This window comes from Podarcis pityusensis (assembly GCF_964106645.2).
Source record: "Podarcis pityusensis genome assembly, chromosome: 8".
NCBI classification, from domain to species: Eukaryota; Metazoa; Chordata; class Lepidosauria; order Squamata; family Lacertidae; genus Podarcis; species Podarcis pityusensis.
The window spans coordinates 51,397,337-51,467,574 of record NC_138033.1 but is presented as its reverse complement, the minus strand read 5'-3'; the positions used below and the strand labels follow the sequence as shown (position 1 = coordinate 51,467,574).

The following is a 70,238-nucleotide window of genomic DNA, read 5'->3' as shown; positions in this document are numbered from 1 at the left end:
CCCCCTGCGCCCACGTGTCGAAAGTTTGGGGGCAGGCTGGATTTCCTGACAGCCTGTGCGCACTCTTTAGTTTTCCTAGTCCCGGGTTTGTTTGATTGTTCGTTTGCTGTTTGTTTTTAAAGATTTTGATAGTGGCATCCCTAGCCCCCGCCCCCGCGCTCACCTTTGTTTCTGCAACCTTCTCATTGATTTAAAATGATAGTATTTTTTAGAAAGCGGTTGGACTGATTCGATGCATAATCTAGATAGATTCTAGCAGCTGCTGAGCCTTGATGAAAGACTAACTTGCCAAGAGAGGCATGGGGAGGTTTTGGCTGAGCCTTCAGGAGATGGAGAGGGGGAATTTCCATAGGAAGGCCAAGTTTTATTTGGAAGCTGGAGTCTGGGAAATCCCGAGCATCTGATAGAAGAAGAAGAAGAAGAAGAGTTTGGATTTGATATCCTGCTTTATCACTACCTTAAGGAGTCTCAAAGTGGCTAACATTCTCCTTTCCCCTCGTCCCCCACAACAAACACTCTGTGAGGTGAGTGGGGCTGAGAGACTTCAGAGAAGTGTGAGTAGCCCAAGGTCACCCAGCAGCTGCATGTGGAGGAGCAGAGACGCGAACCCGGTTCCCCAGATTACAAGACGCTCTTAATCACTACACCACACTGGCTCCCGGGCATGGGTAGGCAAACCTGCCTGATAAGCAGGAGTTTTTATCAAACTGTGTGAGGCAAACTTGCTGTTGTTGTTTAGTCGTTCGTGTCCGACTCTTTGTGACCCCATGGACCAGAGCACGCCAGGCACTCCTGTCTTCCACTGCCTCCCGCAGTTTGGTCAAACTCATGCTGGTAGCTTCGAGAACACTGTCCAACCATCTCATCCTCTGTCGTCCCCTTCTCCTTGTGCCCTCCATCTTTCCCAACATCAGGGTCTTTTCCAGGGAGTCTTTTCTTCTCACAAGGTGGCCAAAGTATTGGAGTCTCAGCTTCAGGATCTGTCCTTCCAGTGAGCACTCAGGGCTGATTTCCTTAAGAATGTATAGGTTTGACAGACACCCTCAAAAGACCCAGGGCCTGAGGTGCTACTTAAAACACATGTGCCTGCAGCCCTTCAAGGTCTGAGGCAGAGAGCTTTTCCATCACCAACTACTTGATCCCTGGAGATGCCATAACCTGTATCAGGAGTCTGCTGTATGGCCTCCCCAACCACCCACACAACACACTGTGTTACACAGATGTGAGATTCATTACTTTTTGGGTTCCTGGGCCAAAGCTCGAGTCTGTTAGAATCAGAGCTGGACTAACCACTAGGCACTATATATCCTATGGGCCCCTTCCAGCATGTCAGAATTCCAGGTATTGCTCTGCAACCTGTAGTTGGAATGAGAAAGTCCCTGCCATTTAAGAACAAAGGAAAAGTCTGGCTTCTGGATCAGGACAAAGAACCATCTAGACCAGCATCCTGTTCTCACAGTGGCCCACCAAATGCCTATGGAAAACAGCCCAATAGCAGAACTTTACAAGCTGGGCTCAGCCTGCTGCAAACTGCAGTATTGGTGAGACATCAGCCATCTTAAATTTTCCAATACGATCTCTTTACATTTATGCAAATTTGTGGCCTGGGCCCATGCTCCAGGTCCTCTACATTCCTATTAATGCCCTTACCTGGCTGGATCAGATCAAAGTCCACCCAGCATCCCACTTCCAACAGTTGCCAACCCATCCATAACCAGGTGGCATGAAGGTTGTTGCTCTCCAGCAACTGGTGCTCTGAAGCCTCTGACTCTGGAGTTTTTGTATGACCATCTTGACTAATAGTCACTGATGGACCTCTTACTATGTGAATTTATATAATATGCCTTCTGAAGGCATATAGGAGAAAATAAACTTGACAATGCCAAGGGAAGGACAGTAGTTCAGTGGCAGAACACAGGCTTACCATGCAGAAGGTTCCAGATTCAATCCCCAGCATCTCTAGGCTGGACTGGGAATGTCTCCTGCCTGAAGCTCTAGACATCCACTGCCAGTCAGTGTGGACAAAACTGAGCTCAACAAACCAATGGTCTGCCTCAGTATAAGGCTGCTTTCTATGTGCTTAGTGCAGGAGTTGACATTTGTAACACTAATGAAATGCCTCACCATCTGTTGAGTAACAGGATATCTAATAATAGGGCCACCTTTATATTCAGAGGCACAGGAGTATCTTCATAAGGATCTGAGAAAGCTCATCCATGTGCAGACTTGACTCTTTAATCATCATTACTTAATCCATTGCCAGGCTCGGTTCTTTTCATGTGTATGGTGACACCTACTGTCTGCAACCAGATAAGAGGGTTATTCCAAACTATGTTGCTGGGGAAAACAAATCTTCACAAGGAAGTGAAGTTAGTCCAAGTCATCGTGGCTTCAGCAAAACTCTCTCCTTATTTCCTGGAAGTTGATTCATCACAACATGTTTTCCTCCCACTTCCTGGAAACCAAAAGGCTGGGTTACTGTGATCACTGACACGACAATGATTATAAAGTCCTAATGGCAGGGGTAAGTAATGTGGTCCCCTGTAGCTGTTATTGGACTGTATCTCAGACCAAGCCAACATGGTCAGTGGCCAGAGATCATGGGAGCTGGAGTCTAACAACATCTAGAGATCCACCAGTTCCACATTCTTGTCTTGCTGATTTCCGTAGAGACTGTCCAAATAAATGTTTTTAGAAAAAATGTTATTACAAGCTTGGAGCAGGTAGCATTTTGCATTGTTTTGTAACAGGAAAGCTGTTGTTACACCATGCCCATGTTCTTTGATTTTCCATGGAAAAGAGGAACACACTCAGATTTGATTTTTGATTTATTCAAATGTTATAGGAATTCTAAGGTATTATATATGTGTGTGCAGATCGAGCAACCTTGCAGATGTTTTGAACTACAACTCCCATCAGCCCTAGCCAGCATATCATCAGGTTGTAGGTTGATGGGAGTTGTAATCCAGAACATCTGGTGGGCATCAGGGTGATGGGAGCAATAGTTCAGATCATCTAGTGGGCATCATGTTGGCAAAAGCTGAGGTGGATTTTCAATCTTAATTTAAAATACTCCTGTTTGACCAGGGCATCCTTATACAGCCTCTATCACTCGGTGACACCTATTGTAAATGTAATCTCTGCTTATCACATATCTATTATAACTTCCTATTCCTACCAAAATCAGCCTCTCTTCTCTTTCTAATGCACATGTTTCACTGGTGGCTTCCTGCACCATTTACAGAGCAACCAGACACACTGTCTGGGCTTTTGCCTAACTTCCTCCCCAAGCCACTTTGATTAACAGCAGAATTTGCAATTGCTTCGCAAATTGGCTCCGGCCGGTCACTCTCTCAGGGAGTGAAGGTTACTGGCAGTGTCTTCCAGCAGCTGTTGTTTGTTTATTTATTTATTTAGCTTTATTTTGCTGCCATTTTTAAAGGCCAAGGAGATGCAGGCCAAGGAATAATGCAAAGAGCACTGAAATATACTCAGAGTCGCAAAGTGATTTCATGCTCTTTATTCAGCTCATAGTGGTGAGGAGGAATGAATAAATGTCCCCTCACAGTATCTGCTTTATATACATTATTTACACAATGGGCTGCACATGATTGGCTAATTCTGGAATTCTACTGTAAGCCAATCAGGTTGTGGATTCACTTCTATCTGGAGCAGGATTGGGTGGTTCCTGCCAACCAATCATACTGCTGCATTGTTCTAGGACCAATCAGACTGCTGCATTCTGAATCCTATTGTTCTAGGACCAATCAGACTGCTGCCTTTTGGATCCTATTGTTCTAGGACCAATCAGACTGCTACAGTTTGGATCCTATTCAACTCAGTACATAACACCCCTCCCCTCTAAGTTCCAGTCCTGCCCGGGAGGTCGCATTCATAGTCCTCAAGGTATGCCGGCGGCCTACGTGTGCGTTGTGGCCTGGGGTGTTCCCTGGTCCGGGCTCCGGGTTCTGGCTCGTGTTCCAAGGATGCTGGCTGTGATGCGGCTGTTTGGTCTGGTGCAACCGGCTCGCTCAGTCGTGGTTCTGGTTCCGGTGTCCTTTCGGCCTCACGGGTCCTCTCTGTATTTACTGATTCTGCCTCTCCTGCTGGCCCCTCCTGCTCTATGGGCCTCACTGCCCCGCTGTTCCCTTGGGACTCCTCTGACCTGTCCTCCTCCTGGTTTTCTCCCGGGAATCGTCGCCGTATCTGGTCGCAGTGGCGGCGCCAGCATTGCCCCCCATCCGTTAGCACCTCGTACGACACGGGGCCAGTGACCCTGGTGATTGTGGCGGGTACCCATGCTGGGCCTGCCCCAAAATTCTTTGCGTACACTGGGTCCTGGGCCTCGAAGGTCCGGGGGTTCCTGCCTTCCCCCACCACTACCTCATCCTGAGCTCTATCGGGGTGAAGGCGGTCCAATCTGATTGCAAGGCGCCGACCCATTAGTAGTTCAGCGGGGCTCCGGCCAGTCGTTGAGCTGGGGGTGCTGTGCTGTGCTAGAAGGAATGTGGCAAGGCGGTACTCCCAGTCCCCTTGCGTCATGCGGCGAAGGGTGTCCTTGGTGGTCCGCACCATGCGTTCTGCTTGGCCATTGGTGGCAGGGTGGAACGGCGCCGAACGGATGTGGCGGATGGCGTTCTGCGCTGTGAAGGTTTGGAATTCTCCTGACGTAAATGCAGTCCCGTTGTCTGAGACGAGAGTGTCAGGGAGCCCGTGGGTTGCAAACAGCCTGCGTAGTACCCGGATGGCTGCGGACGTGGAAGTGGACGGTACCAGTGCGACTTCCAGCCATTTGGTGTAGGAGTCCACCACTATGAAGAATGTTTTCCCCTGAAAGGGGCCAGCGAAATCCACATGCAGGCGTGACCATGGTGCTCGGGCGGACTCCCAGGACTGGACTGGGGCCCTTGGGGGATCTGGGCGGGATTCTTGGCAGGCCTGGCAGTGTTTGACCCAGGCCTCTATCTCTCCATCGATCCCCGGCCACCACACATAACTCCTGGCAAGGGCCTTCATTCTTACTACCCCTGGATGTGTCTCGTGTAGGGCTGTGAGGACCCTTTTGCAGAGGGGCTGGGGAACAACGACTCTGCTTCCCCATAACAGGCACCCCTTGTGGGCCGACAGTTCATGTTTGCGGGTTGTGTAGCCGGCGAATTCTGGCCCGGGGCTGCTGCTGGGCCATCCCCTCCACACCCAGTCCAGGACCCGGGAGATGACCCTATCTTTCTTGGAATGGTGTGCAACTTCTTGTGCCTGAATGGGGCGGTCGGGAAGCAGCTCCAGGCTCATAACCTCTTGTGCAGGTGCTGGGTCAGGGCCTGTTTCCGGTAGTGGTAGCCTGCTGAGGGCGTCCGCATGGCCCATCGCCTTCCCAGGTCGGTGAATCAGTGCATACTGGTAGCTGGCAAGGAAAATTGACCACCTGAGGACGCGAGGAGACAGCACTTGGGGGGTCTGCTTTTCGGGGGCAAACAAGCCAAGCAACGGCTTGTGGTCAGTCACCACGGTGAAGGGCCGCCCGTACAAGAAATCATGGAATTTTTTTACTCCCTTTACGATTGCCAGACCCTCCTTGTCGATTTGCGAGTAGTTCCGCTCGGTTGTGTTGAGTGTCTGGGAAAAGTACGCCACCGGTACCTCTCTTCCATCCGGGAGTTGGTGCCCCAGGACAGCTCCAATGCCATAGGGTGAGGCGTCGCATGCTAGCACCACCGGCAGCCTCTCGTCGAAGTGTGCCAAGACCGAGTTTGAGACAAGCAAGTCCTTGACTGCCTGGAATGCGGCCTCCTGGCGCTGGCCCCACACCCAAGGGGCCCGCTTGTCCAGGAGTCTGTGTAGGGGCTCCGCTACCGCCGCCTTGTGGGGAAGGAAGGAATGGTAAAAGTTCAATAGTCCCAAGAAGGCCTGAAGTTCAGTCTTGCTCTTGGGCGCTGGGGCATCACAAATGGCCCGTACCTTGTCCCCAGTCGGGTGGACCCCTTCTGCGTCCACCATAAATCCCAGAAAGTCCACCTGAGGCACTCCTAGTAGACATTTTTCCCGCTTCACCTTGAGACCCGCCGTCTGGAAACGGTGCAGAACGGTGCGGAGGCGGTCCTCAAACTCCTCTGGTGTGGGGCCGGCAATCAACACATCATCGAAGAAGGGGGTGACGCCAGGAATCCCTTTAAGGAGAGAGTCCATTATATTCTGGAATATGCCTGGTGCCACGCTGACACCGAATTGCAGCCGCTTTACCCTGAACGCTCCTCTGTGCGTCACAATCGTCTGTGCCTCTGCTGTGGCCTCATCTACTGGCAGCTGTTGATATGCTTGGGCCAAGTCCAGCTTGCCAAAAATTTTCGACCCAGCCAGGGTGGCAAGGACATGGCTGACCACTGGCACTGGGTATGCGTGGGCCGTGAGGGCCTTGTTTATGGTACATTTGTAGTCTGCGCAGATGCGGACCGAACCATTAGGCTTGACGGGTGTGACGATTGGGGTTTCCCAGGGAGCATTAGGCACCGGCTCCAGCACTCCTTGCTCTACGAGTCGGTCCAATTCCTCGTCTATACGGGGTTTCAAGGCGAACGGGACCCGGCGGGCCTTGAGCCTGACCGGTCGTACTGCGGGGTCAAGCTGTAGCGCAATGGGGGGGCCCGTATACTGTCCCAATTTCCCATCGAAAACCCCTGGAAATTCCTTGCATATGGCGTCCACGTCCACTTGTAAGCTAGTGTGGTTCACCCCGGTGACAGCTAGCCCAGTGGTCCAAACCATGCCAATCCCAGTAAGCTAATGTAGGGGCCCTTGACCACAAGCAAGTCCAGTTGCCGCGTCCGCCCTCGGTATTGCACCCTGAAGGTCCCCACCCCCATTGTGGGGACCTTACGTTTCTGGAAGTCCCGGAGGGTGAATGGGGCCGGCCTGAGTTTGGGACCCCCAGTGGGACACAGTTTCCTTAAGGTCCTTGCCGAGATTATGGATAGAGTTGAACCCGTGTCAAGCTCCATGCGGCATGGGGCCCCCTCTATCTGTACCTCTACATAAATTTTCTCTACGTTGGGGTGGGGCAACTGGTATACCTGGAAGTCCGTGAGCTCCGTCGAGTTGCCTTGGTGCGTTGGGCCCCGGGACCTGGGGCTCTTGGATTGGTCATCTGATGCCTGGTGTCGGGTGGGCCGAGCCCGACACACCCGGGCGATGTGTCCCGATTTTCTGCACTGCCTGCACTCTGCGTTGCGGAAACGGCAGGTCCTCCTCTCGTGACTCTCCCCGCAGCTTGCGCAGTTCCCTCCTTCTCGTCGAGGCAGCTGTGGTCTGTGCGCTGCTTGAGTGCGCTGCTGTACTCGGTGCACCTCCTCCCTGTCGGATCCTGAGTCGTCGGTGAGGTCTTCATGGTGGACCCTCGGTTGGGATGGCAGGCTCGGCCGTGCCTCTTGGGTCGACCTCTCGGCAGCTTCTGTTGCCAGGGCCTCCTCCAGAGCGACCTGGAACGTTAGGTCCTTCTTAGCGTAGAGGCGCCGTTGCAGCTTCTCATCCTTCAGGCCACCGACGAGGCGGTCACGAAGCATGTTCTCCAGCTCTGAGAAGTTGCAGAACCGGGCGGCTTGGCGGAGAGAGGTCACAAACCCAGTTATGGTTTCCCCAGGGGCTTGCCGCTTTGCGTAGAAGGCATTTCGACGAGCCACCACTGAGGGCTGCGGCGAAAAGTGCCCCTTCAGCTGTTCCATTATTGTTTTGTATGGAACAGTAGCGACGTCTTCAGGCGCAAGGAGAGCCCGGGCGATTTCAAACGTCTCCTCTCCGCAGACGCTGAAGAATATCGCCCTCTTCTTGGCGTCTTCTTCGTCGGTGACCCCTTTGGCTTCTAGGAGGAAGGTGAAACGGGAGGCGTACGCTTCCCAGTCTCCAGATGCTGGGTTGAATGGCGAGAAGCTGCTGTTGGCTGCCATTCTGAGTTCCTTGTGCCCCGGAGCTGAAGCCTGGATACACGGTGCGAGGCAGCGGTGCGGCAGTTGGCGGTGCTGCGGTGCTGTGTGTGGCAGTCAGCTCAGCGGGATCCCATCCTCGTCGCCAGTGAAATATACTCAGAGTCGCAAAGTGATTTCATGCTCTTTATTCAGCTCATAGTGGTGAGGAGGAATGAATAAATGTCCCCTCACAGTATCTGCTTTATATACATTATTTACACAATGGGCTGCACATGATTGGCTAATTCTGGAATTCTACTGTAAGCCAATCAGGTTGTGGATTCACTTCTATCTGGAGCAGGATTGGGTGGTTCCTGCCAACCAATCATACTGCTGCATTGTTCTAGGACCAATCAGACTGCTGCATTCTGAATCCTATTGTTCTAGGACCAATCAGACTGCTGCCTTTTGGATCCTATTGTTCTAGGACCAATCAGACTGCTACAGTTTGGATCCTATTCAACTCAGTACATAACAAGCACGTAGTTCTACTCCTCCACCACCAAATAGGTGAATGTAAAGCTGGATTTAACAGCATTCCTCCCAGCATGTATGCATTATGCTATAATCTTGGAAAGAGGGAGCTTTCACAGGAGCTGAGACTGAATAACCTTAATGCTAATTTGGGGGGAAACCCTGGATTAATCTCAACGTCTTCAGACTTTGCCATTTTAATAATTGGTGCTCCCAAGTGAAACTGATAAGGATCTCCTCCTGTCTTAGCATTAAAAGTTAGTTAGTATTGAACCAAAGGTCAGTTGTAAAAATTACACCAGGGAAGAATAAAAGTAAGAAGTTATAAAACATTTGTTCAACTGATAATTTGTAGCTTTCAGCACACAAAGCATAAGATAGAAGATGGGATTTCCTATGCAACTTGACTTCTGCTGGTAGAAACGTTTACCAGGAATAGACTTTTAATTATCTAACGAAACAGAATCAAGCTTTGTGCCTGGCACAAAGGCATAAGGTTGACCTGGGTAAGGTTGACCTGGGTAATATTTTACATGAGTCGATCACTGTTATATTTCATTGCATGCCACTTAAAAACTACAGCGGTACCTCAGGTTACATACGCTTCAGGTTACATATGCTTTAGGTTACATACTCCGTTAACCCAGAAATAGTGCTTCAGGTTAAGAACTTCGTTTCAGGTTGAGAACAGAAATCGTGCTCCGGCAGCGCAGCAGCAGCAGGTGGCCCCATTAGCTAAAGTGGTGCTTCAGGTTAAGAACAGTTTCAGGTTAAGTATGGACCTCCAGAACAAATTACCGTAAGTACTTAACCCGAGGTACCACTGTACAGTGTTAAGCAGTATGGAAATTGTTGGAATAAATAACAAATAAACTGAGGTTTTCATTTAAGTGATATAGAAACCATTTTAGGGACACGGGGAAAACGCCAATATTCTTTCCCCAACCTTTGAATCTGAAATAAACTTGAATCATAAATAATACGATTTCCCCATTCTTGGGACTACCTGGGAAACTCAACAAACCTACTGTACATGGAATTGCATGTGAAGAGTGTAGCTGGCTATTTAATGGGACACAGCAGTGGCCAGCCTGAGGAATCTCCATCCACATTGGGCCTGCCCATAAAAAAACAAGCCTAGGGTGATGTCATCGGCAACCCTTTTCTGCGTGAGACTTCTCTAGGAGAGCTGAGATTTTGCCTGGGCACTGGGTGAGAGTCAGGGTGAGTGGGTGGCATTCCAGGTGACAGCCAGGAGGCTGAGAGGTAGGGTATGTCCAAATGTGAAAGAACTGATATCAGTTTATATTTATTAGTAATTTTGTATTAATATAACTTTTCATAAAATAACTGTATATTTTTGTAATATGGAACTCTTAATCTCAGGGTCATGGGTTTGAGCCCCAAATCTGATGAAAGATTCCTACATTGCAAGGGGTTGGACTAGATGATCCTTGTGACCCCTTCCAACTCTACAGTTCTGATTCTATAACTTGCTGTACACCACTTAGAGATATTTTAAAATATATTAAGCAGTATGGAAATCGCATAAAAAGAAAGAAAGAAAGAAAGAAAGAATTGCTTTTAGTGCATTTTATATTTATTGGTATTTTGGAATATGGCTTTCAGCAACAAAATACACAACAGCTAACACCAAGCTGCTGGTGTTTTGCTGGCTCTGAATGAAAAGCACTGCAAGATTCAAGCATGTCCTGGAAATTTAGTTCTGTGCAATTAAAGCCCTGTTGGATTAAAGCCCTCTTGCCACCCTAGTGCAACAAATCCACTTAAAAAAAGGAGATTTGTAAACGCCCTGCAAGCAAATAAGGAAGAATGTTTATTGTGGTATAAACTCCCTGCAAAGAACTCAGAATGAATACTCAATAAAGATTGAATATAACCTAAGCTCTGTAATCAGATTGAATGCTCAATAAACAGATTGTCTGGAGGACCTCAGAAATGAAAATGCCTGGACTCAAGCCAAAAGCCCTCCACGTCACTTGGGAAAGCACCCCCAATACCAATGAGCCAGTCAACTTCCATCTGCTCATCATGCTAGATTCAATGTTGTTGTGTCTCAAATTTCTCTTCCTGGAAACCTCATCTTTGGCTCTAAACCATCATCTCACTTTCTCTCATTGACTTCAGAAAGCCCCCAATGGCTGTGCTAATCCCAACTACCAGGGGCAACCCAAAGAGAGACAACAGATGCTACCTAACAAGGCCATACAACAAGCCTGTGGCAGAGGCGGGGGTGGGAAATAGAGTGAGTTTGACTCTGAACCACTGAGTAATGCCGATTGCACCCACAACATGTCCAAGATGCAGCTGATCTATTCACTCCTCACTGTGGGTCAGAATAACTAAGCTGTGTTCTCCTTAAAGAGATAACAGGCAGAGTTCTTCCAAGTCTTTAATGAGCTCTTGCTATCTATTCATCCACCGGCTGTGGCTGCAGCTGCTGTCATAGGTGGTATGTGGCTGAGAGCTAGTTTGGCTCGGGGCATTGATCCAGTTAGTTTCTCTGAGTCCACCTTGCTGCTGGTTTGCTTTCTCTTCTTGCTGGGAAAGTAAGCACTGCAAGTCCTCTTGGTCACTTAGTGGATTCTTGCCATACTCCTGCTGAATCCAGGCCCTGTACTGTCAAGACAAAATCCCAGAGAAGCTGCATAAGATATGAAGGATGAGCAAAGACAATGCAGGCAATGCAGGTAAAACCAATTGGCACAGTGAAGCCTTTCCCAAGTTGGTGCTCTCCAGATGATTTGGACTACAACTCCCATCAGCTTCTACTGGCTGGGGGCCAGTGGGAGTTGTAGTCTTAAGCGTCCAGTGGGCACCAGGATGAGGAAGACTGGCCTAACAGGTGTATGTCAGAAGCACCTGGCCTTATACAATTATGATGAAATGACAAGTGAATGCTGTAGTCTATTTTGCAAATGGATTCTCACTACATTGTTCAAATAGCCACCTAAGTGGGGAGGTTGTCATTGCCCACAGCAGTTTCTCTGGTTTGTATCCCCTGCCTTATGTTATTATTAGCATCCTACTCAATATCTCCTCTTTCTCCCCTCCTCTCTTGTCTGCTTGCTGTGCAAAAATATGACAATTTAAAAAAAAAATATTTGAAAAAGCAGCAGCTGTGTTTTAAATGCAGAGTCATTGCTGTTTGTTTTGAGCAAGACATTTGAGCTAGTTAAACAGGGGGGCAGGGAACTCACACCCTGTGTGTTCAATTCAACTCAGAATAAAAGTTGCAGGAACTTACCTAAAACCATGTGAGTAAAGAATTAGGAAATAATGAATACATAACCCTTACAGCTGATTCCCCACGCAGGGAGGATCCCTTGTGAGCGCCACCTCCCACGCACAGCTGTGCTAATGGTCCCCTGATCATTCATGTCCTTAAGTGGGCTACCCCCAGCCTATTGGGGGACTTCCAGTGGGATTTTTTTTTAAGATTGCATGTAATAATATATCTGCCCTCTGGGCCATGGAAATCTAATGCACAACTTTTATTCTTTTAATCAGGAAAGCATGCAATGTTTTGTTTCAAGGCGGAGGTGCAATGCTGCTAGCTAGTCACACAGTAAAAAGGAAACTTGGTTTATTTCCTATCAAGGACTTGCAAGTAAACAATGTGATCCATAACCCCAAACTGCCTCAAAGTAACCGATCCTGCATTCACGGCAAAAGTCAAGTGTCATTCTGCTTGGGTGGGTGGAGGACTCTGTTTTGCTTGCACTTGGTTTTTTGTTTTACTAAGTCTTTGGCTTTCAGGGAAATTGCCTGTTTTCTAGAGATATTTTTAATGTGTATTATTTGTTTGTTTGTTTCTTGAATGGGTGATGTTTTGCCTGCTTTTTGGTAGGTTCCGAGCTTTGCTAGTTTTTCTTCTGCGAAATGGGTATTTTGTGGTGCAACCACAACAATTCCTTAGATTTCCAAATGTGCCCCTGAGCCCAAAAATGTTCAAGGACCTCTGCATGTTAAACTCTCTGCTTTCTCTGCAAAATAGGTTGTGGGCAGCATACCCATACTCAGTTACCCACTGAAAGCCATGGCTATTAATTTCAATGGAGGCAACCCTAAGAAAGCCATATAGACAAGAGGGCTTTGCAAGTAGCTTAGGCTTCTGGTGGAAACAGTGGCTGTCTGCTGGAATGGTTAAGCTGTGTCTCCACCTACATGCAATCTGTGTACCTGTAAATATAATGCAAACATTGCAAAGCGGGGGGGGGGGGGGAGTCACCAGGACCAGTAGCCTCCTTCCCAAGAAAACCAAACAAAGGGAAGCACCTGTCCCTGGAAATCTTCACAGTGAGGGTAAGCACAATGATATTGCTATTTTTATTTCTCTTATCTGCTGCTTTGGACATGCTTGTCAGTTGGAAGCCAGCCTCAAAAAAAAAATTAAATACATAAACTGCCAGAGAAACCAGAGATAAGCTGCTTGGCTTTGCCCTGTGGAGCAGAACATCAGTCCTCCACACCCAAGTCTCGTAGTCTCCGCCCACAGATATAGCTGCAGCACAGAGTGACTTTCATTTAGAACTGAAAGTGAAAGTGGTTCTTGCCACTTTCTAGAGAAAAGAGGAGCCCTGTTCAATCATTTCAAAGGTCAGGGTTGCCACCTTTGGTCAGGCCAAATAAGGGACTGGTCGGGGGGGGGGAGAGAATTGGGGGGCTAAAAATTACTTTACCTGGTGCAGATGTGACTTCAAATCAATCCATTACAATTGATTTGATATGGGCATATGGGCCTACCTCTCTCTCCTCCACTGGACTAGGCCCCTGCAAACTGCTTCTCTTGCTCTCCAACCCATCACTGCTCCCCTGCCCACACAAAACCCGAGACTGCACTGTAGCAGACCTGTGCACTGCAGACCCCCTCTCTTGCTCTCTGCAACCCACCCTCTGCCTCCTGGAAGCCCACAAGCTGACCAAAAAGGCAATCAGGGACGGACCCGTTACTATTTCTGCAGCAGGCAGGGTCTCTGTCTCCAGCATCCTATAGCTACCAAATCAGCATAAAAGAAGAGCTTTTTAGCTACTGAGAAGAAGTAATCTCATCCTTTGTGCTGATTGGTGCCACAGTGAAAGGAGGTGAGTCAGCCACTGAGAATTGGCTCCTAGGGTCACTCTGGAGATGGTGCTCAGGAAGAACAATGAGTTCTTCTGTATCTTCCAAAGCTTATGTATTTAGGAGCACAGAACCATTAGGTCCAAATCATTTGCCCACACACGTGCACAGAAAATAGTAGATCTAGCTGAAATACAACAAGGGATCTGCACAGATTGTTTCAATGCATCCCTTATTACTATCATTGTATAATTGTAAGATTGTTCTATAAACTTAGAAGGCTGTATAATGTTTATGACTACCATGAAGGGACCCTGCACAATTTACCACTACACCCCTTGGTGTGACATGGGAATGGATATGGTCTGGGGGGAGTTCCAAGGTCCAGGCAGAGAGGCCACATTAGGCCCTCTGGCCTGAGGTTTCCCAGCCCTGCCCTTTCACATAGAACAGATCTGCATTATGCCCCAAAACAAACAGTAGTAGAGGGGAAAGGGCCACTTCATATCTTCAGCAACCAAATATCCTTCCCTGGGGAAATGTTCCATTCTGCGAGGAGGCATGCCTGACGCCCAAGTCAGCTGAATTCATGGGGGATGCCCAAATCAGCTGAATTTGTGCCCTTTGGGGGAATGCCTGGCTCAAATAGTTTTTGCAAACTGTGGTACATTTTTCTCCGAAAGCCTTCTTGTGCAGCACCGCCTCATCTTTCCACCCTCCTTCAGCCTACTCCTCAGCATGGGATATTCTCAGAATATCCTGGAGGTTCTTTATTTTTAAAGAAAGCAACAACTTTCTGAGAAGGGAAGTTAAAGCACAGGGCACTAGACCCGTAAATGTTGGGAGTCAGGAGGAACCTGCGGACAGTCTCAGCTGTGAGACATGCTCACACTGGGTTTCCTTGGGGCACTGGGGAAAAAAACATTTGCTGCAAAGAAAAAGTACTTTCACTTGCTGTCTCACTGTTCTTCAACAATCAGCTTAGGTCCAGGACACCTTCGAAGGATGGCTGTATTTTGGTACAAGTATTGTTCAGAAAGTGTGAATTAGGGAGATTTGCCTATCAGTGCAAACTGACTCTGATTCCTCTCTCATCACTGTGTGAGAGAGGAACTAGGAAAGAGCTAACTTTCAGGTATCTCTGAAGACATGAACCTGAAAATGTTCAGAAACATGAAGCCTTACCTCCTTGAGCAGAGTGACTTCATACTCCTGAAGCTGTTCCTGGAAGCCAAAGTTGGGGCTCACATAAGAACGGACAGCTTTGGTGGCTGTCAGGCACTCTTCCCAGCCAAAGTTAGTGACCGTCATGAGGTAGGCCACCAAGATGGTGGTGCTGCGAGACACTCCAGCTAAGCTGTTGAGCGGAAATAAAGGAGCAATGTTTTCAATTTGGAACAGGGGTGAAGAAAACCCATGTTAAGATTGTGCAAGTCTTGCTCCCTCCACTATTGGATATATTCCGAAGTTTGTACATGCATTCATGCATCATAGAATTCAAGATGGACACCCTCTTATCAAGTACCGTTTTGCATTTCGTCACCTAAATGGAGGATAAGGCTATCAACAGCTGCTAAATACCACGGCTCCATTCTACCTCCTTTTTCAGAGACAGTATGCTGCTGAATACCAGTTCCTGAGGATCACAAGTGGAGAGATTCTGCATGTATTCAGGTCCTGCATGTGGCCTTCCCATAGGCATCTGATAGACCACTATGACAACAAGATGCTGGACTCAATGGACTTCTGGCCTAATCCAGCAGGGTTTTTCATATTTTCTTGACTTTATTATTAGCTTTCAAAATCCTTGAGTCTTCATTTATTTATTTAGAGATTTCTAGCCCATCCGTCCAATACCTGCCTGTGAAATATGCAGAGTCGCTTACAGCAGTTTAAAGTTACTGTGTTTTGTTGTTGCTGTTTATTGCATTTACCGATAACTTTATACCATTAAAAGTTTCAAAGTGACTTGACTAGCTAAAATATAACAGATAACAGCAATGTAAAACTAGGAAAAATTAAAACCACCAACAATATAAAATATATAAAATGCTCATCCAGCAACATATTACTAAGGACAAGTCCTATCCACCCCACTAAAAGATGAGCACCCCCGTAACAGGCAAAATTAATTAATCTAAGGGCTGGGTAAACAGTTAGGGCTTAGCCTGGTGCCTAAAGACTGACAAAAATGGTGCCAGGTACATCTCCCTCAAGAGACCATTGCCCAGACAAGGGGCCACCACTTAAAAGGCCTGCTCTCACAGGGTACTTCTAATGGCAGTTTATTGTGGACTCTGTTCTACTCAGGGCTGCAAGCTTTTTACAGTGTCCATATGACATCATCCTCATCAAAATGCTACGCAATGTTATTTTTTCATTTTCATTTTCATTTTTTCTGCCGGAAATTTGGTAAGTTAGAAAAAGAATGAAATGGAAGCAGATGAAATGGAAGGGGACGATATGGGATGGCCTTACGATGGGGGCGCTGTTGTGTGGATGCTGCAAAAAACGGACTCCACCATGAATTGCCACGTGGCAGAACCCACAGCATCAACAACATAGATTTACAATGCCATAAAGGCAGAGGTCACAGATTAAACATGATTATTTTTTTATTTGATTAATTTTATGACTCACTTCCCACGGAGCATATCAAAGCAATTTCAGAATTATTAGTAGTAGTGGTATTAAATTCCCGACTCGCCCTTCACTTTCAGGTGCCAGGGCAGGTTGCAACAATTTAAAAATCAGCATTAAAAACAGTTAAAACAAATGGGTGGGTCCTGAAAACACATGTCTCAGGTGTCAAAGGCCAGGGTAAAAAGATGCAATAAAAGCAGGCAGGCTACAATAAAAGCATATAAAGCAATTACGCATATTGTTAAAACAAGGGCATTAAATATATATATATATATGAAAAAACCATTACATGTATAAAAACTTGACATGATCTTGGTGTGACTCTTGGCTATCAAAATGAGAGACAAGCAGAGAGAAAAGGCTTTGAAATGATGGACATGGTTGATGACAGATGCTGGGAGTGGATTTGACAGTGAGAGTGGAGTGGCTCATCGCCCTTTTGAAGCCTCTACTTGGCTAATGAAGCCATTGGCTAGGATCCAAAGAATGGGGCAAAACGAAGGAGGCAGAATAGAGGAGTGTGTCTAGTCGGCAGCGGATATCTTCATGCTCCAGCCCCACCCTCTGCAAATGGTTTCTACACAATACACATGATACATTGACTGGTTGTAAAATCTGAATAAATTTGCTGCAGCTTGCATAAGGAATCCTTTTTTTTTTAGGGGGGGGGAGTAGCTAAAAGCTGCAACAGCATGCCAAACTAATCCTTCAGTGCTAGCTGAACGGAACAAAAGCAAGACCTGCTTCTTTAGCTCAGGCCATTGATTTCAGAATTCCAACGATAACATCCAGCTTTAGGGGAAAGCAAAAGGTTGTTGACAGTGCAATCCTATCCATGTCCACTTAAAGTAAAAGTATGCTCACTTTACCATCTTAGAGCTCAGCAAAGTTGTTCCCTGTCCCCCAGGCATTTCACACCTCTTCCCTCCCCCCTTACAACTGTTCACATCAGCACCAGCTTCAATTCATCTCTGTTTGTGTGCACACCAGGGAGCATTGACAGAGCAAAGATGTCTTTACCCCATGGCAAGAAATGAACTAGGAACAGCTTAAGGACTGCAGTCAGCGGGTCACTCCTTTGAGAAACGACAGTGCCAGACAGTAGTACCGTAGAACAAGAGATACATATGCATTTTGGATAATGTTGTATGAACATGGATTAAAAACCCAGCACTAGAATCACGTAAGTGCACAGCAAACAGGAGTATGAACACAGCCCAGGGATGCTTCCAGGCTGTTGCTGTTTTCTGGTGGGACTGAATCACATATCAGCAAATTCAGGTTGTGCAAGGGAAGTTTATTTGGAGCTTCCGCACAACAAATCAGCCCCCCTAAAAAAAATAAGACTCTTTGCAATAAGGAATAGGAAGATGCACAGAAAAGTGTGGGATAATGTTTCCTTGATGCAACAACATCTGACCTCCCCACAAACTAATCCGAATGGACTCTCAGTGACTACCGGGTGTCACCTAACCTCCCTGCAAACTTTGTACAAACAAATCAAGCTGAATGCTCAATAAATTTGTCACCTGGAAGTGGTTGAAGTCCCGCTACATTCAATACTGCTTCCTTCCGAGTATATATAGAGATGATTGCAGCCTTTATTTTTCTCCTATCTCAGCCTATATTAAACTCTAGCAAATTTGTGTGACCTAAATGTATGTATATCAATCTCTTTATAATGATCAATGACCAGTATTCAAAAAAGAAACTTTGTACAAATTTATAAAATAAAACAAAACCATACAAAATAGAGAACCATAACAATAAAATTACTAGTAAATGTACTGTACTGTAGAACACCAGGAACAGAATCGTGAGTTTGCTAAAATTCATCCCTGGTAGGTATTTCGCCATCCTGGAAGAGGTGAATGCCTTGTGATCTGGAAGCATAAAATGCATCCAAATGTCCTTGGAATTTCTAGTAAAAATGTTAGGTATATCATGAGGAGAAGAGCAATACATAAGAGCATGAGTTGTTGAATCTTCCTCTCCTGATTCACAGGGACATTTACGTTGACATTAGGGAATTATTTGAAACCTCCCCTCCAAAACAGCTAGTATAACAGCATTTAAATGCACCAGAGCGAAGGCTCTGTGGTGTTTTGGAACAGAGAGCAGATAAAGATGGCTGACTGTTTGTAGGATTGAAGTGCTCTGTCAATTAAAATGTTATTTGAGGTTAAACCTAGATCATTTTGGCATTCAGCATCTGCAATGTGTTGCCTGAGTATTGTTCAGGCCATTTCATTTCCCATGAAGATAAGATAACTCATGGAAAAACTCATAACACTGCCACTTTTCAGACAACGATTGTTTCAAGCCTGAATGAAAATCATCCTGCAAGGTTAAGGGAGCCAGATCAGTCGTGTATGTATGTCTAGTTTAGGAATGACTGCCAGCAGGTTTCCAGAGATATATAAATGTCCGTATACATATATTATAGTGTGCGCCCCATCCTGAAAAGGAAAGACAAAGAAAAGCAGCTCACCAATGAATGAGACATCCTCCTCCATGTAGCCGACATTCATGAATAAACTTGATGCACTCCTTGAAGTGTTGTATCCTGAGAGCAAAGAAGAAAAATTAGGAATTGTTTGCCCTGAACTAGAGATGAAGGTGAAATTTGATTCAGCATGAGAACCAAATCACAGCTATCCTTCAAAAAGTGTTACTCATCCAAAATTTTGTGATGCAGTTCTCCAATGGAATAATGTTTACAAAAATGCATATATTAGGGGAAAGGGTGCAAATAAATGAAGGTATTAATGAAAATACCATACAAAGATGCATTAAATTAGGGGAAATTGCTCGCAGAAATGTGGGAATGAGTAAAAACTGCATGTAAAAATGTGTTTATTAGCAGAAATTTGCTTTGACGTGCTTTATATTGTGTGTTTTATATTGTAAACTGCCCTGTGATCTTCAGATGAAGGGCAGCATAGAAATTTAATAAATAAAATATAAATAAATAAACTGTCAGCACCCTAACAAACAACAGTTCCCAGGATACTTTGGAGGTAAATGTAAGTGTTTAAATTGATATGATACTTCTTTAAATTTATGGTGTAGATTTGGTCTAGGACTCAGGGTCATCCAACTGAGTAGATCTTAAACAAACTAAATGAAGTCCTTCATCACACAATGCATTATTATTAATTCACGAACTCACTACCACTTGATGGGATGGTGGAAATTGACTTCATATTGTCAGTATGTTGCAGGACAGATTGAAAGTGACAAGGAAATGCACTGGAAAGTATGGAATGAATGAATGACTAATGGGAAGGTGTAACAACACCCCTCAAACAAATCAAGATGAACGTTCATTGCCGTATAACCGCCCTGCAAACATATCAGAATGAATGCTCATTAAAGACCAGACCAAATCTAAACTCTGCATTAGCTTTGTGCAAGCCACTCAGGAAGAATGCTGAATAAACTGGTCATCTGGAGAACTTAGATGGCTTTCAAATGGAAATAGACAATTTCATGGAGGAGATGAGCTTATCAGTGGCTCATAGGTGTGCTGGTAGCTAAATAGAACCTAGAGAACTATACTGTCCAAGGGCAGTATAGCTGTGAATGCCAAACGCAACTGCAGGAGAGGCTTGTAGGCTTTCCAGAGGCATCTGGTTGGTGAAAAGGTGGCTGCTGGAATAGATGGATTGATGGTCGGATGAAGAAAGGAAGTGCTGTAGCTTAGTAGCAGAGCACATGAGTAGCCTGCAGAAGATCCCAGGTTTAATCCCAGCATCTCCAGGTTTTAGACCCCTGTCTGAAACCTTGGAGAGCCACCACCAGTCTGACTCAGTATAAGACAGAATGAGGCAGTATAAGACTCAGCTCCAGGCACATTGACAGACCAACTCTGTGTTACAAAGACGTCTGCAAATGTGACATGAAGGCTGGCAACATCAACCCCACCCTGTGGGAATCCCTTGCAGACAACTGCAGTGCCTGGAGGCAGACAGACAGACAGGTTGTGTATCCATAGCAGTCACCAGACTGTGCGGAGCTCAGGGAGAAGAAATGCCATGGTGCATCTGCAGCAGCACAACTAAATGCCCTCATCTGCCCCAGCTGCAACAAAACATGTCTGTCCTATGTCTCTACAGCCACAGCAGGCGGTGCACTCCTCCACTGTCTACCAAGACAATGCCAAAAAGTATAAGGCATCTGTGCAAGCCTGCACCCTCCTAAGTCTGCACACAAGGGCACAAGATCACTGCATCACATCACTAAGAGTTATCCACACCTGCAGTCAGATCTGTGCACATTCCTGCCCCTCCCCCTTCCCTTTCACCCTTTGGTGCCACTCCTCTGATGCTGGCAAAGGAACTGACAGCACCTCCTTTGACCTTCACTTACGAAAAGGAAATGAAAGAAAAATGAAACCAAACAAAGGTGTGGGCAGCGCCAGAAGCAATGCCAGTAAAGAGGCACTTAACACTGTACGTGGCAGTCAGATTTCCTGCTTGATGATAAGCCTGGTAAACTTGAGGCATGCTGAGAAAAAGGAGACTCATCCCAGGTCCTTGACACCTCAACAAAAGGTGTTTCCATTCACAGAAATAACACTCAGGTACTGTAAAATCCCCTTCTCGATTTCTTTACTCTGGCCTGATGAGAAGTGGATGACGCGGTAATGAATCCTCTCAATTTGGTAATCTATTTTTAGATCCTGAGTGCAGAATTGTTGTTTATTTAAAAGTCAAAATGGAATTGTTGTTGCTGCTGCCAGTGGTGTAGTGTAGGGGAGCCATGGGGCAGTTGTCCCACCACAACATTGTCAGGGGTGCAAAATTTCAATACCCACTGCTGCCTCAGTACAGCTGCCCACTTTCGTCCCTGGGCTCCACTGAAAACGGCTTCTCCATGAGAACCAGAAAGTGACCTTTCCATACAACAGAGTGACTCTTCTTTTCTTATCTCTGAGGCTGCAATATCCTGGGTGATGTTGACACCATTAGGCAGTTGAATGCACATGCGTACTCTGTCCATTTCCCTCCCTCCTACCCACCCGCTACCCACAGCCTCGGGAGCTGGCTACCCACGCTACACCACTCGTTGCTGCTGTTCTTGTTGTTGTAATAATAATTAATTTTCTTCTCTGCAGGATGCACACACTTTTTATTTCAGGCATTTTAAGTGAGTTTTTCTGATGAGATGGCTAGTTTTAACTGATCTTAAGATATACTAGCAACCTCATACCCATTGTTGCTCAGGAATTCTATAAAACCAGTGCAGTTTTGAAATCCTTGGTTAAAATATCAGTGCAGTTTTGAAATCCTTGGTTAAAATATCAGTGCAGTTTTGAAATCCTTGGTTAAAATCAGTGCAGTTTTGAAATCAGTAGTTACAATCAGTGCAGTTTTGAAAGGTTCAAGCCCACCATCTTGATTCCAAATGGCACCCAATTGTATCTCAGCATAGACAAAAACCCACTCTTCGATCTCAGGAACTAGCATGTAAAATTAGGTGATGATAACTTAGGAGATGTCCAGATGCATAGCAAACAAGCAACTTTCCACAATATGCAGTTCATGCTACATTCCTATTTTACCCAAATACATATTAAGTGGTACATGCATTATTAAAATAAATAAATGACCCTACAGCAGTGTGTAGTTTTCTCTGTTTTTCTTCTTCTTACAGGAGTAGCACCTGTTGTGCCATGAATTATAAAATGTTTCATAACCCCTGGTTGGAAGTTGGCTTGTCTCAAACAAGCTATAGTTAAGATTAACCACAGTTTGGAAGACACAGCAAACATGGCAGGGGAGAAGCTTCCAGTCTCCTGGTGGTAGGGCTGAAGGAGAAGAGGAGGAAGTGTGAGAGCCAGAGGCTACTTGTGGGTCTTTTCCATCATGATCAGACATAGCACCCTTTATCTGCCCTACTCCACTCATGACCAGAATGGTTAAAGCACCTCCACATGGTTTTTCCTGCACTCTTTCACTGCAAGTTTCTGAATGTTGTGAATGTACAAAATGGTACAGTCATCATTCTGGACCAATTTGCAAGGAGGAGGAGGAGGAGGAGGAGTTTGGACTTGATATCTCGCTTTTCACTCCCCTTAAGGAGTCTCAAAGCGGCTAACAATCTCCTTTCCCTTCCTCCCCCACAAGAAACACTCTGTGAGGTGAGTAAGGCTGAGAGACTTCAGAGAAGTGTGACTGGCCCAAGGTCACCCAGCAGCTGCATGTGGAGGAGTGGGAAAGCGAACCCGGTTCACCACATTACGAGTCCACCGCTCTTAACCACAACACCACGCTGGCTGTGGTTAAGGCTGTGGTTAAGATCACCGAGGCTGTGATCTTGCAGGTGTGGCATTAAAACCCTCTTGGAAAGCAAGAGTGGGTGGTGATGGGTCACAACCCCCACTTTCAGCCCACTAACTATGGGTCATTCCAAGTCACCCAGTCTCATCTGGACTCTTGGGGGGGGGGAACCTTTCTAAGTTCACCAGGATTGTGAAATTCAGAGTCTAATGCAATGTGCAGAAAATAACCCCTTAAGAGCAAAACTTCCTTCCTGTGGCCCATTGCTTAGAGGCATGTTATGATTGAAAGAAAAAGAAATAAGAAGGGAAGGGAATAAACAAAACACCCTCTCCTCCCCCCCCCCAAAAAAAAAACTTGCTGGAGCAGGACTTTCTTGTCAAGCTTCTCAGTCCCCTCAGAGGGAACCTCTAGCTCAGGGAAAGGGCCCTTTCATCTGAGGGGGTAGCTTTTCAGTTCACATTGAGACACTGAATCCTGTGCCCATAAAAGAAAAGAGATCAGGTCATGCTTTGTCTTGGGGGTAAAGAACCATTTTCAGCCTGAGGGCCACATTGCCTTCTAAGCAGCCTTCTGGGGGCCTCATGCCAGTGATGGGCAGGGCTGGAGGCAAAAGTGGGTGGAGCAACAAATGTGAATTTTCCTTTTTTACAGACAGCTAGTTTCTACACACTTTCACACTGTCTTCCATTCAGCGAAATGAAGGGCAGTGTCAGAGTTCAAGGACAAATTCGAGGTTAAGCACTCAAGCAGAGTCAATGAGTGAATGATGTGGTCTAAGGAAATGAGGGCATGGCCAGGGAGAGGCTTGGAGGACCACATTCAGGGCCCAGCCTGAGGTTTCCCATCTCTGCTCCATGCACTAACATAAGATGGATCAGTGTGTTGATTACAAAACCGGTTTCTCTGATGAACAACAAGTGACGAAAACAGGATTGCTCTCCAGGAAAGCTAGCATGTTTGCATTGTATACAGGCTGAAAACCCTGAGAGAACTTACAGGTTTTGATTCGAAGAGTCTGAGGCTGATATGCAGAGGTAGGTCATGTCCTGTGAAAAAAGAGACAAACTTTACAAGGGACTTGTGCATTCCACTTCATGCAGGAGGCACAGCACAGTAAACAAATGGCGGGACATCTGCTATTGTTCTGTGATAGTCCTCAGCGTAACCTCAGATTTGTTATTTGCACTTAGCACAACCTCATCTGATTAAGAGCCAAACAACTCATTATCTTGGAGCTAAATTTTAGAAATGTGTACTGATCACGAGATTCAGTTCAGACCACAGCATTGTAAAATAAACTTGAGTTGGCTTAGACTAAATTGGAGACTACCTGGTCCAGCTCTGGGGTCAGATTCTGCTTCATTCCCTCCACCACCAGGCACGACTGGGGAATCAAAACATGGCCACAACTTTTTTTCCCCTTTTGAAAGCCACCCAGAGTGGCTGGGATAACCCATTCAGATAAGAGGCATACTATTATTATTATTATTATTATTATTATTATTATTATTATTACCCACAGAAGTGGGTAAAATTTGCCGACATAGTAACCCATCCAGGTTCAGGGGTACTTCTGTTGGACAACTCTAAAATGTTGTCATTTGAAAAATAATAATTGTGGCACTATGGAAAACAGCACTATTTGTAAGTCTGGATCATTGAGGTGCTCCAGGGCTCCCTGCTTCAAACTGTGCCCCTATGATGCTTTCCCTTTTCAGAGCCCCAGCATAACAAGTAATTATGCCCCAAATCTGCATTACGCCCTCTGCACCAGGTTGATGGAAGAGTTCTGATCAGATGCAGCCAGCCTGATGGAAGAGTTCTAGGAAACATAAAACCTTGCTCACTGTTTTATGATGCTTTAATAAGCCCCAATGTAGATGGTTGCTGTCAGATGACCTGTTAGTTGAGCATTGACCCTCCCTGATCTCTTTCCACTAGGTGTGTGAGGGCCGTAAGCAACATCAATGGCTTGCCGAGCATTCATTCCAATTTGTTTTCAGGGAGGTTAGAATCATAGAATTGTACATTTGGAAGGGATCCCAGGGGCCATCTAGTCCAAACCCCCTGCAATGCAGGAATCACAGTTAAATGTTGTCATCAAGGAAATATCCCAGGCATTCCACTGCATCTTCCCATCACTTTTCTCATCCCCATAAGCCTAATGCTATGGTGGAATAGGTTTGCTGTGCAAGAGCACCAAATCAGCTTAAATGTGAAACCTGAATACCATCATACCTTGGATCCCGAACGTCTTGCGAGTCAAACATTTTGGCCCCCAAATGCCGCAAACCTGAAAGTGAGTGTTCCGGTATTGTGAACGTTCTTTGGAACCCGAACGTCCAATGGGGCTACCGCGGCTTCTGATTGACTGCAGGAGCTTCCTGCCGCCAATTAGAAGCCTTGCCTTGATTTCCAAATGCTTTGGAAGTTGAACGGACTTCCGGAACGGATTCCGTTCGATTTCCAAGGTACCACTGTATCTCCAGCTGAAAGGACCTCAGGTGGCAGGTGACTGTGGAGAAAGCTCTCTCTCTTCCCAAGACCCTGGATAGTTGCCACCAGCCTAAATAGACAATACAGGGCTGGAGAAGCCCATGGTTTGAGCTGGCATATCACAGCTTCCTATGTTCAGATGCAGAAAAAGAGAGAGGGCACTGATATAGTCCAAATTAAGCATCAAGCTAAGCACACCACAGAGCAGAGGCCTCATCCAACTTGAGTCTACCTGCTGCTGCTGCACAATTTTCAGATTGTTTTCTATTGGACCAAGTCATTCTCAACTTGGTTCATCTATACGTAGGTTGTTGCTTTTTTTTTTAAGAGGGGGGGATGCAACACCACTAGTATCGAAAATACTTTTTGCGGAGAGTGTTGCAACACGTTTGCAACAGTAAAATCTTCCAGGCAGTTGCTAACCTCTCCCTCTCCTGTCCTCACCCCACCCCATCCTTCCCAGGCAATCACACAACAATACATATCAGGATTAATTACTATTCTCCACTGAAGCTTCCTCCCACCCCTGCTCACTACCAGAGATGGGACCCCCCCACACACCCCCATGCACACTCTCTCAGCATTTGCTGGAGGGCTAGGCATGGGAAAGGAGCTTGACTCTGCAATTCTTTTTGCCAGAGTGACAAATTGCTCAATGCACCCGTGTGTTTCCAGTTCCCCTTTTCTCCCTGGCCTCATTCACTCCATCATGTTGTAAGACCTCTGCGCCCATTTGCCATCTGTCTGGCAAGTCTGCAGAGATGCGGTCCAAGCAGCTGCGGCTTTGGTGAGCGGTTTTTGCTCCCTGCATTTGATTTCCCGCCCCCCCCCCCCCTTGATGACATTAGTCAGTATCTCTTACCAAGAAAATGGCTTTCATGGAGTTCATTTTCAAAATAAATACATGCTGTATTTTCTTGGGAAGCAAAGCAGCATGTATTGCCTGGGCAAATTCACCCACCCAAAACAACACCATCAGTACACACACACACACACACACACACACACACACACACACACACACACAACTCTCTACAGCTGTATTCAGTCATGCGGTTTATTGCATTAGTTTTACTGGTTACAATGCTAGCTCCTCTATCCTGATTTTTAACATGTCTTTTAGGCTACATTCACTCTATAAATTTAAAGTGCTATCATGCCACTTTAAACAGTCATAGCTTGCCCTAAGGAATTCTGGAAGGTGTACTTAGTTCAAGTGCTGAGAGCTGTTAGGGGAACCCTGATTGCCCTCACAGAGCTACAATTCTCAGAGTTCCCTGTGAAGAGGAGTTGATTAGTAAACCACCCCAGATTTCTTTGGTGGAACTATGACTGTTAAAGTGGCATCACAGTGCTTTAAATGCAAGGTGTTAGTGTGGCCCTGGAAACAGCTAACACAGAAATGAGCATTGAACAGCTGCTAGATTTCCAGAAGTGGTTCTTTGGCTGTGTGAAGTATCACATAAAGTGTGAAAATTATCAGGTAAGGAAACATCAGGGAAGCAGAGTAAACTGCTATTAGCAGCAGCTGCATCAGAACATCAGAAGGTGCCTTGTATCGAGTCAGATAATTGGCGCATCTAGCTCAGTATTGCCTACATTTAAATTGGAGAAATGCTAGCCAGTCATAGAATCACAGGGTTGGAAGGGACCCTGAGGATCATCTAGTCCAGAGGTTCTCAACCTTTTTGAGCCCACGGCTCCCTTGACCAACTGCATTCTTTCTAAAGCACCCCAGTATGACCAGTGGTTGAGGATGATGGAAGCTGTAGTCCAGCAACATCTGGAGGGATGCAGATTCCCCATCCCTACACTAGGCAAATCTGGCATTACAAGAGAACTGAAAGCAAGATCTGTTAATGCACAGTATGTGGAGGGAGGGAGGGTTGGGAAACCTGGCATAATCATTTCTGTAATTGCACTGCCCTCTACTGGCTTGTGACATTTCATAACTTCACCACAGAAATAATTACCTTCATGCATTCACATTTTAGCTGGGGAAGCCAAAGAAATATGAATGAATGGGGTGGGAAATGGCCTGCAGCTGGGGTCCCTAAAGCATTTTACATATTTTCCAGCTGTCATGTTTTAAGTAATCGGATTCCTCCTTATTGCTATGATGCAAGATGCTCCAGATTTCCTCTCCGTACTCACTTCTAGCACAGGCTTAGCATTGTTATGCACCGACAAGATGTGTGTGATCCCATTCTTCACTAAGTTCTCTTTGTCCTCGGAATCTGGAAAGAAAGAGAGACTTCTAAGATCCAAGATGAATAAAAAGGCGCATTAGTTCATAACCCTTGCTTTAATCCAGCAAAGACCAAAACAAGATGTTACATAGCAAGATGTGTGTAAACTTTCTCCCATTTTTTAAAGGGAAAAGCAACCTCTGGAAGCTGCAGATTTATCACCAGAAAAGTGCTATGGAGGACTTGACCCTTTCCCTTCTAGCCAATCCAAAATCTCCCTCAATAAAAGATATTGGTACTTATGTGTAGCATCTACTGTGGTCCTTGTGTTCTTAAGCAAGGATTTGCCCACATTTGGACATTATTTAGCTGTTCATCCACCTCTCCACCTCCTGTTGAATTAAACCACAGCAGTCCACCCACACATATATTAGGAGCAACTTCAGTCTTTCCCATTCACAACAGGAGGCTTCTGTCTTGTGATTGTGCCCACCTTCTGATCTGTTGATTCTAATATGTGGGCTGATTTTATTTTTATTTTTTCCTAGTGTGTACATGTTTGCAAGGGGACTGGTTGGCTTTTAATGCTGTTAATTTGTTGTGTGATTTTTATTTTGCATTTTCGTTCTTGTTTTCTCTCTTTTCGAATACTGTATAAGACCCTTTGGGAAAAGCACTTGATAAGCGGTATATAAATAATGCAAATAAACAACTACAGATTAAACTAACTATGAAGAAATTATGAACATGCACTCTTGCTTTATAACATTAAATCATGTGGATGGATCCAGCCCCAGATTAAGACCCTTAAAAGAACTGAAAATATTGTTGTGCCCTCCCCGCCCCTTATGTAACTCAAAATAAAAGCAATGCTAAACCATAAAATGAAATTTTGTTTTTCAAAATGGCACAGAACTTACCTGTATGTTAAAATGGCACATATGCCTTGTGAAACACATGGTCCCTTGCATTATATCAATCTATGTTAGTAGGACACTTCCTGGCCTTGGTGGGGATAAGTAATAATACTCCTAAATCTATAACAATACATACACCATGCAAAGATGAAACCAACTCATCATTTCATAGTTGCACTAGATTCTAGGAGGAGGAGGAGGAAGCAGAGGCCACATACACTGCTCATAATCAACATCTGCTAGGAGACAGGCAGAGTTTGCAAAACACTTACCCCTGATGTTTCCAAGGTACAGCCCCCCCACAACCTGAAAATAAGCCAAGAAAAATAATTAGTGCTGCAAGCACTGTCCCTTGTGAACAAGATCCTCCTGGGCTTATTTTATTTATTTCATAAAATTGATTGTAAAAAACAAGCAAACCTCAAAGTGGTTTACAAAAAGATAAAACAAGAAAACAAAAGAAAATATTACAATATTTTAAAACATACAGAAAGTTAAATTACTAAAAATAATAATTAAAATTCACACTTTCTATGCATCTGGGTAGGCTTAACAGTAATGTTTTTTAGAGGAAAAGAGATGGAAGTATCTGCCTATTTTTGTACTCTTCATTTCTCATTTTTCCAATCTTAAATTCAATTCTCCACATTTCTGCACGAATGGTCTCATTTTAAAAAAAAATCTCATGGAAATTCTTCCACATTTGGGGAAGAATTTCTCCTGGCACATTTTTGCACCCAGTTTTGAGTCATACACATGTTTTTGCATGCAAGTGCTCATAATGCATTTTGGTATATGTCCATTAATGTATTCATTTTTATATTGCTCTCATATTGTTTCAGGAAGTGCAAATTTGATAAGTTCAGCTTTAAATGTCAATGGAAATAAATTCCTCCCCAGTCCCTTCTCCCAGAGCACACAGAATGAGGACCAGTATCTACTGGTAGATCACTGAATGATTTGCAGTAGACCAACATGGATTTCTCCTCCCCTCCCCAACCAATTCTTTAACCATTGCAATAACTTCCCAATCCCCAAACTCGGCTTCTGAAATGAAGAAAGGATGAGAGGAGAGAATTCTGAACAGATTTTGGGGGCAGGGCTGTAGCTCAGAGGCATAACATCTGCTTTGCATGCAGAAGGTCCCAGATACAACCCTCAGAATCTCCAGGCATGGGCGTAGCGGATTTTTTTGGGGGGAGTGGACTTTTGTGGGAGGGCAGGACTTTCGTTAGTGGGGGCAGAACTGACGTGATTGGTTGGTTGGTTAGTTAGTTAAGTATTTCTATTGTTTTACTTGATCTGGGGGGGGGGCAGCTGCCCTCCCCCCGGGATACGCCCATGTCTCCAGGTAGGTCAGGGAAAAGCTCCTTGCCTGAAACCATGGGAACCTGCTGCTAGTCAGTGTAGATCAGCCAGAGCTAGATGCACACACGATCCAACTCTGCATATCTATCATCTATCTATCTATCTATCTATCTATCTATCTATCTATCATCTCAGCTTCCTATGAGAGGACTGTGAGCTCAGTTCTAGGACTTGGGCATAGATTTGGTGCCTTTTAAAAAGCAGCATTCTGAATCCTTCGTCCACTGCCAGCCTCACAAGGAACACACCAAGCGCCAGGCAACCTAAACATCAGGCCTTCCTGGCGTGACCTTTCAAACAGACACGGCTTGGCTTCACACCAGCAGCAAGGGTCTGCTGTGGCCCAGAGACTCCATGGCTCTGTTTTGCGTTTCTATAGCAGCCAGCGCAGATCTTCCAAACAACTCCACGAGAGACGGCATCCAGGGCAGGCACACACGAAGGTGCTATTTTTAAATGATTAGCTTGAGACATCTGAACAAAACAGGACCCCTCTCTCTCATTCCTTCCTCCTGCTCTGAAGAGAAAAGAACAGTTACAACGTGCTGTGTTCCCCACCTACCTCCTAACAAAATGAACTTGGGCAGTGTGGTATAGTGGTTAGAGCGTCAGACTAGGACCTGAACGAGTCAGATTTTGTAGAAAGCATTATGACAATGAGCTATCCTCCATGGTGGGTGGTGCCTATAGGAGCTGGTAGGGTGTAAGACAGGGAGCCCAACAGTAGGTGGAGCCAGAGCCAGTGGCAGAAGCAGACAATTACTGTACTAACTCAGCCAACTCAGCCAACTAGTTTTGCCCCCATCCTCCTCCCTGCTGTGTTCTACAAGGGCAACATTGAGACTAAGGAAGATGAAGCTGACAGGCAGGGCCACCCTCCTTGAACTGGTTGGAAGTAGGAATGCAGGCAAGTAGGAGCAGGCTGAGTTTGGTGGGACAGTGTCCCATTTGCCCTAATAGACCTGCCTCTGCTGAATATCCTGCCTACCTTTGCAGGAAAGTGAGCCAGCCAGCTGAGAAAACCTCTTGTCCGCAATTATTTCAATCCAGAAACAGGGAGGTCGGCAGTCTCTGATTTGAGCAGGCATTTTTATCTGGGTCAGAGGATCTAATTTTAATTCAGTAAAGCTGTGACTTTCCCTGTACAGGCAGTAAACTGATCCCACTGCCAGGCACCCAGCTGCATGTTAAACAAATAGTTCTTCAGTGAGTTGTTGTTGTTGTTGTTGTTGTTGTTGTTAAAAAGAATACCAACCAATATTGCTGAATGTCTTCTGATAAAAACAGGAGGCTGCAGCAAGTGTAAGTGGGGTGGAAGGCTCACTAAGTGGGAAAAGTAAACTGGAGGGAGTTGGGAGCTCTCTGGAGACACAGACCAATAGTTTAGTAATCCTTCTAACATCCCTGCAAAGTAGGCCATTGTTGTTATCGCTCATATTGCAGACAGGGAAGGCTGAGGGAATATAGCTTGCTTGGGGCCACTGTAAATTCTTCGTAATAGGCAAGTATTCCTCTGAATTACCAGTTGCTGGGAATTTCAAACAGAGAGAGTGCTGTTGTATTCAGGTCCTGCTTGCTCACTTCCCAACTGGGGTATCTGGTTGGCCACTGTGAAGACAGAGTGTTGGACTTGGTGGGCCCTTGGCCTGATCTAACGGGGGTCTTCTTATGTCATGAAAATTTGAACTAGCAGCTTCTCAGCTCATCCTTCCATCCAGTGCTCTTCAGTGGAGCAGCTGGATAAATTTACACGATGGACTTAATGGTCTTACAGCGATGATCAGGTGTGCTGCTTCAGTCGTGGAGCTGACAATCAATGCTTCTATTCCCTCTACCCTGCTGTTCCATGGCTTACAACTACCTCTGCATCCCTGATACGTTAGAGCCATGCTCACCAAGGACCATGCCTGTTGTAGCAGTTGTGATGCACTGTGCTCGATATTGCATGGTTTTTAATTGTATTTTTATTGCTTGCTTGCTTCATTCATTTATTAATTTATTAATTTATTCATTTATTTATTATTGCATTTATATCCCACTTTCTTTTTCTTCAGATAGCTCAAAGTGACTAACATGGTCCTCCCCTCTCCATTTTTTATTCTTAAAACAACCCTGTGAGGTAGGTTAGGCCCAAGGTCACCCAGTGAGCTTCAGTTCCTTGAACCCTGGTCTTTCAGGTTCTGGTCGGACATTCTGAGCACACTGGCTCAGTGTTTACTTTTTTACATTGTATACTATTGTATTACAATTTGCAATCAATCAAACTGAATTTCTAATGAAAGAAGCAATAAACATACAATTGAAAATCAATATGACTACTGAATGCAGACATGCTTTGAAAGACTACCTGTGTGAAGTTTCTGGACCACTGGTGGTCCACAGTTTGAAAACTCCTGTGTTTAAGCAAAAAGCCACCAAAAAAGTTGGTTTTGCCACCCGATTAAAAATATGAAAGTGTGCATCAGGCATAGGCAAACTTGGCTCTCCAGATGTTATGGGACTACAACTCCCATCATCCCTGACCACTGGTCCTGTTAGCTGGGGTTGTTGGGAGTTGTAGTCCCAAAACATCTGGAGGGCCAAGTTTGCCTATGCCTGGTGTGCATTCTCAGACTCACTTAAATCACAGCCATGTTAATTGATAATTAGAATTTGCTGCTGATGCGTTGCTAACACATACCCGACAATAATGAGCCAAATTTTTAAGGTAAACGTAATAAAAACGTTTACATGCCTACCTGGCTTTCTTTTTAAAAAGAAAGGAAGGGAGGACACTGGGATGGCCAGCATCAAGCCTGTTCAGCCCCAGCATACAGTGTCTGTTTGCTGCTGCTTCCATCCTCGTCATGGGTGGGGGAGGGCAGGAGACTGGACTTTGGCCCTGGGGTGCGGCCCTGCTGCGCCACCAGCTGCTCCACAACTGCTCAAACTGAGCCTTATTTCTTTGACACAAGTTGCTTCACTGCAATCTTCGCCAACCTGGTCCCTTCTCGATTTTGGGGGACTACCAAGTCCCATCAGCCCCAGTCGTGCTAGTGCGGTCTCGTTGGCCAAGTGTCCAGCCAGGACCCGGGAGACCAGGGTTCAAATCCCACTCAGCCATGAAACTCATTGGGTGACCTTGAAGACCAGTCCCTCTCAGCCTAACCTACACCACAGGGTTGTGGTTGAGATTTAATGAACAGGGGGAGAACCATGTAAGCCAGCTTGAGCTCCTTGGAGGAAACAATGGGATATAAATGCAACAAATAAAATAATAAAATAAAATAACATACTACCTTACCACCCCCATTCCCACTTTTTGCTAAGTTGCAATGAACCCCAAGGATTGTACCTTACTCATACCGGTCCCCATGCCACCTTTGAGTTCCTCAGCAGGCAGGCTCACACACAAAACCCACAGTTGCTCATTCCAGTTTCCCTGTTTGTCACCAGGGCACTGCAAAACATAAGGAGAGAAAAGGGAGGGAAACACCCTTATAACTGAGACTCGCTTTCCTCCTCTGACTCATTCCGAAAGGTGCGTTTATCTGCTGAGGAGTGTTATAGGCCAGGAAGAGCATGTGCTGGTTATTATGGGGTGGGGACTTGCAGGAAATCTCCGTACACTTACCAGCTCTGCCGCATCTGAAGTGGGAGGACAGAGTACCAGGCAGGAACTGACACACACAGAGAGAGAGAAGCAGCGGCGTTAATATTAAGGGTCACAACAGGACACGGAGGAATGGGGACTCGGGATTCTCACCAAGATCTGCAGATCTTACGTCACCAGCTGTGACATGGGATCCTTGGTCAGTTGCTGACGGACTCCTGTGTGGGGCATCGATGCTTGCCACACAAACGCACACACTCCCCTCCCTTCTCTGCTTCATGAGTCACTGTGCTACAGCTGTTGCTGCCAAGTGAAATGTCTAACATACTGTTGCAATGCAGAGGTTCTGCCTTACTGAAAAAGACAAAAAGAGGGGAAATCAACATCACCCTAAACAAACTTGGGGAAGGGGGGCGTTAATGGAAACAGCTGTCCCCCCAGACTTTGCTTATCACAGAAACCCTTAAAAATCTGCACTGCTCTGGATTTTGCACCGAAGCTACCCAGCCCAGTAATGTGTGCAGACATTGCATTGCGTGCAGGCTTGAGTCAATGTATATATTGATATTAGGGGCTTCCCCCCTCCGCTTGCTCTGCCCGCCAACTCTGCCTACTCATTTGCCAGCCACCCTTCCCCCACCCCTGACCACCCTTTACCCCTCACCTATCCCCTTGCCTCCCCCACCAGCACCAGTTTGCTCCCAGCCCCCTTCTCTTTTAAAGGAGGGAAGAGGCGCTTCACAGTGTGACTTGCTAAACCACTGTGTGAAGCACCTCCCGCTTCCATTTAACCTCCCTTACATTTTTATGTATAAAGGAAGAAAAGTAATGTATAAAAAAAATGCATTGCATTGGGGTTTGGTTTTGTTTTTTGCAAAAATGTGTATACTTTGCATACAAAAATGTGTTAGGGGGGAATAGGCTTGAATTTCATGCTTTTAAAAAATATTTTTTAAAAAAAAATATAATTGCAAACTGATGCAGAAATGTGGAAAACTGAACTTAGGTTTGGAAAAATGAGAAAGTAAAATTGTCATTTGCCCATTCCTACCTCTTAGGTAAAGGCTCCAGTTCGGCTGCTCTGGAGTTGTGCTAGGAGCTTCCTCGGAGACAGCAGCAAAGCGTCATCCGCCAGCAGAGGCATCAGCTCCTTTCTGCTACAGTCATGCTTTCTTTGGCCAAAATACCTTCATTCATTCCTTGCTTGCATCTTTCCAAAGCCAGCCTCCAAAGAAAGGAAGTGGGAAAGGGACCTCTGTTTTGGTACATTATCAGGATTCCCCTGAAGAGGGTGCTGTTGCAGAGGCCGGCCAGCCTCCCTCACAGGGATTTAGAAAGCAGGTCAGCGACTGTAGAGTCAGTGAAGGCAGCTAGTGCTATTTTCAGGCACAAGCCACTGGGCAAGGCACTTCAGCTCAGAGGGTAACCTCCCCCACCCAAGCGATCCTTATATTGCTAGGCTGCAAGGGACACAGGACGCAGCTGGCTTATTAGCTGACCTGCAAATCCCTAGCACCAGGGAATGAACTGCAAAATGCTATTCACAACGAGAGGTGGTGTGGTGTAGTGGTTAAAAGCATCAGACTTAAGAGCTAAGTGCCTAGGGCTGAAATCCTGTCCCTTCTCAGCCATGCTCACTGGCTATCCTTGGGCCAGCCATGGTCTCTTAGCCTAACCTACCTCACAGGACTGTTGTGAGGAGAAAGTAGGAGGGGAACCCTGTACACAACCTGGAGCTCCTTGGACAAAAGGTGGGGTATAGATGTAATAAAATAGTATAAAGGGGGCTGACAAGAGCCGATAAGGCTGATTCACACATATGTCAATACATCCCCTGAATGCGACAAAATTTAAATCTTTCCCATGCAGCAATAGTGACAGGATCATTCATGGTCCCGCAGCTGTATTCTGCAGATGCGAACCTTTACAGCTATGCAAACAGCCCGTGCGATCTATAGTAGCTTATGGCTTTTGTTGCTGTGCATGAACAAGCATCAGTCGTGTTCACTTTCAGCTCAATATGCAGGTCAAGGGAAGAACAGCAGGAGTGACGCCTCCCACTCCCTCCTCTTCTCTGTGCATTGATTCTCCATGGAATTTTGGGGGGAGGGGGAGAGACTCCCAACTGACTGCATGAACTACCTCCACAGAAAAAAAGCAGGTATGAGAGTTCCATCAGCAGCACTAGAGATTATCTGTAACTAGGCCTGCTCCTATCTTGGATTGTTTCCAAGTTACACTAAAGAGCACCAAGGTATTATGAATTAGCATTCACAGATAGATTTCTCAAAGTAGTGTCATGACATCTAAAGCTGCCTGTAGAGGCAGATTGCAACATAGATCAGATCTAGTGCAATGTAGATTTCAAGTTAATGATATTCTGCAGTCATATTTGTTTTTGCCACAAATGTGACTTATCACTGCCATCAAGCAGCTCCCTTTGCCAGCTCAGCCACACACATACCCTGTGGGAAGCCAAAGGCAAGGTGGTGCCAAGCTTTGGGAAGGCTTCCAGAAGGTCAGCCCTCAGGCAACACCTTTGCTGCATTGCAGTAGCAGAAGCTGCTGAGCACTTGGTGCAGAACTTGAGCTAATTCAGGGCAGCAACATCCGAACCTACAGGCATCGTTGAAGGCAGATTTATTGCCTACATTGTGTTCTGCACAGTCTCAAATTTTATGCAGAATGAGAGGTGTGGTTTCCCTGCTGATTACAATCTGTGGCACAGTGCATGTTGACATGTCATGCAGCGGTCCTGCCTTTCAGCATGCACTCAAAAGAACACAGAATCAGTTTTTTGCCAGGCCATTTCTGCTGCCGTGGTTTGACAACTCCAAGCACTAAGTGCTTATTAAAAATGCATCAGCACACTAGATGCTTCCAGAGTTGCTGGATCACATAAGATGCATTTGGTATTTCAGCAGCCAGAATGCCCCAGAGATATTTTTTAAAAAGATTATCTCCAAGAGATGGTCACAAAGTCTTTTTTTTTAAAAAAAAATTCAACTTTTAATCTTGCTGTGTAGATTTTACATCTAAAAATATAGCAAGAGGGACGATTTATACTTCCTTGGACCCTAGAACAAAGGAGAATAAACTTGTCAAGCAAACCAAACATTTATTAAAGGTTTCTCTTTCAATAGAGGGGTATTTTCTTCCCCATACACAGAAGCAGCGAGGTCACATGGAGATGAAGGAATGGTTTCAACATTTCAAGCCAGAACAGGAGTGGCGATCCCTGGAGTGCATTTATTTTTTCCATTCATTCTTTTCGTAGTCCCACTTGTTCGAGAAGCCGTCAATTGGGTTCACTCTCATATCTAACATTCTTTTGGTCTGCATGGCCTTCCACTCATCTGTGAAAGTGCGAGGGATTGGCCCAAAAACTGTAAATTGAAAAGCAAATTACAATAAGCTCATGACATCTCCAATTTGTCAACAGTAAGAAGTACATTCCATCCAAGCTTTCCCCAAGCCTAGAAACAATAGAACTTATTTGCTTCCCAAAAGGATGCAGAGATGAAAGCCCACTACACAGTTAACTCAGAGCAGGGGTTTCAAGTGCATATTGTTAGGTAAGATTTATTGCTTTACTCTTGTCGTCCAGCACACTTCCCCCTGCGAGCCTCTGCAGGTCGTAAAGCAATTAGCAGAATTGCACAGCAGTTCGTGTAGAAAGGGCAGCAAAACAGTCCCACACGTTTCTTCTTTCCTAGTAGCACTTTATTTGCTCAAAAGTAGCATATTTACAGTTCATATACACCATCTGATTCAAGCTGCATTTTGCGACTCTCTCTCAGCTTGCAGCTGCGTAGCAAAGCTGCTTTCACTTTTCACTCAGCTCACAGCATTCCAAGCTGCTTTCCTCACGTCCTGGCTTACTTCCCTTGTAAGCGCCTCCTCTCAGCCTCGAGACACAGAAGGTTAACCCTTCACTACACCCAACACATATGTCACTGTTTTGTGGAACAGCATCCTAGTAGAGATACGACAGGCCCCCTCCATTTGTATTTTCTGCAAACAACTGAATATTTTTTTGTTTCAACAAGCTTTTTCTGGCAGGATGTTTTTAAGTTTTTAAGTCTCTCTTCGGCTTTTTTTTGGTACTGTTTTGAAAACTACTTTAGTTGTTTTTATTGTATGTTTGTAAATTGTTTTGTGGCTTATGTGAAAGGAGATTCATAATCATAAATAAAAAGTATCTGCACATCTGATGACTGCAAGTCATTTAGAGACTTTATCTTTTAGCATCCAACTACTGCTATCTGGCTTAAGACCTCTGAACAGAGACACAACGCTCTGTGTGAGTCAAAAGCTCAACGCTCTCTCAGCATTATCTGGCCCAGGTACATTTGAAAGCCACCTCTACTCTGCCTTCAGAACTAAAACATGAAAACATCTCACAAACATCGTTCGGCCAGATAATAAATAATAATAATTTTTTATTTATACCCCACCCTTCCTGGCTTAAAAACCGGACTCAGGGCGGCTAACAGCAAATATAAAACACTGATTAAAATGTATTAAAACAGCATAAAATACAACATAAATGCAGCATCAATGTCAATAAAATTCTAAAATTCAGGGGTCATGGGGGGGTGGAAACCCCAGTCAGTAGACATCAAATGATCACCAGGGCTAACTGACTAAGTTGGTCCTACTAGGGCCAGCAAGGACACCAAGGAAGAGCTTAAATGTGGGGTCCCAGAAGGGTTTCTTCATAGAAAAGGAAAGGGAAAAGGGAATAAGGGATCAGGCTAATTCAAATTGAAGGCCAGGTGGAATAGCTCTGTCTTACAGGCCCTGCGGAAGGAGATCAAGTCCTGCAGGCCCCTAGTCTCATGGGACAGAGCATTCCACCAGGTCGGAGTCGTCACTGAAAAAGCCCTGGCCCTGGTGAAGGACAGTCAAATCTAGTTTTATGTTAACAGATATTTGTTCCCAGTTCACACTGAATTTACTGCATGGCAGCTGAGGTCCACCCAAGGCCTTTTGCTGCCCAAAGCAAAGGGCAAGATGTAGTGGAGGCTGCTGCCTATTGGAACCAACACTAGGTGGAGCCAGAGCTAATGACAGGTAGGCCACCCCTCGACTGGTTCTAAGAAAGCAGGCAAACTAAGGTTGGTTGGGCTGTGCCCCATTCTCCCTAAGGGTCCTGCTTCCACTGACCATATGGCGCTCGCTCACTCACCCCCATTCCAAGTACCAAAGCTAACTAGACTAGCCACTGAATCTTACTTCCAACACTGGCAATGGAGCAGTGTCCGCCACACCTCAGGGAAGCAGGCTAGCTTAAAAGGCACAGGACAGGTTGTGTGGCACTCATGGCTCTCTCCTCCAACAGAGGCAGTGGCTGGTGGATCCAGAAGCAACAGGCAGAGAGATACCATTACTGCCCCCCTCAGTATCTGCTGCCTGAAGAAGTTACCTCTTTGGCCATTGATAGGGCTGGAACCAGTAGCAGCTAGTGAAGACTGCACACAACAAACAGAAGGGAATTACTTTCTGTAAATTCAATCACTGACACACCTGTCAGAATGGCAGGAGCAAATGCTGCTTGCTCCTTTGCCCTGCCTTAGCCAGGAGCGTACTGATTATTTTGACAACACAGATTGAGGCAAAAAACAGTTGAAGGTAATCCTACTTGGAGAATTAGTCTGATGCAGTACCATGCTTGCCTTCTAAAAACCGACTTTCACTTAATCACTAACTTAATGTTATTTTATTTACTGAACTTATAATCTATCCTTCCTCCCAAAGGAAGGAAACTGTAGGCTAGCCCTGGATGTAAAAAGGATGAAAACCTACAGAAATGTTAATGAATTGTGCACAGTACCAAGTAGTTACTCTAATTCATTTACAGTGGTACCTTGATTTACGAACTTAATCCATTCCAGAAGTCCGTTCTCAAACCAAAGTGTTCTTAAACCAAGGCGTGCTTTCCCATAGCAGCACGGGACTCAATTTACAAATGGAACACACTCAACAGGAAGCAGAACATGTTCTGCTTCCAAGGCAAAGTTCACAACCAAAACACCTACTTCCGGGTTTGTAGCATTCTTAATCCAAGTTGTTCATAAACTAAGCTGTTCTTAAACCAAGATACCACTGTATTTGTTTTAGAGTCAATTTCACTGTTTAAGATAATACCAAAAAGACACCTTGCAATTATATCATCATTAGGCTTGATGTTTAAATATTTTGTTGTTCTAAAAATTTGTGCTATGTAATACCTGACTATTATTTGATCAGATCTTTTTTTCTGAGCAGTCAGGTGCCCAACTCTTAATGGCAAATCAGATAGTCTCCAAGTAATTAAGGCAAGAAAGCTTAACAAAATGTTTGGATCTATTGTTGCTTGAGATGGCAATAATTTATGTAGCTGAAATGCGACCAGCTAAGCTAACGACTTTTGTGAAGTTATACACAACCCATCTTTTAAAAGGAAGTCTGGAAAATAAGCCATCTGAGGCACTCTTGCCCCTATAAGCTTATGGGAGATGGGGATCAGCTACAGATCTACCTGAAGATAGACAGACACCTGAGATTTGCCTGTCCCTATTATGACAAAGATGAACACAATGTGTTTTTCTGTCCAGGGCCTCCCATAGATCCAAAGCCAAGAACCTGTGGCATGAAAAAGAGTGAATAGCCCCATACGCTGTTGTGTTGGCCATTAAGCTGCCTCAAGTACAGCCATCATATTATTAAAAAAAGACAACTCTGAATTGCCAAAGCAGCTTCCCAAGAGAAAACCTGGATTTAGTTACTTTAAATTGCCAGAGCATAGCAATGATGCAAAGAGCCATATGTTGGCGCAAATACACCTGCAAGTGTAACTGCTTAGTTCTTCTACATTACTCAGTGCACATGCACACACACCTCTCTCCTTACTCTTGGGATCATAAGACATGCACTTCTCACTTGAGACACCTTGCTACCTTAATAGTTAAGATGCTCCTTAAATGCCAACTACTTACCATACATCCTTTGCCAAATGACAACAAAAGCAGTGAGGCCTATAAAGAAGAGTGTCCCACCGAGAATAGTCTTCCATTCAGATGACCCCTTGTTCATTTCAGCAAAGGTCTCATTGAACTTGATGCGGTACACTGAAGGTGGGGAGAAGAGAGGGTGCAATTGAGATGCTGAAGCTTAAAGTTAGCCAAGCCACCTTTGCCTGCCACCCTGCTTTCCCCTGTTCCAACACAGCCCACCATAACCATAAATACTTACATGCAACCTTCTCAGCAGAAGAAAGGGCAGTCCATGATGCCTTCTCTTTCTCCTTCAGGGCCTTCTGCTCCGAAGAGAGACTTTTTGTAAACTGAACTTCAGGCAATGGAACATCCCGACGATCGATGTAAGCTGGCAGGCTGAAATCTTCCGTTTTTGCAATACCTGTTTGGCAGGGAAAATAAGAGAAATCTCACAAAGATACAATCCCAGGAAGCTTGGAATGGCATAAACCAAACAAAGGTATCAGAGCAGAAGGGCACACACTAAAATTTGCACTGGGCAGTTTCATCTTTTAATTTCTCTTAAGAAAGGCAGACTTTAAAGACCTGCTGGTCCTTCACACAAGAGGACCCACAAGAAAAATAAGTTAGTTCTGGAAGCATTATGTCATTATGATGGAATTGATGGGGGGCAGGGAACCTGTGGCCCTCCAGGTGTTACTGGACTACAACTCTCATAATCCCTGACCATTGGCCATGCTGGGGTTGTTGGGTTCTATCTCATATCAAGGTCACAGGTTCCTCATTCATGGAACAGACGATAGGCTGTAATAGGGCATGTGGCAGATTTAAAGCCATTCAGCTTTTCTCACTTGTATGGGAAAGTCACTATTTGTCACTCTAATCTATTTTAAAGGAGCTGTTGTGATGAAATATCACCGTATATGCTGAAATGTACTAAACCTATGTGAACAGTTTTAGAATAATTAAGCTAAGATGAGAGTCAGGGGGAGGTAGTGGTTAAGAGTGTTGGATTAGGATCAGGGAGACCCAGGCTTACATGCCCACTGTATAGTCTTGGGCCAGTCATGCTCTCTCAGCCTATGTCACAGGATTCTTGTAAAGATAAAACAGGGAAGGGGAAGACCGCTGTATGCCACCTTAAGCTCTTTCTAAGAGAGGTGGGGTAAAAATGTAATAATAATAAGCCATCATTTTACCATGCCCATGGGCTCTCACACAGACTGAAGTGGAAATGGCCCGCTTGCCAAGAAGACTAAATGCCCGAGAAGCCAACATCCTGAAAGAGAAAAAGGTACAATGTTATATATCAGACTGAATCCAGAAAATGCAATTTTCCTTCTGTGTTACAAGTACCATTGGCAGCTTCTTGCAAAACACTGTCCACATGTCATTTCTTGCAGCATTGTCTTTCTTACAAAATACAGTGCTGGAATCTCACAACTCTAATGACCATCCAGCAAACCAAAATGTAGCCTACTGAGTAACATTTGGAGAAGATGCAGACTTAGGTTTTAAGGGCATAAAAATAGAAGGCATCAACAAGCAACAGACTCCCAACTCCTCTCACAAGAAAGGACTATCAACAGTTTCTGCATTCAACTAATCAACCTCTCACAAAGAAAGAGCTGGAAGGGAAAATCTTCCACCCACAGGTGACAACAAAAAAATCAGGGGAAGGGTGGTTACAGCTACAGAGTTAAAACTGAATGTAAGCTTCCGCACCGCATCCTCCTTTTTAAAACAATCTAGGACAACAGATACCTGGGATTTTCTATGCTCTGCTTTCAATATATTTGCAGCAATTGCATATACGCATTGCAAGAAGGGCAATAAGCATCCCATACATTTAATGGATAAACAAGCATAGGACTGCAGCCCAGTGTGTCTTCCCAACAGGTTGTCAAGTAGCCTGGAGGGGGAATGCAACTCTGTTCCAATTCATCTAACAAATAAATCATAATGATCTTGGTATCATCAGTATCAGAAGCATGGAGGTGATGATACAAGAGAGAGCATTTTCTGTGGTTGCTCCCATATTGTGGAATTCTCCCCCAACAGAAGATAGATTGGCTCCTTCCTTGGTATCATTCTTCCAGCAGCCTAGACCTTCCTATTCAGACAGGTCATTGAAAACTAGGTGCAGACAATGTTGACCACTTGGTTGCTGTAAGGGCAATTATTATTTCAATGCTATTTTAAATTTGTTGTATTTAAGTTTGTTAACTATTGTTTTTAACTAGTTTTTGTTCCTTTGTATTTTATAAGGATGTTTTCAATATGTTGTGAGCCACCTTGAGTCCCAATTTGGGAGAAAGGCAGGATATAAATACATTAAATAATAGTAATAAAACTTTTCATGCCATAGGGAAGCATTACCACTTGTTAATTGCTGTTATTAACAGCTTATGGGATATCTCCAAAGTTGACAGCCCAACTTCCCAAAAGAAAGGAACCCAAAATATTTGTAACAACTTTGTTACTTTCCAGAGTAGGGGTGAGGAACATGCAGCCCTCCAGTTGTTATGGGAGGACAACACCATCTGCTCTAGCCTTCATGGCCAGTAGTCAGGGATAACAGGAGTTGCAGTTTAGCAGCATCTACCTGGCCACAAGCTCCCCACTCCTGTTCAACTCTGAACATATATACTCAGATGTAAGCCCCACTGTACTCAACAGGCTAGTGGACAGAGCAGCTTTCAGCATTGATTAAATCCTGCATTGTTGAGCCTTATTTGTGGAAGTAGACAAATAAGTAGACACATGCATAAGGCTGGGCTATTAAGCCTTACTAAGTTCAGCAGGGCTTACATTCAGGGTACAGGTGTAAAGAGCTGCACTTTTACTTTCCTGCATCCTGTGCATGAGGCGGGGCTAAAATGCTTCTGAATGTTTAACCTGGGAGCAAGCCCCATTCAGATCGGCGGGGCTTATCTCTGAATAAGGGTTGGTCCATTAAACCCCAATGAGTGAAATGGGGCTTACTGCCAGGTAAGCGTGCAAAGGGAGACATGTACCTGTCTGCCTACCCCTTCATCTCCCCCAGGGCAACTACCAGCATCTTTTCCATTCTCCATCACCAACCCCAATCAGGATACCCCAATCAATAAGGAAACCCCAATTAAGCAGGATGCCTTCCTTCTCCCCTCCTCCCCGCAACTCCCCACTCCCGCCACAGGCCCTCCCCCTCACTCTTCTCCGGTGAAGCGGAGCCCCTCCCTCACCTGCCACCACAAACCCGAGGCAGCTCGTGTCCTCTAAACCCCGCAGAATGAGGACGGAAAGAGGGAAGGAGAGGGAAGCGGAAACGCAAGGCAGCATGGGATAGCGACGGACCAAGCGTGCCGCGAAGCATGACGGGATACGTCGAAAGACATAGATAGATATAGGAAAATGTAAAGTAACCAGGTATCGTTTACGCCATGGGGTGATTTCCGCGTTAACATCAAGAACATCCAGCTTCACTGAATTGACCTTCCAGAATGAAAAGAGAGAATCTTCTCTCTATCCACTTACTTCGCACCGTGAATAACCTTAGACACCTCTAAAAGTCGCTCCTTGTCTTTTCTACCCTAAACTACTAGTATCCAAAACGTGTAGGGCAGAGGGCTAGTGAAGTCTGCTATAGAAAAAGTACAGAACTGTATATAGAACTGTTGTTTACCTGTGATTGGGTAGCAATGCTCTCTACCAAAAACTCCAAAAGTTTTTTTATTGGAAGAAGGAAAGGCAAAACAGGGATTCAAAAGCAACTTAGAAGGTGGTTTTTCAGACAATTGTGTGTGTCACTCTTCCTTTTTTCTATTTAGGAGGGCCAGGGAGAGTAAGTTTCCAAAGTGCAGTTCACAATAAATAAGACCTCAATTAGATGCAATGTTAACTGCTCTCTTTGCTTCTACGGGGAGGGAGAGATATCCCGCCTAATAGTAATGTAGCTACGCTAAAGTACCTTATTTTCTCCACTTTCCAGAGGAGTAACAGAGCAATCATTAACAATGTCTACTCAGAAGCAAGTCTCCTTGAATTCTGTGGTTCTTACTCCCAGGTAAGTGGCGTTAGGATTGCAACTCAAGTCTATTGCAGCAAAAGAAGAGAGAGAGTGCAAAAAGTGTTGTAGCATCTTAAGATTAGTAGAAATTGTGCCATAAACTTTCGTGGACTAGAGCCCACCGTATCAGATGCACGCTTATGCCATAATAAAATTTGTTAGCTTTCTAGATGCCACCCAAAAAAAGACAAAGAGTTTTCCTCCTCGGAATCTCTTGCCTCTTTTATCCCACATAAGACAGGGGGGGAAACGGGAGAGGGCCGTCAAAAATAACTGAGCAACCTTGTTTGTAGACAATGGAGCCGTAACTCTATGCGTTCCAAAAAAAAGGAACAACTTTAGGTTGGCTTTTTTCGCCGCGAGGTATGACGGGAGGTAAAGAAGGCGGAACTAGAGAAGACCATAGATATGAGTCTAGAAGAGCCTTCGCACCCTTCCTCTGTACTTCAGCTATGGGACTTGGAGAGGCTCTTTTCGCGACACTTTTGCGCCGCTCCTCCTCCTCCCCGTTCACCGCTTTACGGCCAGTGCTTGGCGGCGGGCCCGTGGAGCCGGAAGCGGGCAGCGGCGGTGGTCGTGAGGGAGGCCGGAGCTGCCCCTGCCGAGCGGGGCCCCATGAGGAGGAGGAAACAGCAGCGGCGACGGCTGTGCTGACTGAGGCGGGGCCCCGGCCAAGATGAAGCTGAGCACGCAGGCCTACTGCAAGATGGTGCTCCACGGCGCCAAGTACCCGCACTGCGCCGTCAACGGGCTCTTGGTGGCCGAGAAGCAGCCGCAGCACCACCAGCAGCAGCGAGGCCGGGAGAGGGAGCCGACGGGGCCTCACCTGCCGGCGCACGCGCTCTTCGTGGACTGCATCCCGCTTTTCCATGGCAGCCTCGCCCTGGCGCCCATGCTGGAGGTGGCGCTCACGCTGGTGGGTGGGCCGGGGGGGCTGCCAAGCGGGTGGGGTCGGGGGCAGAAAGCCGGCGTCGACAGTCAATTGAGCTAGACAGATGAACCAATGGGTCTACCGCGGTATAAAGGCCTCATATTGTCATCATTCAGAACCACGAGGACTAGTATCTTGCTTTGATTTTAGGGAAGGACCCTAACCCCGTGGTCGAGCACCTGCTCTCCATGGAGAAAGTTCTTGGTTTAGTTTCTCAGGGGCTGGGAAAGACTCCTCCCCGTCTAAAACCTTAGAGAGCCACTGCCAGTCAGTAAGCGCTGAGCTAAGTGTGGCAATGGCCTGACTCAATGTAAGGCCGCTTCCCATATTCTCATTTAAACCTTTTATTCACAACCATGAGGATTAGTGTCTTATATTACTTTTAGGGGAAGCGTCTTAACTCCATGGTAGCGCATCTGCTTTACATGCAGGAGGTTTCTGGTCCAGTCCCCAGCAGCATCTCCAGGTAGGGGCTGGGAAAGCATACACTCCTGCCAGTCTGAAACCCTGGGGAGCCTGCTTCCAATCAGTGTAGACAGTACTAAGACTCAATATAAAGCAGCTTCTTGTGTTTCTTTCCTCCTCAATAGGAAACTGGTCCTTAACTTGTTTGCTGCTTTGGGGGAAGGCTTCACTGTGAATAGAGCTTCTATGCCTTATAGTGAACATCAAATCCTCACTTCATCTAGCTCAGTATTATCTGTCTGGCAGGATTTCAGGCAGGGGTCATTCCTAGCCTTACCTGGAGACTCCAGGGATTGAGCCTGGGTTTTTCTGTATGTAAATCATGGGGTCTTCCACAGCCCTTCCCCTAAAAGTAAGGTTCCAGTTCTCATGGGTCTGAATGAAGGGTTAACATAGGAAGTTGTCAGTTGGTTTCTCTACCTCAGTTGGTTTCTCTACCTCAGTACTGTTGACATTGTCTGGCTGGGAACACCAGGAATTAAGCCTGGGGCCTTGCTTCTACATGTGATGCAGTTGATTTACGGCCTTTATTAACTGCTGAGGTAATATACTTCTAAATATAAGATTGGGGGGAGGGAGCAAACAGCAAAGCAGGGGGTCTGTTGCCTTAATTCATGGCAGATATGTCCGTTGAATGCTGTTGACTATAAGAACTAAATGGGGCCTCCCTGTCTGTAGGCAATATAGTTCAATATGCCACATAACGGGACAGATGAGGAAGGCAACTGCTACCTCTGTGCTTCTCAAAAAACTTATGGCTGGCCAATGTTGGAAACAGGATGCTGGCCTATATATAACCTCCCCGTGAAGAGGCAGGATGCCTTAGAAAGACAGCTGTTGGGGGGCTTCTTTTGGGCTTTCCTTAAACATCCACCCACTATGAGAAATTAAGGGTGCGGTACTAGATGAACCGTTATAATAACTTCCTCTAACTGTCCTCCAGATTTTTGTATAACTCCCTCGAACTCTAGTTGGTCAGAATTTGGGGGTTGTGGGAGCTGTATTTCTAAACATCTGGAGGACACCAGGCTGGGGAAGGCTGCCTTCTACACAAATTCACAGATGATCAGGTAGCATACCTTTGGATATCACATGCATGCAGAGGACAAACAACAGAGGGGGGCTGATATGTGGCCTTCCCAGGGGCATCTGGCCACATCCCTTCAGCATGTTACCTGTTAATAACCCTTCCCATTATCTAGCACAGAGGAGATTATGTTTCCAAAGTTAGCACCTCTATACTTTTTTCATTGGTTTGTAGAAGCTGAACTTTCAGCAGTTACAGGACAGCAGGGGGGTTGAAAAGCTGCACCTGCCCAACGGTCCTTGGCAACACAACTGCTAAATGTACAAAGGTCCTTGTGTTAAATATTTCACAGCATCACACCACAATACCTTGAAAGACCTATTGTCTCAACATGTGTCTGCCTATACAGTATACCAAGATCTTCAAAGGAGGCTTTTCTTTTTGAGCTCCCACCATCTAAGGGCAGTGGGTGGCTATAGGAGAAAGGACCTACACAGTGATGGGAACCCAACTTTGGAATGCTAACATATCATCCACCTTGATGACATTTTGGCACCAAATATCTTTTCATTTCTCCCAGCTTTTTCGTCTTTAGTCTTTATCAACTTGGTGGCCTCCAGATATTTTTTACATCAACCCCTGGCAGCATGGCTGTGCTGACTGTGGCTCATGAAAATTGTAGTCAAAACATCTGAAGGGTGCTATGTCCGGGAAGGGCACTCTTCATATTGTTTTTGCAGTGCTTGCTGTTCATTTTAGTTTTGCTGGCTGATTATTATTTTTTTACTGCTTTTTAACATGATGTTTTAATGTTCCTGCTCTAATTTTTTGTTGTGGTTTAAAAAAACTTTTTTGTAATTCACCCTGGGAATCTGTTGATGGGTGCACTATAAATCAAGCATTGAAAATAATAAACATTTTGGCCGCCTGGACAGTGCATAGCCTGTGATATCTCTTCAGATAATAACCAGCGTGTTCACAGCCCCTCTGATATCAGAGTACTTAAACCGAAAGCATCTAGAGGAGGCTGGGCAGCAATGGAATAAGTTGTGTTGCTGAGTACAAAGGTAAATGAAGAGCACCATGGACATTGAATTTTAAGGGCAGTGAGTCACTTTGGTATACAGAGCATTGTGGCAGCTCTGACTTTTACCAAATGGAAATCTTTGCAAAATCAGCTTGTAGCTTTAATCGGAAATTGAAATAATTGCAGAATTTATGAAATGCCGCAAGTCCTCAAACAATCTAATTATGAAGAAATTGTATTTCTGCATTTTAAGCTGAGTTGGGATTTGTAAAACTTTAATCAATTAGCAAAAAATATGGCATGCAAATATTGTTTGTGGCAGCTTTGACAAACGTAATCAAGGATAGTGTGAGATGTCTTAGAAAGCCAAGGTGCTTATCCATATTTGTGCAACTTTTTATTGTGCTGCCTTGTGGTTTTGTAAGTGGCATTCAGATTTAACAGCCTATTTGCTGATTGATAGTAGAAACGCCAGAAGATGAAATGTGTATATCAACTTAGGTCCAGCAGTCCTGGTTATATGTCCAGCCAAAAGCCACAAAGTGCAGTGCTGAGACCATCATTAGAAAGATTGAAGTCTAAAGGATAAGAGCAACCAAGCAGGTGCATGAAGGAGATGCAGTATTGAGAGAAAGTGTAGAAAGCAGAAGTTCCCAGTGAAATATTTATTTTGTCCAAGGAAGAGTCTTTGCTCACATCCTGTCCTTTTAAGGTTATTGTCAAAGTACAAGAATACTTAAGGAGTTGCAGAGTAGTAATAGAGAACTGAAAAAACCACACAAGGCCTTATTTTAAGGGAAGGTGATCCACATACCAGCCCTCCCACCACCCCATGCGTAATGATAGGCTTACACAGTTAAAGCCACAATGAACCAATCAACAAAGGATGAATTAACCACATGAGCCAAGCAGATATGCCACCGGAATAGGCTAAAATGGATTCCTCTGCCCAACCAAGGGTCACTAGGCCAAGCTTGTTGATAGTTGTCCATTTGTTGGGAGTAAAAATTGCCTCTAGCTGCCATGCACAGAACCCAGCGAAAGCTGTCTGTGCATTTGTGTTAAGGCCACAAATGACTAAATGCACTTGTGGCAAATGAGACAGTTAACTCTTGGGAATTGCAAGGAGCAATTTGAGAACTACTTCCCAACCGTGCCTGGCCATCTGCAAAGCACATCTACTGAGCTGTCATGAGGAAACTTTATTGCCTGTTAGGGCAATGCTTGTTTTAAGGCAGGTACACGTGCTTGGTGATGTGTATACATTGCCAATATAAAATGGCTTTCCTTACACTTAAGAAAATGTCATTACATTCAAATATGGAAAAATAGCTGTAGGACAAAGAACTGAACTTTGAGGTTCAGTTTGGGAAACAGCCGTCCTTGCAAGATTATGAAATAAATTACAGCTGGCACATGGACAGATCAAGAAAGATGACTTTACCCTGGTATGGTCTAATTTATGCCAGTATTCCTGAAAATGACCCCACCTCCCATCAGCATTTGGCTCAATCTGGTTGACTGAAATTAAAATGTAAACATAAATTTTTATTTTCACTTTGAACTGTGCTCCCACACTCATTAATATACAACACTTTATATTGTTTCATTGGAAACATAAGAGGAAAAATGACTATTACTCATACTTAATCTAAGCACAACCAAAAGGGCTCCTGATTAGGCATTTAGCCTGTTAAGTCTGTTCTATCCTATTTCCCCTTTGTTTTTGTTTAAATCAATTCACAAACCCAGGAACTTGAAAAATTGACCACTAATAATGAAGCATATGTTGTAGATATTCCTGCAAATTTATTACGCTATTTTTGTGATGTACAAATGACATGAGAAGACTTGGTCCATTTATTTGTATAATTTGTTATTCATATGATCCTTGTTTATAAAACCCAATAAAGTGTTACTTTAAAATACAACCTGTTGCTAACAAGCCAGAGCAGAGCTGTCTCTCTCAGTTGCTCCCCTAAAATTGAATAGAAACTGAGCTTCCTATAGAATAACAAAAGGAAAATTTCAGATCAGCTTCTTAATGTTTGCTGTGAGCAAGAATGTTTTATCTGGGTGTTTAGTTTTTAGTTAAAAGATCTCAACTTGCTGGCAATTAAAATGGCATCTAAAAACCCTTGAAATGGGGGTTATGATTACTTCAGCAGTTGGCTCTTTAAGTATAACAATGCCAGCAAATGACAATTTAATGAAACACATAAATCCATGTCATTCTTTTAGAAGAGATTATTTGTGTAGCTTCGTTCTGCTTTTAGACAGTTTAATTCAGGGCTGTAATTATTCTGCTAACCGTGAGATTGATGTGTTTTGCACGAAGCTGGAATTCAGCATCCAAAACGTTCTGCAATCCACTTAATTCCCCCTCCCCCCATTTTTTTAAGATAGTAGTTGACAGCAAAAAGCACAATTGCTAGCTCGTTTTTCCACCTCCCAAAATCACTGGATTATCTTAATCAGTTACATTTATTGTGAGTAGCAAATATGGGGATATATTCAAAAGCCACTGAAACTGGGCCAAAATCTGATATGGATACATGCAGCACTTTAAATCCTGCCTCATAACACCCAAGATGAATTTGCCCCTTTAATTCTCACTGGGTATTTTAACAAAGCTTTGTAGCAGATCAGATGATACATTAGGATAAAATGATAAGAGTTTTATGCAAATATCTTCACTAATTAAAGTGACTGTTGCAGCAGGGGTGGAGGTGCAGAGTAGACACAATAGAATCTGCACCTTATCACCAATTGAGGATCATGTTGCTCTTTCTGCTAAAGCCCACAGCCCTGGTTGCTGGGCAGTTTAGATGTGGGTCTTTTAGAGTGGGGCTGGTGACCAGTTTTCTTGCCCCTTCTCCTCCCATGAGAGTACTAGCAAGTCCAGAGTCCACCAGCCCTTCATTCTGCACAGCGGGTAGGGGACAAAAGAACAAGGAGTTCCCTCCACTCTGACTTGTGCCGTCTGTCCTCTTCCCACCCCACCCCCATGTAGTTTCTACACACATCCTAAGATCCCTCTCCACTCATTCTGCCCCTTCACTTCAATGCTTAATGAAATGACCAGAGGAAGGGCAAGATGGTCTCTCCCCTTCCTTATGCATACCTCTGCTGTCATATTTTACTTCTCTATAAAAACCCTTCTCTTGCTTGTCTTTTCCATGTGTCTGTCAACCAGGTTGGGCTTCAGGAATCCCAACTTATCTGTAAAGGAAAGGAATTGCTATGGCAGGCATATAGCACTTGTTGTTTAGTCGTGTCCGACTCTTCGTGACCCCATGGACCAGAGCACGCCAGGCACTCCTGTCTTCCACTGCCTCCCGCAGTTTGGTCAGACTCATGTTTGTAGCTTCGAGAACACTGTCCAACCATCTCGTCCTCTGTCGTCCCCTTCTCCTTGTGCCCTCAATCTTTCCCAACAGGGTCTTTTCCAGGGAGTCTTCTCTTTTCATGAGGTGGCCAAAGTACAGGAGCCTCAGCTTCACGATCTGTCCTTCCAGTGAGCACTCAGGGCTAATTTCCTTAAGAATGGATGCGTTTGATCTTCTTGCAGTCCATGGGACTCTCAAGAGTCTCCTCCAGCACCATAATTCAAAAGCATCAATTCTTTGGCGATCAGCCTTCTTTATGGTCCAGCTCTCACTTCCGTACATCACTACTGGGAAAACCGTGGCTTTAACTATACGGACCTTTGTTGGCAAGGTGATGTCTCTGCTTTTTAAGATGCTGTCTAGGTTTGCCATCGCCTTTCTCCCAAGGAGCAGGCGTCTTTTAATTTCGTAACTGCTGTCACCATCTGCAGTGATCATGGAGCCCAAGAAAGTAAAATCTCTCACTGCCTCCATTTCTTCCCCTTCTATTTGCCAGGAGGTGATGGGCCCAGTGGCCATGATCTTCGTTTTTTTGATGCTGAGCTTCAGACCATATTTTGCGCTCTCCTCTTTCACCCTCATTAAAAGGTTCTTTAATTCCGCCTCACTTTCTGCCATGAAGGTTGTGTCATCTGCATATCTGAGGTTGTTGATTTTTCTTCTGGCGATCTTAATTCCGGCTTGGGATTCATCCAGCCCAGCCTTTCGCATGATGAATTCTGCATATAAGTTAAATAAGCAGGGAGACAATATACAGCCTTGCCGTACCCCTTTCCCAATTTTGAATATAGCACTTACAATTTTGAATATAGCACTTACAGTTAGTAAAAGCATTTCATGGTGTTTGCTTTGACCACTTTCAGCAGCCCCTAGTAGATCACTGTCTGCATGGCAGGCTGAGACTGTGCGAATGTCTTAAGAAAAACACACAATTAAATCCAGGACCGAAGTGATAACTTTGAACGCAGATCTTCTGCATCCACTGCACTGATAGTTTGATAAAACCTTTTATATCTTTCTAAGTTCTACTCAATAGATCCTTTGAAATTAGTGGGCATGACTAAATTCGGATATTTAATTTCAGTGTTTCTCCTCTGAGTAGGACTTGGAGACAGCTCATCGAGGTGGCTTTCCACAGCTTTATGAGGGGTTGGGCTGATATCCAGGAGTCCCGAATTTGTCCCACCTCCCCTGCAGATTGTCCGTGGCCACCCAGTTCACATTTTGTACAATGGAAATAAAATGTTCCCTGTATTACAGAGGCCCAACTCGTGTTAACTAGAAGTCAGGTATTTAGTGTTGCTGATTCTGTGCTGTGGAACACTCCAGCAAAGATTCCTCAGGCATCGTCACTTTTGAGTTTCAAGCGTCTCTTAAAGACTTATGCCAGTAGGCCTTGGCAGCTGTTTATTTTATTTTATTAGCCAGTGACCTTAACCCCTTCATTAAAAAAAAATAAATCATGTTTTAATGCCACCATTGGATTCTATGATTTGGCATTATAGAAATTCTATCAATATAAATCACATAAATATACATAATAGTGGCCAGTTTCACCGGGGTAGGAGAGCAAGTTATATGTTGTATAGAACATACATTTAAAGTCTTTTATGAAATGATTAACAGCAATAATGTTTCATTTGAGAAGTAGATTTTTTACCTAGTACCCTGGCAGCCCAAAAGTTTTCATTTTGTCCTTGCAACAGCTCTCAAAACGGAGGCACGTTTTCCCATGCTAATAGGTATAAAGTGGCTATTTCAATCCACTAATTCACTAGCTATCACCCCCTGCCCTCCAGTCTGCGTGACGTTAGCCAGTGCTTTGAGTTTTGAATGCTTACAGATTTTTTATTTATGTCCTCTTTCAGATTGATTCATGGTGCAAAGAGAATAGCTATGTAATAGCCGGGTACTATCAAGCTAATGAACGTCTGAAAGATGCCAGGTATGTTGCTGCGACCCATTCAAAAATGGACGTGAGCCACATAAAGGGAGAGGGGCTTGGAGAGAGAGAGAGAGAAAGAAAGAACCGAATCAGAGGCTAACAAAACACCTAGTAGCAAATTCTTCCTGTAGCGCTGTGCTTGTGGCCTTGCAAAACAATAATTCCCAGGGCTCCTTAAGGGGAAGCTGTTACCATTGGTTTAGTTAAATGTGTAGGCCAGCTATCCCTGACCTGATGCTATGGGAATTGTAGTCCAGATTATCCAGAAGGCACCAGATTGGTTGCAGAAGCCTTATTTTTATTTCTTAGGCTTTGCTTAATGCCTGATGCAATGAGGCCCATATCCCATGTCTCTGTGTTACAAGAACAGGAGGTTGGCCAGCATGAGTAAACAGAATAGAGGACTGGCAATGCCCAGCCACCATCAGTTTATTTCAAATCTGGTTTAGCTTTAGACCAAGGTTAAGGAAACTGTTGCCCTCCAGATGTTGTTGGACTCCTAGTCCAGTAAGTCCCAGCCAGTGTGGTGAGTGTTTTTCGGGATGAAGGGAGATGTTGTGCAACAATGTCTGTAGGGCCAGAGGTTCCCGATTCTTGCTTTAGGCCATATAAAACGTTTCCTCTTGAGCACATCATCGGACATCTTATCAACATCTCTTCATTCAAGTGTTCCAATTTCATTATGATTGATTTGAAGAATAGCAGAATTGTAAGTAATTTGTGTGCTTTTTGTAGTCCAAACCAGGTTGCTGAAAAGGTTGCCTCCAGGATTGCAGAAGGCTTCAACGACACAGCCCTCATAATGGTATGTAATATCCTTCCCCTCCCCCCCCCCCCCGGCTGCCTTTTTTCTTTATTTAGTGTACACTTCATGGCCATAGCTAATGACATCAATTGCTTAGATTACATTTTCTGAAATGTAAGTGCTTCAGTTATTTGCAAGTCTTGTAATACAACCCTCCCTCGCTGCCATGAAGTCACACCATCACCCTAAAGCAGTGTTCTTCAGAACTGTTTTCCAGAAAATCCTTCAGTTGCTCAAGTTTCTTCCATTTATTTAAAGTAAAACAAGAAGACAAGTAATGGTGGACAAAGCCCTATACTGTTTCTGACCTGGGTACTCTGATCACTGCCTTCTCTCTAAGAGATTGGGAACCACTACATAGTGGATATGGTCTTTCTCTCTGGCCTTTGGGACTCTTCCAAGACATGCCCCTCACCAGCCCTGCTCTGCACCCTCCACAAGTGTTTTTGCCTACCTGGAAAATGTCCTTGAGCTTTGCTTGCCTGGATGGAGACTAGAGAGAGGTGTCTTGAGAGTGAAGTAAGTAGCCTATTCTGCAAAGGTAAAATTCATATTAATTTCCCCACTTTGGCCTCTGGCCCCACCTACTAGTGGCAGGTGGCCCTCAGAAGATTGCTTGGAAGAGAATGTGGCCCCTGGACTGAAAAAGGTTCCCCACCCCTGCTCTACAACTATGTGTCTTTGTATTGAGATCACTGTCAGCGATGCTTTTTGAGGCCCTGGCTATTTGAGAACTAGCAACCAGCTATTGTTTTAGTGTGGATTGTTTTAATACTGTTTTATTGGCTGCCATCCTGATCATATTAATTGAATAGTAAACTGAATTAATAATGATGATGCTTATTTCCTTGAAAGTTTGTTTCCCCATCACTACGAAATTTATACCTGCAGTGTACAGCTGCAGGGGAACTGTCGAGTGTGTTCTAGATTGCATTCTGTCACCATGGAGCAATGGTTAACAGGCTGAAATTATGCCTTGCATTCAACAAGTGTGTGCCCTTAAAACATGCCCAAGTATCCTTTGCAACCTGCTAGGTGTCTGTGGCTGACCATCATGGATTCCTCAGCAGACAAAACAAGCTGGAAAGAGTTCCCTGAAGGTGGAAAGTTTGAAAACCACTTCTTTAACAGGAGTATGTTTCTAGTTCATTCTCCACATTTCCAACTTAATTTCAAGGGTCCATTTCCAGTGCATAAATTGTAAGGTTGTTCCAGTGTATTTGTCTAGGTGAGAATGCTTTTCTGAATGGGAAGCTCCCTTCTACAGATTCAGAGCATTGGTTAATCTACCTCACTGTTGTCTACACCGGGGTGGGGAATCTTTTTCGGCTCAAAGGCTGCATTCCCTCTTAAGTAACCTTCCAAGAGCCAGAGGCAAAAGTTGGTGGAGCAGCAGCTGTGAATTTTACCTTTGTACAGTAGGCCTCTTTATCTTCCATCCAGACAAGCAAGAAGTATGATCTGCATTCAAGGTAGCATTCCAGTCAGGCAAAAACACTCAAGGAGGGTGCAGAGCAGGATTGGTGGAGGGTGTGGTTCAACAGGGTGTGTGGACTTGGGAGAGCCCTGACAACCAGGTAGAGAGGACAGGTGTTCCCCATACCTGGCCTACACTGGCTGGCAGTAGTTCTTCGGGGATTCAGGCAGGGGAACATTTCCCAGTTCTACTTGGAGCTGCCAGGGATTGAACCTAAAACTTTTTGCATGCAAAGCAGACATTCTGCCACTGAGCTTTCTGTTCCCTCTCTCTGTTCTGCATCAGGTGGATAATAGTAAATTTACAATGGAGTGCATAGAACCAACTGTTCATGTGTACGAACATCACGAAAACAAATGGAGATGCAAAGACCCGCACTTGTGAGTATTCATAGAACAGACCTTTGCTCCTAAGCAGCATTTACATTTTTATATTTAGTATATTTTACCTTGAAACAAATCCTGAGTTTGGAATGCTTCCAAAATAAGCAGCTGGCTATGAGTATGAAACAGTCAGTGCAAAAATATATAATGTACAATCAATACAAGCACACAGCAAATCCAAACAATGAATTAATTCAGCCTTCTTCAACCTGTGCTGGTTGTCTGGGACTGATGTGACTTCTATTCTGAAACATCTGGAGGAGTCAGTTTGGGCAGCTGAATAAAGTAGTTTTTTGCTATTATCCCCAAACCAACTTGATAAATAAAGAACAACATTTTAATGACCTAGATCCAGTGTTAACCTAAGAAAATTTCAGATCTGCCTAATTGAATAATATTTCAAACTGCAAAGCCAACAAACTCAGAACAGCAGCATAGTGTATGAAACATCTTACCAAAGGAAATTGTTAGGCATGGAGGTGGGGCAGGGGGAAGAGAGGAAGGAGGGTTCAGATGTGAAACAACCAGAGTAGTATCCATTGGGAACTAATCACAGTCAGCTTTTGAAAGGTTTTCTGCTCTCCAGAGTTTTTCTAACATGAACAAATAATGTGCAGGGCCTGTCCATGGTATGTGAAACAGTTTAAGGGTCATACCTCTCTATGCCCCTGCCACTGGCCTTGTTAGGATGCAACACTAAGCTCTTGTTCATCCTAGCCTTCCCCAGCCTGGTGCTCTCCAGATAGTAGAACTACCAACTCCCATCAGCCAACACAGCCATGCTGGCAGTAGCCTGTTGGGAGTCATAGTAAAAAATGTCAGGGGGGCATCAGGCTGGAGAAGGTGCCACCAAGAGGAGCAGGAGGAGGCGATCAGAAGCTTTCACTGAAACAAGCCAGATTCATAAACCACCGTTTGAAGTTGCCCTCTTTTAATAAACCATTACTAAGACTGGCCACTGTTTGTCCAGGTTTGAACATAATGCTGTACTGTGCCTAGTTAAAAACAGAAGCATAAGCTTTGAATCTCCTTGTGACTGAGATGGAAGAAGAGAAGGGAGAGGGGAGGGAAGGGAAGTTAAATGAGCGAATTCATCAATGCAACATTTAAGTCATAGATGTAGCACTGCATCTGAATAAGGTCTCTGTGTGAATTGTAGCTCTGTGAGGGCTGTCTAGCAAATACTTCAAACAGGTGCACCTCTCTTGTAACTCCCAGGTTTCCTCAGGGTGAGTCATTTTGACTGAAGTGTTTTTTGTTTTTGTTTTAGTTCGTAGTGTAGCTGACCCTCTGCTTGTCATGCATTGCTGATAGATTTTTCCTTTGCTTTCACTCCAGTGGACTTGGAGGCTGGTTGGTTCCTCCTGAGAACCATTAATTCTTTACTTTTTTCTTGCTTCCTAGTGATTACTGTGAAGACTGGTCAGAAGCCCAGAGGATCTCTGCCTCACTTCTGGACAGCCGGTCCTATGAAACACTAGTAGATTTTGATAATCATTTGGATGACATCCGGAATGATTGGACAAATCCAGAGATTAATAAAGCTGTCCTGCACCTCTGCTAGGGAGTCTCCCATTGACTTGATTTGTTGGCATTTCCACTGTGCTGATGAAGAAGAAACAAAAGGGGGAGATGAATACTTTTTGAATGTAAATAAAGTACTAAAACGGTTCCTTCAAGTGATGTGGAAAGCCAATGAGTGAGACACATCACTTGGGAGAGAGAGAGAGAGAGAAAGGATGTGTCACTATGCAGTCAAATCTTTTTAATGAGAATCCTTGAGGTTCCAACCGTAGTTTGCAGATTCCTCTGTGGACTCTTCTCCTCCTCGGCATAATACGTTGCTGTAATTCTCCAGCCGGGAACTAGATCCACTTATCCAAGCTATTCATATTAAAAAGTTTTGACTAACCTTTTATAACCTTTAGAGAGTAATTTTTAAAAGATTTAAGATTTATGAAATATCTTCCAGAGAGTTAATTGCTAGTTTTATTTTTTAAAGAATCAAATCTATAACTATAAGTGAAAATACGTGGCCAGTTTGAGAGCTGTTGTTCTAAGTGCTAACTGCTGGGTGTTGTGTGCCACCGTACTTGTTGCTATGACATGCTGCACAGGAAGAAAACAATAGCTTGACAAGCAATATACCCACCAGATGCTGCCAAGTTTCTCTGTCGTTCTGAGAATGCTGCAATTTTTCTGCCTATCAGACTCAAATGTAATGAGCCTGGTCGTTTTTCACCATGAGTGGTTTGCCCATACCAAGGGCTCGTTGTGTCTTGAAGTGTTTAAAAAAAAAAAGTGAGTTGCAGGATTGTTCTTTGTTCTTGTTGTTTGTTTCAGGAGTGCTTCTCTTAACCTTGTGGTTAGAAGAACCTTGTAACTTCTGTACAAATGCACACCCATGTGGTATAAACAAGATTACAACTATGAATTTCAGTTCCTCTCATTTTACTGACTAGATTCAGACATAGTTATGAGCGCAACAGCTTTTGGCCTCAGGCTCATGAACTCCCTCTTCACCTTCTCCCTTCCTCCTACATGTTTTGCAGAAAACCATAGTTTCTATTTTGTCTGGACCTGTCTGGGGATTCTGGTTTGCAGAAATCATAGTTTGCCAGGGATCAGATGAAACGGTGAACTGTGGTTTAGTGTAAGCTTGCAAGAGAAGTTTTAATCTCCCCTCCCATGGAGGAAGGGAATGTGCGAGTCTGAAATTTGTCATTGCATCTGACTGCAGCCATTTTGTGATGGTATAGTTGTATTTAAGCACTGCAGAAGTTAAAAATAATAATAAACACACAAATATGATGGGACGCAGCTCAAATCAAAGCTGCGTTGAAATGATTAGGAATTGCTCATGAACATGCCTGAAAGTCTTTTATGGGAGGCACTCCTGTTTGTTAACGTCCTTTATGTCATGCAAACAGTCTTTATAAAGTGAGTTTCAAACAGTTACACTTAGTACTGAGCCACTTTTGCCCATTTGGAAAAGGCTTGTAATATAATACTGTAGCATAAAAGAGTCTTAAAATGCTTACATGTGTCAGTTTAGGGTTTTTTCTTTTCTTTTTCTCTCTACATTTACCTCTTGATGGAGAAGGGGTGTGGCATCTTCCTTGTCATTATTTTACATGTATTTTGTTTGTCTTTTCTATTCCTACGGACCCTGTATTAGCTTAACCTTTATTTATAACACATTCTACATTTTAAGCAGAAATGGTTTGAGGTTTTATGTTGGGAGAAAAAAATGTTTAGCTGACCACCTGCATTTCCTTGCTCCTCCCCCCCCCCATCACCTTGAAAATAAAACCAATGAAATAAGTATGGCTTTTGTAATGATTTGTGATTCCGAGTATGTAGTCCAGATGTGTCTATTCTGACTGGGGCTGATGGGAGTCTTAACTGCAACCAAAGGGCTACAGGTTCCCCACACCCAATGTGACAAGTGTTACTAGAGCTAAATTTAACACCTAGTTGTTGTAGCATGGAGGAATTCTCCTGGTTCTGAAATCTAGACTATACTGCTTTGGAAGGTAGAAGGCAGAACAGAGCCCGGAATATGAATGCATCGTTAACTGAGGTGGCCGCTTTAAAAATTTCTGCTCTCAGGAAACAGCTTTCATTTCGCCCTAAACCTTGGCCTGTCATGCAGTTGGCTGGGCCCACCCTCCCTCTTTGTGTAATGATCTGAAGTCCTCTGATGATGCCAAATGATGAGTGTGTGTTGAGTGCAGTGCATAGAGGAGATTTTAATGTAGTGGCAACTTGCATTTTATTGTCAATTGGAAAACATTCTACAGATGGAGATATTGCTTGGCTTGCATTTAACTAACAGCTTTGCTGATATTCATGTTTAGGTTGATTGCTCAGAAAAGAGCAGAAGGCGTGATGGGCCAATAGAGTCAAAGGCATAATGCAGGTTGCCTCTTCTCTCTGCTTTTCAAACCCTGTTAGCATTACCTTTATTTTCTGCTCGCAGGGGTTCCCACTAAGTGCACTGAAATACTGGCTTCCAAAGTTTGCTACACTCTGCTTCCTTCCCAGATATGTGGGCTTTATAATCACCTGGGCACATGAAAGCAGCATTGCGTGCTCTGCTAATGGCTTCTGAAAGGAAAGCATTATCTGACTTCTGGATTCTTATTATTTATTTGAAAGATTTATAACCTGCCCTTTCATTTGCATTGCTCAGAGCAGCTTACAACAATGATTAAAATGCAGGCCTACAGTTGAACAATATAAAAGGTGTTATGCTGTCTTCAGTGTAAGGTTTTCCCAGCTGGGGGATGGAGGTGGAAAGAGATCTTAAATATTTATTAAGGTAAAATTTACATTCATTGCTCTTCCCATTTTTGCCCCTGGCACTGCCAGCCACTGCTATATGGCCCCTCAAAGGTTGCTCAGCAGGAAATATGGTCCTCGAGCTGAAAAAAAAAGGTTCCCCAGCTTTGGTCTAATCAGACTGGCAGTGTCTCTCGATTAAGTTTTCAGACAGGAGTCTTTCCCTATCTTATCTGGAGTTGTCTGGGACAGCACACAAAATGCTATAGCCACTAATTTATGGCCCTTCCAGGTGAACAATCAGTGGCAGTGAGTGAATAGATCAAGGCACTTTCCCAAAATCCGTAGGAGCGGCCTTCAAATCCAACTGAAGTCCCAGCACTTGCGAAGTCACAGGAACTCATTAGGAAAGTCGTAATGCATCATTGATCCACTCTCCCCCATAATGCTAGTTTGTAAAAAGCTGTGATCATCCACTGATTAATTGAACAGAATATGCCCAGGCACGGAGCCTTTGCAAACTCAATGAATCATTCAGACTCCAGCCTCTGCATTACCCCAGAGACGAGGAATGTGTTGATTTCCTGGGAAATGCTTTGGCTTGATAAGGATGATGGAGGAGGAGGAGGCCATACCCCCAGACACTCGAAGTATTTGTGTTTTGCTTTATTTAGTCATATCTTGGGGATCTGAAGCTCACTCACTAGGATGTCTTTTTGTTTAGGAGCTGCTGCCGTTTCTTTCTGGCAGGGATCCCAGCTACATGTGAGGCAGGGTGCGTGTAACAGCTGAGGCTCCCCTGCCACCAAGATGCAGTAACAGTGGAAAATTTCGCCTGCTGACATTTATCTTCTGTCACGCACCTGTTCAGAGCCACAAGGGACCAGAGTAGGTCTTACATAGCAACCATATTTTTGTGAACTTTAGGGGCATCTAATGTTCCTAATTATCTGAGCAGAACCATTCCAGCTTGCTGTCGTTACAGAGTGACGGTGGAGTGGCTTCTGCTTATTCATTCAAAGGCCTAAAGCTGCCCCATATCAAAAAACTTGGGGAAAGAACCAGCCTTGCCTTTGTAAAACAAACCTCTTTCCTAGCACGCCTGTGTTTATTCAACGTATTAAAAGTTACCAGATTCTTTTTACTGATCATTGGGGGAATTCTTAAATACCGTATTTTTCGCTCTATAAGACGCACCAGACCACAAGACGCACCTAGTTTTTGGAGGAGGAAAACAAGAAAAAAAATATTCTGAATCTCAGAAGCCAGAACAGCAAGAGGGATCGCTGCACAGCAAAAGCAGCGATCCCTCTTGCTGTTCTGGCTTCTGGAATAGCTGCGCAGCCTGCATTCGCTCCATAAGACGCACACACACTTCCCCTTACTTTTTAGGAAGGGGAAAAAGTGAGTCTTATAGAGCAAAAAATACGGTAAATGTTACCACTATCCCGCAGAACCTTGTGCTTCCTTTCCACCTGTTTTTGGATCTCCAAAGCAATTGCCGGCTCCAGTAAACTCCATGCAAAACCCACATTAAAATAATAAAATGCCACTTTAAAATAAGGTACAGATTAGAACATAGTAAGAGCCCAGCTGGACCAAGTCAAAGACCCACCTAGTTCAACATCCTGTTCTCACAGGAGCAAACTAGATGCCTCTGGGAAGCCAGCGAGCAGAGTATGAGTGCAATGGCACTGTCCTGCTCACGTTCCCCACCTGCTGCTATTCAGAGGCATACTCCCTCCGACACTGGAAGTAGGACACTGCCATCATGGCTTGTAGCTGTTGATAGCCTTATCCTCAATGCATTTCTCTAATCCTCTTTTTAAAAGCATCCATCCTGTGGTAGTGAATTCTGTTGTTTAACTATTCACAGTGTGAATAAGGTACGTACTTTTATCTGTCCTGATAAAAGTTTAGCTTCTTTGGATGGCATGGCTAAAATAAACTTAGTCCTCACAAGCCCAGTGAAGAATTTACTTCCTAAAGGTTAGAAGGGAGCCACTGGTGTGAGTCTCAAGGGGAAGAGCATGTCACATAGGGGAGCCACCACCAAAAAAGGCCCTGCTTCTTGTGCCTGCCATGAACCGTCACATCCATGGAGTGTGATCCTCAGTTATTTGCCATAAGGTCCCAGGGCAGAGAGTTATTTGAAAAAAATCATTAAACAATCACAACTGCAAAAAAGAGTAAAACTTGTAATAACCAGAACAGTGCAATTAAACAAATGAGGTGTGTCCCACAAAACAACTGTCAAAAGCCAGGAGAAAGAGGCAAGTCTTCCAAAATGCAGTGAAAACTATCAAATGAATGTGTCAGATGCACCTCTGCAAGGAGAGAGTCCTACAGTGTAGGGGCCACCACAGAGAAGACCCTCTCCTGGGTCTCAAGTCATATGCATAGATGTAAAGGGAGGGGATGTAAAAGTTGGGGTTAAATTCCAGCGGAATGAAACAGGAAACCATTCAGCTATGTTTTACTCAGAATAGACCCCTTGAAATTAATGCGCATGACTAAGTTAGGCCCATTAATTTCAATGGGTTCTACTCAGTAAAGCTTAGCTGGGTCTCTCTTCAGACCCAAACAAACAGAATGTAACTTTTGGATAAGCTGCAATTCAGCAGTATCACATTGGAGTTTCCCTTCTTAGTTTCCTTGTTCCGTGATGGCTACCTGAAGGCCTGTAACAGAATGGCCTGGTACATTGTGAGACCCTCTCTAAAATAGCTGCCATACAGAACTTCAGAAGAAAAAAGAAATATTGATCTGAGCTGCCATTTAGTGCGTGAATTCTCAGCCACAGAGCCTATGGAGTAATAGTGAACACTATTGTAGCGCATGGGGCAGTTCAGTGGCAGAGCATATGCAGAAAGTCGAATGCCCAAAATTCCATCTCGTAAATGACCCAGATATCCACATATACATTTTTATTTAGGACACAGCTCAGTGATGGAGCAGCTGCTATACATGCAGATGGTCTCATGTTCAGTGCCTGGCATCTTCAGTGAAAAGGATCTGGTAACAGAGAATGGGAAAGAATTTTTTTTTCCTGCCTGGAAAGTCACTGCCAGTCATAGCAGACTGAGGATGGGGAACTTCTGACTCTCCAGATGTTGGGACTACAACGCCCCATCAGACCCGGATAGCATGACCAGTGGCCAGGGATGATGGGAGTTGGAACCCAGAAACATCTGGAGGGCTGCAGGTTCCCTACTTCTGCAGTAAACAGTACTAAGCTGGGTTGACCAATGGCCTCTTTCCAGTTACGATGACTCGCAAAGAAAGCGAGCCTGTGCAGGCTCAGTAGGAACAGAGGAAGCTGCCTTATACTGAGCTGCACCATTGGTCACTCCATCTAGTCCAGTACTGTCTACACTGACTGGCAGCAGCTCTCTAGGGTTTCAGGCAGGAAGGTCTTTCCCAACCCTGCCTGGAGATTCCAGGAATTGAACCAGAGACCTTTTGCATGCAAAGCAGATGCTCTACCACTGAGCTGTGACCTTTCAGCTATACATTTCCTACATTACTGTGGGGGAAATGCAAATGGGGTAACTAATCTGGTGCCCACCAATGCTTTGGACCACAACTCTGTCTTGTGGGCCAAATTTGACCCTCATTTGGCTGGCAAGCTCTGTCCCACAAACTACGGGCACCTTCCTGCCCCATCCCCAACACCATATGTGATGTCAGGTGTGCGTCAGGTAGGCACTTGGCCGGATCATGTAGCTGGGTAAACAGGATTGAAGTCCCAAGCACATCAGCTGATTGATGAGGCATTCAATCCTGCTTGGGTTGGGTGCTCAAGAAAGTTCTCTGCAGGAAGTCTCTGGTGCACTGGGATCCTGCAGAAAGCAATACTAAGCTCTCTCTCCTCATCAGCTGAAATGGGGGGAAAGATAAAGATCTGACCCACTGGACCAAAAAAATTCCATGGCTTAGATGGGCACTCCAGCAAACGAACTCACCTTCCAGGACAGCCCAAGTGGCTTCAGTGGTCAAGGGCCATGTACACACCACATATTCAAAGCACATTTTCCCTTCCCCACAAGAAGAAAATGGCCTAGCTAGTCCAGCATCCTGTTCTCACAGGGGCCAATCAGATGTCCCACAAACAAGACCTGAGCCCAACAGCCCTCTCCTCTCCTGTTTTTAGCAACTGGTGTTCAGAAGCAGACTGGAAGCAGCGCACAGTCATCTGGCAGAGATCTAAAGCCTTATCCTCTGTGAATTTGTCCAATCCCTTTTTTAAAGCCATCCACGTCAGTGGCATGTTGAGTTCCCGCAAATAATAATGGGAACTGTAGCCTGTTAAGGGTTCTGGGAATTGTAGCTCCACTAAAGGTTAACTGTAACTCCCAGGATTCTTGGGGAGGAAAGTGCTTTCAGTAGAAAATCTCAATAAATATCTTATAAAAAAAAAATAAGGAAAGTGCTTTCAGTATATGGTGTGTGCCCAGGTTTCTTGAGCGCATTCGCCTGCCTGGTGGTGCCAGCTGGGTCTCTCCACACCCACCTCCGCATCCCTCCCATCCTCAGCTTGCTTTGCCGTCTCTCTCCAGCTCTGTATGTTATTATATGTCTCGGGATGCACCAGCAAGTTAGCCATCCTCCCGCAGCTCTTGGCAGAGACCAGCAAGGGGAAAAGCCCTTTGGCCAGGCATTGCGGCAGCTGCTGAGATGAGGCTGGAGAGAGGGAGGGGTGGAAAGGCGAGGAGGGGGCACACAGTGCCTGGTAGCCTCCGCCCCTCCCTCCCTCCCTCTCTCTCTGCTGGCCCGGCCAAGAGCTGGAGGTGGTCCCCGAGACAGCAATATGTAAATCGCCCTGGTCCTGCCTCCGATTCCTGCCAGCTGCAATCATCTCCCTCTCGCTGGGCTGGCAGCGATGTCAGGCGCTGCAACTGGGAGAAGCAGCAGCAGCAGCAGCAGCAGCAGAGCCGGGGCTGGGATGCCGCCGGCGGCCACCGCGGCTGGGCTGGGGCCACTGGAGGGGAAGGCGGCGGCTGCCTGCAGAGCTGGTGAGTTGCTGCCCCCCAAGAATCTCGAGGAGGAAGCTCCTGCCCCTCCCTGGCGCGCTCTCCCTCCTGTTATTTTCATGCTTGCTGGTTTGGTTTCAGGGCTGGGTGGAAAAGGATAAAAGCCCTTTTCTAAAACTTGGATGGGAGAGTTAATCCCGCTGCTGCTGCTGCGGCTGCTGTTTCTCCCTGGCTCAGTACCACCACCACCTGCCCTCTTTAGGAGCCGCTTGAGTCTTGGATTCAGCCTGGGAGCTAAGGCTGTGGGTTCTGATCAGGAAACCAGGGAGGCTGCAAGTCTAACGGGCTGCCCTCTCAGCTTCAAGAACTTTGCCTTGGTTTTTGTTCTGAATTCGTGTGGGGTCCTGCCCGTCGCGTTTTCGTGGCTCCTTTGCGACCACGATCATCATCATCACATATTATTATCGTTGCAATTGGAAAGGCTGTAGCTCAGGGTTAGAGCATCTGCTTTGCATGCAAAAGATTCTAAGTTCAACCCCTCTGTCACTCATACTGAATGAGAAGGACCAATGGTCTGGCTCGATAGGACGCAGCTTCCTATGTTCCTGTTCAGATCAATGAGGACTAGAATCTTACTTTCTCTTAATGGCATAGCTCAGTGGCAGAGCATCTGCTAGGCATGCAGAAGGTCTGAGGTTCAATCCCTGGCATCTCTAGGTAGAGTTGGGAATGTCTCCTGCCTGAAACCCTGGAAATCCTCTGCCAGTCAGCAAAGACAATACAGGGCACTATAGACCAGTGCTCACCCTTTATAAGGCAGCTTCCCATGTGGAACCTGCAGCAGAACGTTTGCTCTTGTTCTGGGTGACAGCCAGCCATGCCCTTTTACACAATACTCCATTCCATTTTCAGTCCCGATCTTTTACCCTAACAGACATTCAGGAAGACCAGTGAGCATACTCAATTCTCACTGAGTTGTATGGGGGTGGTTTCCCCCTAAAGTTTTTCTTTGGGGGGGGGGATATTCTTCTGCAAACCTTTGCGTTCTCTTCTGATGCTTCCCTCTTGTGTGTGGAAGGGTACCATTTTGGCTCCATGTGGATTGGTGGAGGCACTCAAACAAATGAGTTTGGTTTACTATACATGGGGTGCTAATTAGTGTTCGGATTGTGGTTATATGCAGCACTTTATGGGGCTCAAAGTACTTTCCACACATGATCCCAAGGCTCTAACCTGGTGGCAGTGAGGGGTCCATTCTCAGTGATAGTACCCCACTTATGAAACTCCATCCCAGGTGAAATCAGAACATTCTAGGTATGTTCAGGCACAATTTGAAAACTCACCTTCTTTGTCCAGATCTGGGATCATGATTGGTGTAAATGTGGTATTTTCTGCAGCTATTGATGTAGATCTTTTTAATCTTTGGGGTTGTCACCAGATAAGTTCTACTCAGAGTAAGCTCATCAAAATCACAAGTAATTTAGTTCCATTGATTTCATTGGGTCTACACTCCTTGGATACAACCCTTTTTAAACAAACAAACAAACAATGAACCTGTTTTCATAATTACAACAACTCTGCAGGGTGGGCAATTATTATTATTCCCATAATGCAGCTTGAAGGGGAGGAGATGTGAAGGAGATGGAAAGAAAAAAAGTGGCTTCCTAAGGCCACCTCTGCCTGCATAACCTGGCTCTAAAGCACATCTCACCACAAAGTATCATGGGAATTGTGGTTCTGTGAGGGATAAACTACAAATCCCAGCACCCATAACAAGCTACAGTTCCCAGGGGGTTGTCCCTCTGTAAGGGTGCTTTGAATGTTGTATGCTGTGAGCTAATGGCAGGGGTGCACTTTGGACCAGAGATTCACTGCTGTTACCACACCCGCTAATAGGTACAAATGATTGTATTCAACTAAGTTCTTCTCAGAACAGATCCAGTAAACCAATTAACATTACTCACATAGTCACTTACATCCCAGTGGGTTGTCTGAGTAAAACTTAGTTGGATATTACCCAAAGTTTTGCTCATTGCATGTTACTGTGCTGGAATATAAGCTCACTTGGGGTTGTAAATCAATTCAGGGTTGGGGGGGGGGCATATATGTGGAAAAGGAACTATATACCAGAATCCTATCCTTTTAAGCACCATTTTTAAGCCAGAGATGTGTAACAGACATGATGTATTGCTCTTACCTATGTCTTGCTTGTTTCAATGGGCTTGCAGAGAGGAGAGGTTCCCTGTGTGAACAGCAGTTGCTTCTAGGATATTATCAATGGACAAATATTTCCAGTAGCTTTTCAAAGTCTCCTCCGTCCCCTCATTTTCTGGTCTCTTTTATGAGATAAGAATGTTTGTGGATCTGCCCTTTCAGAAAATTAAGTGGTTAAAAACGAGACTATTGATATTCACAGTTGTTTTATGTAGCCTCATTGATTTCGGGTAGCCTTGCCAAGCCCAAAAGTTGTTTGCTTTCTTACACAGGCAGTGAGTGGACCAGGGCTGAATGGGATTTTAGAAAGCAAGGATACAATTGAGAGCATGGTCTTGTTCCATCTTCATGATGTCTTTGGAAATAATCTTTCTCTCTTTCTTTCTCATGGGCCAACCACTTTGTAATTTGGCTGATTTTCAGTTCCTCTCCAAAAGGGTGGTTGTTGGCCCATCACTAGCCATTAATCTGTTGATATTGATGGCAAGACTGAGTTGGTCATTGGACAAGAGGGACACTTGTCCTAAGAAAGGATATAAAGAGCTGGAGGGTGGCGGCAAAGATTTCTGGAAATTATTGTGCAGGGAAAATTTTTAAGAAGGAAACTGGTGCAAAGACCATGATGTCCTTAGATGTATTCATAGCCAGTTCTGTATGTCCTCTTCAGAACTGGCAAAACAGGTCCAACTTTCTCTTTATGTCGGAACATGAATGGTGATTGGATGCACTATTCTGGGCTTCCTCAACCTTGGCCCTCCAGATGTTTTGAGACTACAGTTCCCATCTTCCCTAACCACTGGTCCTGCTAGCTAGGGATCATGGGAGTTGTAGGCCAAAAACATCTGGAGGGCCAAGGTTGAGGAAGCCCGCACTATTACAATACTGATTGTCACATGGTCCCTACATAAATATGCTCTCTCTTCCTGGAACTGAGGGTTGATTTTTCAGGGAAAGGGGATAGGGGAGTGCAGAGCTTTTACCTCAACAAATTTATTGTTGTTTGCTGAAAGTGGGATGGAACACCCTCAAGTGGGACCACAATATAATCACATTCACCATCCGCTAAAACAAATTAGAAGACAAAATAAGTGGGACCTGAAACAAAATGTGTCACTGTGGAGAGATCCTGTCCAGGATTCTGACTAGCCAGCCTCGTCCTTTACCTGAATTACTCTGTCCATCCTCCTCAGTCAGCATTTCATACCTAGAGAACATTAAGCTGTTTTGTGGAGGGTTGCCCCTGTAGGTGTTGTTATTTTCCCCGCCTCTAGAGATTTTACTTCTGCAAATTTTTAGCATCCCTCAAACCTGGTGAAACCTCATTTTATGTGTGAATGGTGCCAGTTGGCTACATAAGAATCCATACCCAGAGAATGATTTAACTTTTGTGACCTCAAGGGATTACATCCTGCTGGGAACAGGATCACACAGGCAATGCAGAATTAAATCTTCTCTTCCTGCCAATCAGTTGCTATCACCAGTGATGTCAGCTGATGGGCAGGTGGTCATGGTTTGGGGGAAATGAGCTGCAGGCCCACAGAAGTCCCCCACCCCTGAGCTCAGTGGTCAAGGTGGGATATAAGGGTTTATTTACTTATTACTAAATTTATATTCTGCCCTTCCTCCCAAAAAAGAGGTTAGGGCAGCCAGAGATAACAGATACTAAGTGTGGTTCAGAACAAATGAAGATTGGTCTTTTCACTGACAATGTGATGTTAATTCTTGGGAATATATCTGAGTGTAAGATTAGCTTGAATAAATAAAACAAAAATAATTTCACATGTTCAGCATGTCATTTGACTTGAGACCACCATGACAATGTAAGTCTATCAAACTACCAGAACAGGTTGCCCTGAAAAACTCTGGAATCTTTCCTTTGTGTGGAGATAGGTTCATATTCCAGGATATATGAACCCTGAGTCAATTACATCCGGTGCCCCTTGCCAGCTCTACCTGGGGGCTCTAAAGTATGAGGAGCACGATGTCAGTTTCCACCCCTTTTCATGAGGAAAGAACATCAAGTTGCATATCAAATAAAAGCCACTTTTTATAATTGGTTGAGGTGATGCCCAATGCCAGCATGATAGCAGCTAATCAGAAGTTAATGATTAAATGCAAACCTGCACCTGTTAGTCATAGAGTTAAACCTTCTGATATTGACACAAGTTCTCCTTACTATACCATCCAATAAAGATAACAGACGTGGAAAATGTTCTGCTAGATTGAACCTTGCAGAGATTTTGCTGGGCCAAAGCCCTGCTCAACATTCATCTGGGCTTGAACTGGCAATAGAGTCACAGCGGGGAGGGTTAGATCAAACATTGGCTATGAAAACAAATGGGGCTGAATTTCATCAGAGACTAGTCTACCTTTTGTTGAATTGCACTGTCTCAACTCAAACATCAGTGAGTGCTGTGGATCTATTAGCGATTGTTAGGGATGTTAAGTTGGCAGAAGTGAGTCAGGAGCCCCTAGTTATCCAGTGGCTGTTTTCCCCACCACTTTTTTGCACTTTGCAATCAAATCCTTAATAATGTAAAGAAGGGTTTCTCAAATGCAGTCAAGCTCTCCTCCTTTTCATGAAAAGTCCAGCATTATTATTTTTTAAGAAGTGTCTTCTACAAAGATCAAGCCCTCTGACCCCCTTCAAAGCTTGGTGCTATAAGATGGCTTTTTGAGAGGATGAAACGGATTCATGGAAGAGGGCAAGTCTATCAAGGGTTAGTAGTTACAATGGCTAGCAGGCAACCTTCCATTTCAGAGGCACTAGGCTTTTGGATTCTGTGTTGTGAGTGGTGTCAGTACAATACAGCTACACAATGCATCCCCTGCAGATGATGCCCAAGCTACCCACACTCATTGACCTTGAAAGAGGAAAGGATTGGAGCCTCTTCTCCTATAAGTACCTAAGGAGAGCCCTGCTGGATCTGGCCAGTGGCCCATTGAGTCTGTAACTGGGTCTTCACAGGTGTCTGGAAGAAGCTCACAAGCAGGACCTGAGTATAACAGCATGCTCCCCTCCTGCAGTTTCCAGCAACTGGTATTCAGAAGCATATTGCCTCCGACGGTGGAGGCATGCAACAGATTGTCAAAGCATGAAATGAACTGCAATTTTTGTGCCTGCCAGAACACTTGGGAACATAGGTAAACGTCTTACACCAAGTTAGGCTCATTGGTCCATCCAGCACAGTATACCACGAGTGTGGAACCTTTTTGGCTCCACAGGTCAGATCATGATCAGGATCTGGCTCACAGGCCAAGTTTGACAGGTGGGTAGGACTGCCCA

The 70,238-nt window shown here is 44.8% G+C and overlaps 3 protein-coding genes and 1 long non-coding RNA gene across 5 annotated transcripts in view; 2 read left to right on the top strand and 2 right to left on the bottom strand.

The window, feature by feature from the left end:
* Nucleotides 1-10,011: 10,011 nt before the first annotated feature.
* Nucleotides 10,012-34,207, bottom strand: LOC308483709 (dual specificity protein phosphatase 22-A-like). The gene is made up of 10 exons (XM_081017867.1): nt 34,056-34,207; nt 33,158-33,358; nt 33,026-33,071; nt 32,747-32,851; nt 28,317-28,350; nt 27,093-27,175; nt 23,439-23,488; nt 18,647-18,721; nt 14,698-14,869; nt 10,012-11,069 (listed from the first exon to the last, which is right to left on the bottom strand). Exons 4-10 carry the CDS (start codon nt 32,765-32,767, stop codon nt 10,857-10,859), a joined length of 648 nt encoding a protein of 215 aa, XP_080873993.1. The 5' UTR covers nt 32,768-32,851; nt 33,026-33,071; nt 33,158-33,358; nt 34,056-34,207; the 3' UTR covers nt 10,012-10,856.
* Nucleotides 34,208-36,102: 1,895 nt separating this feature from the next.
* Nucleotides 36,103-43,340, bottom strand: COX4I1 (cytochrome c oxidase subunit 4I1). Its single transcript, XM_081017868.1, has 5 exons — nt 43,209-43,340; nt 41,184-41,263; nt 40,241-40,405; nt 39,985-40,116; nt 36,103-36,390 (listed from the first exon to the last, which is right to left on the bottom strand). Exons 1-5 carry the CDS (start codon nt 43,337-43,339, stop codon nt 36,254-36,256), a joined length of 645 nt encoding a protein of 214 aa, XP_080873994.1. The 5' UTR covers nt 43,340; the 3' UTR covers nt 36,103-36,253.
* A 111-nt stretch (nt 43,341-43,451) lies between these two features.
* On the top strand, nt 43,452-58,269 carry EMC8 (ER membrane protein complex subunit 8). Of its 2 annotated transcripts, XM_081017870.1 has the most exons (6): nt 43,452-43,508; nt 43,955-44,029; nt 52,740-52,816; nt 53,552-53,621; nt 55,384-55,478; nt 56,886-58,269. In XM_081017870.1, the coding sequence occupies exons 1-6, from the start codon at nt 43,467-43,469 to the stop codon at nt 57,043-57,045; spliced, it is 519 nt and encodes a 172-aa protein (XP_080873996.1). In that variant the 5' UTR covers nt 43,452-43,466; the 3' UTR covers nt 57,046-58,269. The 2 variants fall into 2 exon arrangements, with proteins under 2 accessions (XP_080873996.1, XP_080873995.1); XM_081017869.1 differs by lacking the exons at nt 43,452-43,508; nt 43,955-44,029 and adding an exon at nt 44,544-44,948.
* Nucleotides 58,270-64,369: 6,100 nt separating this feature from the next.
* LOC308483729 overlaps nt 64,370-70,238 on the top strand; it is a 19,362-nt gene continuing 13,493 nt past the window's right edge. The window contains exon 1 of the long non-coding RNA XR_013989758.1: nt 64,370-64,780. This is a non-coding gene — a long non-coding RNA (uncharacterized lncRNA). The remainder of the gene's footprint in view (nt 64,781-70,238) is intronic.

Bases quoted from the DNA above. Each gene is read 5' to 3' on its own strand.
- LOC308483709 (XM_081017867.1), bottom strand. From the start codon at position 32,767: ATGGGGACCGGTATGAGTAAG. The intron at 27,176-28,316 runs GTAAGTGTTTTG...CTTTCTTTCCAG, and splicing joins GTACCTTGGAAACATCAGGG to ATTCCGAGGACAAAGAGAAC. The intron at 23,489-27,092 runs GTGAGTACGGAG...CTTTTTTCACAG, and splicing joins ATGCTAAGCCTGTGCTAGAA to GACATGACCTACCTCTGCAT.
- COX4I1 (XM_081017868.1), bottom strand. From the start codon at position 43,339: ATGCTTCGCGGCACGCTTGGTCCGTCGCTATCCCATGCTGCCTTGCGT. The intron at 41,264-43,208 runs GTGAGGGAGGGG...TTTCTCTTTCAG, and splicing joins CCTCGGGTTTGTGGTGGCAG to GATGTTGGCTTCTCGGGCAT. The intron at 40,406-41,183 runs GTAAAATGATGG...CCTGCCAAACAG, and splicing joins TGTGAGAGCCCATGGGCATG to GTATTGCAAAAACGGAAGAT.
- EMC8 (XM_081017869.1), top strand. From the start codon at position 44,709: ATGAAGCTGAGCACGCAGGCCTACTGCAAGATGGTGCTCCACGGCGCC. The intron at 52,817-53,551 runs GTATGTTGCTGC...TGCTTTTTGTAG, and splicing joins GAACGTCTGAAAGATGCCAG to TCCAAACCAGGTTGCTGAAA. The intron at 55,479-56,885 runs GTGAGTATTCAT...CTTGCTTCCTAG, and splicing joins AGATGCAAAGACCCGCACTT to TGATTACTGTGAAGACTGGT.